Source organism: Staurois parvus, unplaced genomic scaffold, assembly GCF_062004578.1.
Source record: "Staurois parvus isolate SC_StPar_1 unplaced genomic scaffold, SC_StPar_1.0 ptg000075l, whole genome shotgun sequence".
Classification (NCBI taxonomy): domain Eukaryota; kingdom Metazoa; phylum Chordata; class Amphibia; order Anura; family Ranidae; genus Staurois; species Staurois parvus.
This window is the reverse complement of record NW_028317871.1, coordinates 5177433-5249521: the sequence shown is the minus strand read 5'-3', so window position 1 is coordinate 5249521 and position 72089 is coordinate 5177433.

Sequence of the window (72089 nt, the reverse complement as noted above, 5' to 3'; positions counted from 1 at the left end):
AAAAAACTTTATATCATGTGATAGCTCGTTTGTCACCTATTTGTTAGAATGTCCATGTCATCTTCAATACGTAGGGAGAACATCTAGAAAACTGTCAGTGAGATTAGGGGAACATATTAGAAATATTAAAAAAGGTTATAAGCATCATAGTCTTTCCCACCATTTTAGAATGTATCATAATAGGGACCCATCTTGTTTGAAATTCTGTGGGATTGATCGAGTTTTAGCATCATGGAGCGGAGGAGATAGGGTCAAGTTCATCTCACAGAATGAAACGAGATGGATCCTAAAATTGGGTTCCTTGTTTCCCAGGGGGTTAAATTCAGATATAGATATCAACTGTTTCCTGTCAGATTGGTAAGAGTAGAGGATTTAGTGTTTAAAGACTGCTATATATTTCATATATTTTTTATACTTTTTATTTTTATTTATTTTTCATTTTTATTTATTTATATTTTTTTATTTTTATATTTATTTTTATTTTTATTATTTATTTTTATTTTTATTATATTTTTTGATCTGTTTTTTTGATCTGTATTTTTATTTATTTTTATATTTATTTTTATTTTTATATTTATTTTTATTTTTATTTTATTTTTATTTTTATTTAAATTTTATTTTCATTTTATTTCATTTTTATTTTTTTATTTTTATTTTGCAATCTGTTTTTAATATGAATTATATTAAACTATAAAGATATTGTTTTTATTGGAATTGTTTATATTAATTGTCAGAAGTCATTATGTGGCTATGTGGATTGGCATTTTTGTAAAGGTCTCTCACGTCTTGGAGTGGGAGGAGCAGCCTCTGAAATTATCCTGGGAGGTGGTCTGACCAATTAAATCGGAGGGGAGGGTATTCCATTGATATTTAAGTAAGTGAGGACGGGAGATGGGTGTCTTGATAACGCCCTATGGGAGGGGCGAAACGCGTTGACGCATTTCCGGTCCACACTCCATGCGCCTGACGTCATTTCCGGTGAGTGGAACGCACGCTGAGCGGTGCGTTCCAGCGGCCATCTTGGTTCACTGTTTGGTCTAAGAGGAGTCCTGTCTTTGTTCCACTGTGGATGTGAGAGTCCTGGAAGGAAAAGTTTGTATATCTGCTGGAACTGAAGCCTTTTATACATAATAAACATGCCTTTAGCAAGTGTTTAACATGTGAGTGGCCTTAATCTCCATTTGGAAAAAGTTACTATTGTGTGACAATATTATGCTATGTGAGTTTTTTTCTTTTGGTTGGATGGTGGAGTCTATTCGGAGGGTGAAGATTTTCCCTAGCGTGGCACCAAAGAGGGTTTAGGATCCCTAAAAATTCCTTAAAGGTCTTTTACTCACCAAGTTCTGGTGAGTGTATTCGATGTTGGTTTGTGCACGGGTGGAAGGTGAAAGTATTTTTTGAAGAAAAGAAGTTTGCACTTTTATTTCAACAATTTAATTATGTTTTCTGCACATGGACTTTTGGGTGTTTTTGTTTAAGATTAAGGGCAAACACGAATAATTTATGCACCTATTTTATATGATTTATTATATTGATTAATCATCTAAATTTGCGCTGTTTATTTATATTTATATTAGATCTTTCAGCCTGTTTGCTAGGACCTTTGCGTACAACTTAGTATCGGTATTTAGTAATGAAATTGGTCTATAGCTAGAACACTGAGATAGATCTTTTCCCTCCTTGTGGATGAGAACAACATGGGCCTGAAGGGATTCCCTCCTCCCCTCCATCCCACCTCCCAAGTCATTCATATATTTCTTTAACTTTGGTAACAGTACTTCACAAAATTTTTTATAGTACTTAACTGTATAACCATCCGGGCCTGGGCTTTTCCCTCCCCCTGTACTTCTCAATGCTGCTTCTATTTCTTCCTGGGAAATTTCTGCATCCAAGGAGTTCAATTGTGTTTCACTGAGCTTTGGCAATCCCGCATTTTTTAGGTATATCATCCTTTTCTCGTTAATACCTTCTCTAATTTCTTTTGGTGAACCTTGGTGGCTGATGTTATACAACTTTATATAATACTCCGTAAATACTTTGATGATTTCTTTAGTTGAGTGGACCAACTCCCCCTTGGGGTTTTTTATCTTTTCTATATAATTCCTGTTTTTCTTTTTATTCAAGTCTCTCATTGAGTACTTTCCTGGTCTATCACCCCATCTATATCTTTCACTTAATACTTTATTAAATACTCTTCTCTCCTCTTCCATCAATCTCTCTAATTCGTCTTTTTTATCCCTTAACTTCTGTCTTGTTTCTATTGTTATTTTCTTCTTATGTATCTGCTCCAGATCCAGGATTTCCTTTAAGAGTCCACTAACCCACTCTCTTCTTTCTTTTTCTCTCTTCTTCCTTGCTCCCATCGCTATCAAGATTCCTCTTATATATACCTTATGGCTTTCCCATACTGTAGCTGTCGATACTTCCTCTGTTTCATTCTCCTTGAAATAAACCTTAATCTCTTCCCTGATCTTCTGCACAATATCCTCATCCAAGAGAAGAGCCTCATTTAACCTCCATTCTAAACCTCCCGCCCACCTTTTTCCCCATCCCATTTTCATTACGACTGGGGCATGGTCCGAGAAAGTTCTTGTCTCTATTTCTATTTTAACCAGCGTTTCAATGAGTTGGTGATCTATTAGGATATATTCCAATCTCGAGTATATCTCATGTGCATTAGAGAAGAAGGAATAGTCTCTGTCTTTCATATGCATCATTCTCCATGTGTCCACCAGTTGGAACTCGTGGATCGCCCTCTTCAGGGCTCTCAGGGACCTATCCCCTTCTCTCTGCACAAGGGAGGTTGTATCCTTTTGTGGGTCCATACAGAGATTAAAATCTCCTGCTATTATCAAACGCCCTTTTTTAAAGTCTAGAAATTTTTTTAGCATACCCTTTAAAAAGATCTCCAGTTTCTTATTGGGGCAATATATGTTGGCTAGTGTACATTCAATTCCCTGAAGTTTACCTTTCAAAAACAGGAATCTCCCTTCCGGGTCAGTCCTTCTATCTTCCAACTCAAATCTCATATTCTTTGCCAATCCTATTGCCACCCCCTTTGCTCTTTTAATTGGAGAGTCTGCATAAAACCATGTTGGATAGTATTTAGATTTTAATTTCACGTTTGATTCTATCTCAAAATGTGTCTCCTGCAAAAATACCACTGACGTTGCCCTGTGATGTAACTCTTTAAACAACTTAAATCTTTTCCCAGGAAAATTCAACGCATTCACATTATATGTTATAAACTGTATTTCTTCCATCCTTCTTGATTTTATCTTTCTCTCTTCTAGTCCGTCTCCTTCTATTAGGCCCGAATATCTTGCAGAACATTAACCCCACCCCCCCTCCTCCCCACCCCACTCTCCCCCCCCAGCCCCCCCCTCTCCCTACCCTCCCCATCCCCTCCCCCCCATAGCTCCCCCCGAACCGCCCCCCCCAAGGCCTCCTTTGCCTTTGGATCATAATCCACCTCTGATCCCTACCTTGGAGGTTCGGCTCCGCTCATGACCGCTCCCCTTTCCCCCCCTCCTCGGGGTCCCTTTATCTAATAACTCTCTATTTACTCTTCCAACTAGCTGCCACTTTCCTTCCCTACTGGTATATAAATCTCCCTCCTCAACTTTCCAACCCGTATCTCTAGTCTCTGCAATCCAAATTTATTACAAAAATCTTCCATATCTTCCGGAAATCTTAAAGTTGCCGAGATTCCATCTCTCCAACCAATCAAACTTGCTGCTTGTCCCCATCTATATTTCACATTGTGACTTTTCATCTCTTCTAAAAAAGGTTTCAATGTTTTCTTTCTTCTCAAAGTCTCTGCTGTTAAATCCGCAAAAATTTGGATATTTTTCTCACCATATGGAATACTTGTTCTTCCTTTAATCTTTTTCCATATCTCCTCTTCATCTCCATAGTTGTGGAATTTGACTATTATATCTCTTGGTTTTTCCAATCTTTTTTCTTGTTGGTACTTCCCAATCCTATGCACTCCATCTAGTTTAAACATCACCACCTCAGCTTTATCCACTGTGGAGTTCAAAATTTTGCCTATTAACTCTTTTTAAGTCCTCCCCCTGGGTCAACTCTGGGACTCCTCTGACTCTTAAGTTATTTCTCCTGTCTCTATTTTCTTGTTCTTCCATCATAAAAAAAAGTATTTTTTGTTCTTTTCTATTGTCTATTATCCATCTCTCTAATTTTGGGATAGCTTGAGCTATCCCAAACTTTTTCCTCAGTTTCCTCCATCCTAGTTAGCAGTTGTTCCAGTTCATCCCGAATTATCCCCATCTCTTGCTTTATTGATAATTCCAAGTTTTTAAACATCTCCGCCATTTCCTTTTTATTTGGTATTTGCAGATCTCTTTCAGATTCTCTCGGCCCTATACCTTCCGGTGGTTGTTGACTATTATATACCGGTCCTAGGGAAAGTCTCGGACTATTATCCAAACTTACTTCCAATTCACTTTTTTCACTCACTCCTTGAGATCTTTCTGGGGTCAAATTTCCTTGTGGTGTATACTTCTTAATCGAACCAGTTTGAGGGTTCTTAGACCCACTCCCTTTTGTGTTTTTACCTTTCATGTCTTCAACTCCTCCAAACCTTCAGACCCTCCCAGGGAATCCCCAATTTCCTTCTCTCAATTTAGAATATACAATGTCCTAGTGCAAGCACAATGAAAGCATTGCTTAAATCTGGTATACAGAAAAGGAAAGTCCAATACGTAAGTCCAGGATATAGACAGTATATAGGGAGTATATAGGGAGTATATAACAACCCCTGCAGTATACACGTTATTATCACTCACCCTCCACGCTGGAGTACCTTTCAGAATACAGTCCTCTCCTATAGTTGTCTTTCCTTGGGGGATTCCTTTGGGTCTCTTTAAGTCTTTTACCTTCTTTCCATATTCTTCTGGGTTGGAGGAGGTATGGAAGTTTGAGGGATGGAGGTGGTATGGAAGAGTGTGGCACCGTTCCACCTTACATCTCTTTATATTGCTCTCTCATCTCCCTTGGACTGCTGGACGCCGAAAAGCCGGCTGTTTCTTCTGCTCCCAGAGCTCCTCCGTGGCTGCCCACATCTGAGAGCCGCTATGCCGCTATGCTCATCTCCCGGGCAACCCCAGTCCTGCTCCGGAGCTACCGCGAGAGACACCAAGCGAGAGAGGGACTCAGCCGTCTCCCCTCTGGACTTGCCGCCACGCCATGCCGTCTCCGAGTCCACTCTTCGGCCGGGTAAGACTCCAGTATGCTCCACTGCTACTCCAGTGCAGCTAGTTATAGGACCGGGACCTCACTGGGGAGATGAACGGGGAAGGGAGCGAGGAGTGCTTACTCCACGCTCTCCCGAGCCGCCATGTTCAGGCTCCACCTCTCCAGGGTAGTATTTTCATTTTTCACCCCTTTGTCTTGCTGTTCCAGTATTGTCTCTTTGTAAAACCTTTTCTTTGTAAATCTTTTATTTGCATAATGTTATACCTTTTCATTTTTTAAACTATATTTTGTAAAGTGCTAAATGTTTCTCTAATACAAATTAAAAGAATCCCTGTCTCTTGAAGAGTGCTACTATAGTGTAAATCTCTGAATACACCTGTCTGTTGTGACAGTGTGTGTTACAGATGTTTATTCAAAAATTGTAATTGTCATTGCTGTTGTTGTTGTAAAGGGTTGATAGGCCCAAAAGCTATCTGGTGTCATTTTGGAGTTTAAAGGGTTCATTGCTTAGTTAACAAAACCAACTGACAATCGCTCTCAGCCTGTTAGCACTTAGATTGTGGTCCCGCGAGTTGTAAAATTTTTTAGTGCTGGGTGAGGCTGAGAGTGTCCTTGGTGTGTATCAGTGACAGAGCAGTGTGAGGTCGATCAATCATTTGTCACAAGTTTTTTGGAAAAGGCAGTGGTCTGACATCACATTTGTCACAGGGGTTATCTGTGGGGAAATAAAAGTATTTGTTTTGAGGGGAGAGGATTTGTGCTGGAGCTGTTTTGGGGGGAGAGTTTCTGCTGGGAGCGGGCACTTTTGCTACAAGGGGGGAAAGGTTTTTGCTGGTATGGGGGATTTGGAAGGGAGAGGAATTATACTAGAAGGGGGAAGAATATGTATGCTGGGTGGAAGGATTTCGGGAGAAAGTGTGCAAGAAGAAGGGAGGATTAGTGGTGGGAGGGGGATTGCAGGGAGAGAATTTGTGCTGGGCGGGCGAATTTGGGCTGTCACAGTTGCTTTGGGGGAAGAGGATTTGTGCTAGAAAAGAGATATGTGTGATTTGTGCTAGCAGGAAAGAATAGGGATTTATGCTGGGGACAGGGACTGGGGGAAGGTAATTTGTGCTACGAGGGGGGATTGGGAGAGAGAAGATTTGTGCTGGGGGGATTTTGGAGCGATGGGTATTTGTGCTGGGAGGGGATATTTGTGGTAGAAGAGGGACGAGGATTTTTTCTGGGAGGAAAGAGTTGGGGGGATAGGATTTGTACCAGAAAGGGGATTGGGGAGAAGAGGATTTGTGCTGGGAGATGGGAACTCAGGGAGGGTAAAAGAGGATTTGTGCTAGAGCACAGGATTGGGGGAGGAGGAATTGTGCTGAGTGAGATTTGGTGGGGCAGAGAATATGTGCTAGAAGTGAGATTGGGGGAATTAGGCAAGAAGAGGATTTGTCCTGGGAGGGGACTCTGGAGAGGGGGTAAAATATGTGGTGGGAGTGGGCAAGGAAGAGGAATTATTCTAAGAGGGAAGGATTTGGAGGGTGGAGGACGATTTGTGTTTGGGGGGGGCGCAAAGATTTGTGTTGAGGGGTAAACATGCAGATACAGTAAGTACTGACTTTTTTTTTAAATTGGGGGTTTGTGGGGGGAAGTTTTACACTGAGAGAACAAGGATGAAAGGCTTACTGCATTCCAACAATGTAGCAAAAAAAAAAAAAAAAATTAGGAGTAATCACATCTTTGTGTGAAGCGAGTTTACTGTCCTCTGTGCATATGTGGGAGCTGTGATGTATGCATTTTTATGGTCTGAAGATTTCAATAAACTATATTTCTTCTGCTACATCATTTGTGTGAGGTTCTTTCATTGCTGCGATAACATATTGAACCGGCAATTGCTGATGTATAGAGGGGCGATTGGTCTATGCACCTGCTTGGAGAGGTAAATTTCTTTACCTATGCCACCAGAAGTTTTGCGCTCTCCTGAGCACTACTCTGTGGGGTTGATTTACTAAAACTGAAGAGTGCAAAATCTAGTGCAGCTCTGCATAGAAACCTTCTTCCAGGTTCCAGGTTTTTTGTTAAAGCTCAACTGAACAAGTTGAAGTTAGAAGCTAATTGGCTACCATGCACAGCTATGTCAGATTTTGCACTCTCCAGTTTTGATAAATCATTCCCTGTGTGTTACACAGCCATGGTTCATGCACTCTTTTAGTTTTGTACTCCTGTCAACTACTGTGCATTTCTTACTCCTGACCCATGATCTCTATATGTTATGTACTCCTAAACACAGCACTGACTGCAGCAATTTGTGCGTTACGTATTCCTGACCCTGCACTCTGCATCCTGCACTATATGCACAATATTGTACATTAAATAGTGATATAAAGAATGCAGAAGCAATCAATTAAGTTTCTTTACAAATTGTTGGTTTTTCATTTTGGTAGCGTGGTGGTTATAATATTTAATTTTGCATTCACTATGTTGTACATTACGTAATTCTCACCAAAGTGTTCAATGGATGAACAGTTGATGGTTGCAAAGCAGTCCCTGATTATGTTAATAAAATTATTCTTTATGATAGGCTCAGACAACATGTAAGCTCTCTGTTTATTTTCAATGTGCACAAAAGCATATGTAATGGTACGGGTTCATTTCTTAAAATTTTTCTGCTGAGGTTATATGTGTCTGCAAGACTCTTACTTGCAGCACAGCATCAAAGCTTATTTTATAGGTACAAGGAAGCATTAGGGACATTTACATTGGAGATATGACCTCCTTTTTTTAATTCCACAGAAAAGAAAGAGTGCTGCCAACTCCTAGAGGGGTACATTTTCACAGAGAATTGCTGCTGAGACAAGCCCTGTGGATTTTTAGATTACAGACTTGGGTCACACTGGGTCTTAATTATAGCTGAGATGCAAACTTATTTTAAATGATTTTGCAATAGATAAAATTCATATATGAAAATATTTTTCTTTTGGGTCTATTTTAAATACTTTTTCTATTTTTCAATTGTTTATGTATGTTTTTAACATTGTTATACTGTATGTCTGAGTAATTAAGGCTTGTTCGTGCTCATGATAGGTGGGTTTCCTTAAACATGTCTATGATTTCACATTCCAGCTATAACTAAGGCCCTGTAAGGCACAAATTATTATTATTATACAGTATTTATAAAGCGCCAATAGTTCACTCTGCGCTGTACATTACAAAGGGGGACAGAACATGTGACAGAACAATACCAATACAATGCAAAACATGAGGGGATTGAGGGCCCTGCTCTTTCACGTTTACAATCTAGGAGGGAGGGGATAGTGGTACAGGAGGAGATAACTGTGGGGGATTGAGTGGTAGGAAGAGTGGAGGAGGTCGGCAAGTTGACAGGGGGTGGGGTAGGCTTCCCTGAAGAGATGGGTTTTCAGGGTGCACCTAAAGGAGAGGAGATTAGGTGATAATCTGATGGGTTGGGGCAGGGAGTTCCAGAGGATGGGTGACACCCTGGAGAAGTCCTGGAGGTGGGCATGGGAGGAGGAGACCAGGGAACTAGAGAGAAGGAGGTCTTGTGAGGAGCGGAGTGTGCGTGCTGGGCGGTACTTGGATATTAGGTCAGTGATGTAGTTCGGGGCAGTATGGTGGACAGCTTTGTACATCAGTGTTAGGATTTTGAATTTGATCCGTTGCGCAATCGGAAGCCAGTGGAGGGATTGTCAGAGGGGGGTGGCAGAAACGGAGCGGTTGGAAAGGTGAATGAGTCTGGCAGTCGTATTCAGGATCGACTGAAGCGAGGATAGCCAGCGGCGAGGCACGCCAGTGAGGAGGGAGTTGCAGTAGTCGAGTCGTGATATGGTGAGGGAGTGGATGAGCTGTTTAGTGGTTTCTGGGGTTAGGAACGTGCGTATTTTGGTGATGTTGCGGAGGTGGAGTCTGCACGAGTTAGTTAAAGATTGGACTTGGGGCTGGAAGGATAGGTTGGAGTCCAGAATGACACCAAGTACTCTGGCCTGCGGGGCGGGTTTGATGGTGGCGTTGTTGGATGTGATGGAGAAGTCAATGGGGGGTGGTGTCCGGGCTGGGGGGAAGACAAGAAACTCGGTTTTGGAGAAGTTCAGTTTAAGGAAGTGGAGCGACATCCAGTCTGATATGTCGCTCAGTAGGTGTGTGATTCGGGCAGAGACCGGGTGAGGTGGGGGGTTGAGAGATAGATTTGTGTGTCGTCGGCATAGAGGTGGTAGTTGAAGCCATGAGAGTGTATGAGTTGGCCAAGGGAGGAGGTGTAGATGGAGAAGAGAAGGGGCCCAAGGACAGAGCCTTGAGGGACCCAAACAGAGAGGGAGAGTGAGGGGGAGGTGGTAGCATTATAGGTAATGCTGAAGGAGCGTTGTGACAGGTAGGATGAGAGCCAGGAGAGAGAAGAATCTCTGAGGCCGAGGGAGTGTAGTTTTTTGAGGAGGAGGGGGTGGTCGACTGTGTCGAAGGCCACAGAGAGGTCAAGGAGTAGGAGCACTGAATAGTGGCCATTAGCTTTGGCGGTTAGCAGGTCGTTGGAGAGTTTGAGTAAGGCGGTGGAGTGTGGGGGACGGAAGCCGGACTGTAGGGGATCGAGGAGGTGGTTGTCGTTGAGGTGAGAGCATAGGCGGGTGTAGACGAGGTGCTCGAGGAGTTTAGATGTAAATGGGAGAAGGGAGATGGGTCTGAGGTTGTTCGGGTCTTTGGGGTCCAGGGAGGGCTTTTTAAGTATGGGGGTGATGTGTGCATGTTTCAGAGGGGAGGGGAAAATGCCTGAGGAGAGGGAGAGATTAAAGATGTGGGTGAGGGAGCATAGGATGGAGAGGGAGGGAGGTCGAAGGAGTTGTGAGGGGATAGAGTCGAGGGGGCAGGTGGTGAGGCGGACATCAGAGAGGATCTTGGAGACTTCCTCGATGGTATTAATAAAGGTGCGGAGTGTTGGGGGAGCTTCAGTATGAGGAATGTAGGGTGGGGTGGAAGTGGAGGTCAGAGCAGTGGTGGGAGTGTGGGAGAGGGGTGATGAGGGGGTAGCTGAGTGAGGGGGAATGGGGTTGGAGGGAGTTTGAGCAGCGACGAAGTCCCTGCGGGTTATGTCGAGGGGGAGGGGGGATGAGGGGGTAGCTGTGTGAGAGGGGATGGGTTGAGAGGGCGTGTGAGTTGCGGCAATGTCCTTGCGAATTGTGTCAATCTTGTTTTTGAAGTGATTGGCAATCTCAAGGGCAGTGAGTGAGGTGCTGGGTGGAGGTGGGGGTGGAGAGAGTAGAGAGTTGAAGGTGGAGAAGAGTCGGCGAGGATTGGAGGAGAGGGTCTTGATGAGGGTCAGGAAGTAGGCTTGTTTGGCTGCGTGGAGGGAGGAGGTGTAGCTGTGGTAGGCAGATTTGTAGCGGGTGAAGGCTTGTTGGGATTTATTTTGTGCCATAGTCGCTCCAGGGCACGACTGTGTCGTTTGAGGGTTTTGGTGTGATCAGTCTGCCAGGGCTGGAGCGGTCGGGGTCTGATATTGCGTGTGGTTAAAGGCGCTAGTGAGTCAAGGGCTGTTGACAGCACGTTGTTGTAGGCAGTCATAGCCAAGTCGGGGCAGGACAGGGGGGGGATACTGTCATGGAGTTGATCAGCTGCAGAGTGGAGGGGGGCAGGGTTAAGGTTGCGGAGGTTACGGCTGGTAGTAGTGTGACATGTGGAGGGGTAGGCATTGGAGGACGAGGAGATAGAGAAGGTGATCAGGTTGTGGTCAGAGAGAGGGAAGGGGGTGTTAGTGAGGTTGTGGGGAGCGCAGCGGTTGGAGAAGACAAGATCAAGGATATTACCGTTGGAGTGGGTGGTGGATTGTATGCACTGTGCAAGTGCAAAGGAGGAGGTTAAGTGGAGGAGATGGGATATGTCCGGGTTGTCGAGGTTGACAAATGGTCTTAAGGAGGGTACAATCTGGGCCCACTGACATAGGCTTACAGCTGCAGCCCCCATTAGGCTTCTTTAATTTACTGATTATCATGTCAGCTCAGGTGTGCTGGGGCCATTGCAGCTTTAAGAATTTACCTACACTTCTCAGTTATTGGTGGGATATCATCACATGCGATTTCCAGAACCTTCCAGGGTCTGCGAATAGGGTATAAAAGGCCTATGGGAGGGTGCAGTTTGACAGCCACAGGTCAGCAAGCACCTGAGCTCTAAAACCACAGCTCGCTGATTGTGTGACTGCCACGAAGGGCTTGGTCCGAAGGATCCTGGAGAAGGCGGAGGGCGCCGGCGGGGAAGACTGGTTGAGGCTCTATCTAGAGCTCACAGAGGATGGAGAGGCACAGTGGGGAGAGGAAGACCCCGGAGCCACCGCAGGGCCATCCAATCATGGCTGGATAGCAGCCTGGATACTCTGTGGCTGCAGTGGAGCCTTCTCACTGAGCAGCTCAACCCTGAGAGCCGGGAGGAGGAACGATGTCAGCAGGGAGGCAGAGGTTAGTGACGTCAGCTGGCCACATTGTTCCAGTTACCACATACGCAATAGGTGGTGGGCAGTCTCTCCCTCGCCATTGATGGATGGCGGAAGATGGGACAGGGGTAGGCGCCTGGCCTCCAGGAAACAAGCCATGCCTCATCCTCTGTCTCTGAGCTGAGCAAAGAGCTACACAACTATTCGGCTTCTCCGTGGCAGCAACAGAGTCCAACATTACTCCTCCATAGGACCATGGGCTTCTGGTGGATGTCCCCTCCAGTGGCAGCAACCGGAGCTGAATAATCCTCTCACTCACTCTTGATGCTGGTGTTGGTGAAATGGATCAATTAAGTTTTAGTAGATTTATGTCTTCCTTTTCCAGGTTTGCTGAGGTTTCTCTGCAGCATGTATTCCTTCTTCTCCTGCTACTGTCTGGTCCCCTTCTAGCTAGTGCTTCTTATTCAAATCCTTCTGTTCCTTCTGCTTCTGCACCTTCCTTCTGTTTACCTGCTATCAATGCACATTCCACATTACGTGCTGCTGGACCTGAAACGTTTTTTAGGGAAGTTCTGCCTTGTGAGGTTTCTCCTTTGGGTTTGCATTTACCCATAACCATTAAGGAAAAGATTTGGAGAGGGGATTATATTGACATATTGTCGCTTCTGCCCTTCTCAAAACATTTTCCTTTTAAACCAGATAAAAAGCATGAGGAGAAAGCTCAAGAGGATAGGCGAAGTCCAGTTTATAGGTCATTCTACAACTGGCTTCAGGCTCTTTGTATTTTTGCCAGTATCATGGGGGCAAAGTTCCCTGATAGGTGCAGTGGTCTCTTCCAGCATCTGGAAATTGCTTTGGAGGCTTATAAGCATTTTAGCAGTTTAGGATGGTTCTTTATGATTAATCCTTCTGCCAAAAACAGTTTATCCAAATTTGAAATAGGGAATGAAAGATGTAGGCCTTTGGCTTCATTTGATTTTGCCCCAAAAGTCTGCTTTTCCATGAAAGTCTTTTCCTAATGTTAACGTTCAATCAGCTTATAAGAGAGGTATTTGTTATGCTTTCAATATGAGCCAGTGCAAGTGGAACACAGTACTTTGGTACAGGCATGGGTGTTCTTTTTGTTCAGGTAATCATCCTCTGGCAAAATGTTTCAAGAAATCCTTACGCCACCCACATGAAAGAAAAATATATTTTAAACATATTTTAAAAATATTCTTCCCAAATATATTGACATATATTTGAAATACTACAATTTTGGCCATATTCAATATATTTCAAAATATATTTCAATGTGTGTGTGTATATATATATATATCTATATCTATATATCTATTGTATGTTGAAATGCGTTTTTTATATATTACAAAATATATGAAAAATATTTTTAAAAATGCATTTTCTTGTTCAAACATTTTATTAACAATGTAACAAGGGTAGAGAGACATTAACAGTATACACTAGACATTATACTGAAACAGAACATAGGGAATACAAGTCACAGTGTCAGTGTCTTTATGATGAGGGGGAGAGAGAGAATCAAGGAAACAATGCAGCATTTCTAGTGGTATCAAATGAGCAATGGTTGTTAGGGAAAGATGATATAATATCGTTAAATTTGACCAGTAGGGGTAATGACTCTCTGGAGCAATGTAACAAGTTAAGGAAAATCAGAGGAAGGTTGAGAGGGGGAGGAAGAGGGGAGGGGGTGGTGAAATGAAGAGCGAGAGTAATGACTCCACAAATGGTAGGGAAGGGTGTGGTAATACCTGCGTATTGTATGAGGTGGATCAGGAATAGTGCCTAAAGTGTATGGTTTACATATCAAGGGAGAAGGAGTGATTCGTTAAAAATTTGGCGGGAGGAAACACTCAACCCAGGGGTTCCAAACCTTCAAGAATTTAGGGATTGTATCTAGGATTGTGGCTTCCACTTTTGCATGTATCATGGCTTGTGTTATTCTGGTTTTAACAGCAGTAATGTTTAGAGAGGGGGATTTCCAGGATTTTGCAATGACCTGCTTGGTTGCCGTAGTGACTTGCAGGAGGAGTTTGAATTGCTAATTGGTTATGTCAGGAGGGCGTAGGTTGAGTAAAGCTGTTGTCGGATTGGGTTGGAGCGTGATTGCGTTAAGTTTGGCTAGCATGCTGAAAATATCAGCCCAGAAGGTTTGAGCTACTGGGCAGTCCCACCATATGTGGTAATATGTTCCTGGGTCTGTACAGCCTCTACAGCAATTTGGAGAGTAATTGGGGGTGTATTTTGCGATTCTCGTTGGGACCAAATACCAACGAGTTAAGACTTTATAGTTGGTTTCTAAGGCTACAATGTTCTGCGAAGATGATTTTGTGTTGGCCCAAATGTGGTCCCATGGGTCTAGTTGCCTATCTAGGTTTGTTTCCCATCTGCGGGTATATGAAGGGGGGGATGTGGAGGCCGAAGTTGTGAGAAGGGAGTATAGGCATGAAATTAGGCCACGTCTGTGAGGATCTTTGTAGCAGGCCCGTTCAAAGGGAGACATGGTGTTAGGTTGATTAGTTATTGTTGCGTAGGGGGCGTAGAAGTGCTGTAGCTGTAAATATCTAAATATTTCGGAAGCTGGGAGGCTATATGTTTCCCATAATGAGGCGAAGGATTTAAACTTTTTCCTCTGTAGGAAGTGATGTGTACAGAGCAGGTTAGCAGAGGTCCATATTTTGAATGAGAGTGGCGTCAGCCAAGCCGGGGGAAAGGCTGGGTTTCGAAGATATGAGAGCAAGCGGTTATGTGATGATTGGAGGAGATAGCGAATTTTCAGTTTGTCCCACAGTGATAGGAAGTGGGAGGTGATGGGATTAGTTATTGAGCAGCGGTCTATTGGCTTTAGCGAAAGTAAGTTAGCAGTGGAAAGGGGATCACACTATCGATTCAAGGACAACCCACTGAGGAATTTCGAAGGTCGCATGGTATTTTGGCAACTGTGCTAAGTGTGCTGCTTGGTAATACTTGCCGATATCAGGGAGGCCAAGACCGCCATTAAGCTTGGAGCGATATAGGGTGGAGCAGGGTATGCGAGGGCGGACAGTGCCCCAAATGTAGGAGGAAATGTAACGTTGTAGTATGCGAAGGTAGTGAGAGGGTACTGGGATTGGGAGAACTCTGAATAGGTATAACATTTTTGGAAGGATTGACATCTTTATAACTGCAATTCTGCCTAGCCATGCAAGTGGTAGGGAGGACCATTTGGTCATAAGAGCAGTGAGGTGGGTCAGCATCGGAGTGTAGTTAGCTGCATAAAGATCTAATAAGTTGGGGGTCAATTTGATTCCCAAGAAAGGGATATGGCGTTGTGACCAGGGAAATGGGAGGATCTGTTTCAGGTGAGCCAACTCTTTAGGGGGGAGGGAGATATTAAGTGCCATTGATTTGTGGGGATTTATTATAAGGCCAGAGAGCGAGCCGAACCTCTCGAGAAGCCAGAGTAAGGAAGGGGAGGAAGTCAAGGGAGATGTGAGAAAAAGTAAGACGTCATCCGCAAAGAGGCATAATTTGTGGTGAGTGCCACCTATCTCGAGTCCCTGGACACCTGGATTAGCTCTAATTAGAAGGGCTAAAGGTTCTATGGCCAGGGCAAAGAGTAAGGGGGACAGAGGGCAGCCTTGTCTTGTGCCATGGGAGATTGGAAATTGAGCTTACCTGTGTCCTAGGTATCTAATTCTGGCCGAGGGCTCTCGATATAATGAGAAGATCCAGGTTAAAAAGTGTGGGCCAAAGCCCCAACGGCGCAAAGTGTAGTGCAGGTATGGCCATGAGACTGTATCAAATGCTTTCCGGATGTCTAAGGACAGGAAACAGGCAGGAATGTTGCGGGATTTGGCAATATGTGCCAAGAGAGATGCATGTCTGACGTTATCCCCGGCCTGTCGAGTTGGAATAAAGCCCACTTGGTCATTATGAATTAGAGAGCCTATACACAAGTTAAGGCGTGTGGAAAGGATTTTAGCTAATTGTTTGATATCAATGTGGAGGAGGGAGATTGGCCTGTAATTGGATCACTGCGTGTCATCCGAGTTTGGTTTTGGGATCATTGAGATGTTAGCTTGTACTGTTTCTGGGTTGAAGGTATGGCCAGATAGTATAGTGTTAAAAGCATTAGTAAGGATGAGTGTAAGGAGATGGGCAAATTTTTTGTAGTATGTGGCAGAGAAATTATATGGTCCTGGATGTTTCCGAGGCTTTAGATATTTGATAGCGTTTAAAGTTTCGGTTGGGGTGATGGGTTGTTCTAATGTTGTTAGTTGGCACTCTGAAAGTTTCGGGAAAGAGATGGAGGCCAGGAGAGTGTCGGCTTGGGAAGGGTCGAAGGGTGTGGAGAAAGAGTAAAGTGAGAGATGTTTATGGAAAATTCGTAGGATGCATTCCGGATTACTAGTGAGTTTGCCAGATGAGGTGCGTATTCGAATAGGTCTAGTAATCTGATCAAGCCTACGAAGTGAGAGAGCTAAGAAGGTACTAGGTTTATTTGCCTTTGTATAATATTTGTGTCTGGATATACGAAGTGAAAGCACCGCCTAGTCCGTGAGAAAGCGATCAAGAGCTAATCGAGATCGTTCCAGGGCTTCACGGTTGGTAGGTGTAGGTGACGCTTGGAAGGCTTGATGGGAATGGTTATAGGTTTGCTCTAGAGAAAGATGTTGCTGTCTTTTTACTTTATTTAAGAAGGAAGCTTTGCTAATACAGAATCCTCGCAGAACCGGTTTATGCGCTTCCCATAGTAGGAGAGGAGAAATTTCAGGTGTTTGGTTTAGAGATAAGTAATCTTTGAGGGCGGCTTCGATTTCTGAACAGTGGGTTGGATTTGCTAGAAAGTTGTCATTGATGATCCAGGAGGTATCATTAGGGGATGGGGCTAAGGAGGGCATGGATGTGGGTACTGCGCTATGGTCTGAGCAAGAAATTGGAAGTATTTCAGAGGTCAAAAGCCGGGGAGAGGAGCTGGCAGTTATGAGAATGTGATTTATCCTAGAGAAGGTCTTATAAGGGTGGGAGTAGAAAGTGTATTGGCGTTTAGCTGGGTTGAGTTCCCTCCAGGTGTCTATCATGGAATGACGCTGTAGTACGGCTTGGAAAGTTTGCTTAGGAGGTAGGGAGGGGGGAAGGTTGAGGGGATTTGTCAAGAAAAGGATATAATGTACTGTTTGAGTCTCCGCAGACAAGCAAAGTACCTTGCTTGTTGTGATCTATAATCGATAGTATGTGGGAGAGGAATGGTAAGGGACCTTGGTTCGGGGCATAATATGTAGCAATGGTGATGTCTACGTCTAAGAGTTGTCCTACTAGCAGGAGATAGCGGCCCTCTGGATCTTTGATTTCAGTATATAGTGTAAAGGGTGTTGTGCGGTGGAAGGCGATGAGAACCCCTCTGCATTTGGTTGTGGCTGAGGCCGTGTAGACCTGATGATAGCGGGGGCCAAAAAACTTGGGAGTAGAATTGGGGGTGTAGTGAGTTTCCTGTAGGCAGACTACATGAGCTTTAAGTGATGCAAAAGAGCGGAAGGCCTTGTATGTTGAGACCCTGCACATTCAGGGTGAGAATATTTAACAAGCCCATGGAGAGAGTGTATAACATTTTAGGTAATATGGTTTCGCCTGCTGGGAGGGTGCCTGGTGGTTACTGTATGAGATAGTTGGTTTGCATAGGAGGTTGCGTGTCGTCGTGGAGTCATGTGGGAGGGAGGGAGGGGGAGTAGGGTTGGAAAAAGGGTGTAAGGGGCCATTCAAGGCCTGAAAGGTGGTCCCCAGGGACACCCCAAATCAGGGTGGTCCAGGGAGCAGTAATAGCCCAAGTGCTATTAAATAGTCAATAACACAGGGGCTACTGGAGAGTGCACAGGTACGAGGACCGCGGGGATGACAGCATTAAGATAAGTATATGGTGGTGGGATCCCAGGAGAGGAACAGGTACATAAATTCCTAAAGAATTCAGGGGGTCCTAGGCTCAGGCGGCATTGCTTGCACAGGTGAGTCAAAAAGGGTGGGAAGGTGTAGTATCCCATGCCGCCAGAGCTAAGGCCTCTGTATATAATCTGAAATACAACCTAGGAGGAGTAGTGCCAAAAACGGTATGCAAGGTTTAACAGGCTCTCAAAAAGAGACAAAAGTAAAAATAACCCTCAACTTGTGGGAAAACCAAAATCAAAGAAAAAACAAATAGGGGGGGTTTCCCGGCACGTATATCAAAAAAGAAGAAAAAGGGCAAAATAGCCCTGGGGGCTAACATAAGAGTATACATCGCCCGCAGCAAAGTGTGGAGCGGGGAAAAAGGGCACCATGAGTGTTAGCTTCAATGCTGACTAAAAGGTACACCGTCTGGTGCATATGGTAGAAAAAGAATTGGTGGACGCAGTTCAGTCCATGGTGTCTTGTGGAGATGGGCCTGGTGACGGGAAATGCCCTCGTTTGTGGATGCTGAGTTGACCATCGGTAGTGCCTGGGGGATAGGATTTCCGTGGTGACCAGGATGTAGACCTCCATTTGAACTCTCTGACGGTGTTGCTGGGGAGTGTAGTTGCAGGTTCCGCAGGGTGTCTAGTAGGTCTTCAGAAGTCTTGCAAGTGAAGTCTCGGGCTTGGTATCGGAAGCGCACTGCGAAGGGGAAGCTCCATTTATACGGTATACCATGCTGTTGAAATACTTCCAGGTGGGGTTTCATAGCCCTGCGTTTGGCGATAGTTGTGGGGCAGATGTCTTGAAATAGTTGATAGGTGTGACCTTGAAACTGTAGGGATTCCGCAATGTGGGCTGCTCGTAGGAGTTGCTCTTTAGTGCGGAAAAAGTGGAGCTTGGCTATAATGTCACGTGGTGGGCCTTCAGTGTGTCATGGAGCTAGCGCCCTATGAACTCTATCCATTTCTAAGCGTTCAATTGGGATAGCTGGGGCGAGCTCTTGAAATAGAGCTGTTACGGTTGATTGGACATCGACGATCGATTCTGGAAGGCCGGGGATTCATAAATTTGAGCGCCTTGCTCGGTTTTCATCACGTAGGAGGTCAAGGTCATCCGTATGTGTCTGAAGCGAGGCGTCAAGGCCATCTACTCTCTGTTCTAGATCAGCAGTGCATTGTCCTAGTTCATGGATTTCTCTGGACAATGTGGCGGTGATGCGGTCAGAGGTTTGCTTCAAAGCTTTATGCAACATCTTTTCAAAGCATGCTAATAGGTTAGGGGGTGGAAGGTCAGGTGTTGGAGCGTATGTGGTGGTGTCTGGTTCGATATCAGACTCACCCTCCGATGCGCAGGGATGGCTGGGCTGTGTACCCTGCAGGGCTGTGTATGCATTTATATCCTTCTTGTTGCCATGTGCTGGGGCGGTGGCCATCTTTGATGAGGCCTTTGCCAGAGCCTCCTTAATTGATTTATTGGGTGGGGGAGCCTGATGGCAGGGTGCTCCCTTAACCATGATGGTGCTTGCCAGGGGGGGGGCTGTCGCCAGGAACAGAGCCCCTTTGTTTCTCCATGCTTCAGCACGGGCTCGGATCTGTGGACGGGCCTATGCACAGTGTGCTCTGGGGACAGAGCTTCTGCTCTGTAATTACATCCCGCAAGCTGCCGACCGAGCCGGGTTGGGTCGGAAGGGGCCACTCTGGAGACTGGGTCCTCCTAAGCTGCCGTGCGGGCCGGGATCCGTGGCTTGTCAGCTCTGTCACCCGACGGGGAGACGGAGCTCTATCGCCCGACAGGGAGACGGAGCTCTATCGGGACATGTCCGTCCCACCAGCCGTGCATGCGCACTCTCCTAAAAATGCATTTTCAAATATACTCTATGTCTTTTAAAAATACATTTAATCTACTTTTTTGGAATGCGTTAACAAATATATGTAAAAATATATGTTAAAATGACTTTTTATATGGTATAAAATCTGAAGAATATATTTAAAAAAATATATATATCAACATACAATATACATACACACACACATATATAATTTTTTTTTAAATATATGAATAATATAATAATAATATTTTGCATAATATATTTTTCTTCCATGTGGGCAGTGAGGCTGGATGCTACCTTGGCTGCGGCTGTACCCAGACAAGAAGGCCAACTTTTTAATTAATGGTTTCTCTGATGGTTTCAAGATACCATATTTTCAGGCAAGGATTTTTCTGTTCAAAATTTTAAATCAGTTAATGATTATAAACAGACTTTGAGGGAATATATTTTGAAGGAAATTTCGAAAGGCAGGGTTGCTGGTCCATTTAGCTCTCCGCATTTCCAATATTTTTCCATTTCTCATCTGGATATCGTGCCCAAGAAAGAGAGCTTCGGCTGATATACCATCTGTCTTTTCCTATTGGTCGATCTCTGAATTATGAGATTGATGTGTCTGCTTCTTCAGTCTCTTACGCTGCTTTTGATGATGCCAGTTGACCAGGCAGTGTGGCCCAGGCGCCCTTTTGGCTAAAGATAATATTAAATTTGTCTTTAGGCCATTGCCTATTTTTCCCCATTCTTTTTGCTCGCTTCATTTCTTCTTTGGTGGTTTGTTCTACTTTGATATGTGTTTACCCATGGGGCACTCCTTGTCGTGTTCTTATTTTGAGTCTTTTCTAGTTTTTTTGCAGTGGATGGTTGTACATGAATTGGGCTATGACAGCGTTCTTCATTACTTGGATGATTTCCTGCTCATAGGTCCTGCCAAGTCCCCCCCACTGTCTCTATTTGCTAAAATTGTTTTGCAGCATTTCTGACTATTTTGGGGTTCCCCTGGCTTCTGAAAAGGTGGTCCTCCCTTCAGTTTCCCTTTTTTTTTTTTTTTAGGTATTGCCATTAAAATGAATTATAGCAGCTTTAGCTTCCAGATGCCAAAATTGGGAAGGCAAAAGGTGACTATTGTTATGATGCTTCGAAAGAAGAAAGTTCTGCTGAGGGAACTTCAATCCCCACCTGGACTTTTAACTTTTGCTTCTCGGACTATGCCAGTTGGCAGAATTTTCTCGAGATGCTTATCTCTGGCCACTTCAGGTTTGAAATCCCCTTTTTTCGGCTGACCCTTGACCTCAAAGATGATCTCTTGATTTGATATGAATTCTTTGACTCCTATAGTGCTAGAACTTTTTTTTCAGAAAGATTTTGTTTTCTCCTCAGATTTGGAACTAATTACTGATGCAGCTGGGTCCAAGGGTTTTTCTGCCATATGGCACACTCATTGGTACTGCAGTTCCTGGCCCAGGTCCTGGATTGAGAAGAAGGCCACAAGTAATATTGTTTTGGTAAAGCTCTTTTCCATTGTCGTTGCATTTGAACTATAGGGAGAATTTTTTGCTAACAAACAGATCTTGACAAGTCTGTCTGTTATCAGATTGCTTTGTTATTTTGTCCTCTTTTGCCTTGAATGGAATATATGATTTAAGGCTAAGCACATTCCTGGAACTGTTTGATTGCTGATTCACTTTCTCATTTTCAGATGTCTTGCTTCAGGCAGTTGTTGCCACAACTGTCCGGTTTTCCTTTTCCAGAGCAGCTTTAAAATCTAATTTGAATTGGTTGGTAATGTAATTAGGCATTCATTAGTTCCCAAGACGTGGTCAACTTATTCCCCCACTTGGTGTCAGTGGCTGTCGTTCGCCAATGAGTTTGGTTTTCTTTCTTCTGCTCCTCCTGAAACTTCCATTCTTGCCTTTTTGTGTTTTCTGATGCAATAGCAATTCTCTCATAGTCTTATAGTGAGGATATTTGCTGGGGTCTCTTTCTTTTTCAAGCTGCACAACCTTCCAGCTTGCAATAGTTTATTTTCAGTTAGGCAAGCCCTGAAAGGTTACACTGTTCAACAAATTTTTATTTTTTGCCAGTTTTGGAAACAAAAGGATCCATTTCTTAATGAATTTCACATTCTGAGTTCAAATATAACAATGAAATTTGTCAATTGGCTCTAGTTTTTCTGTAAACGGAAAGTTTTCTACTATAGGCGTAATGACTACATAATGCACAATAATTATATAGATAGATAGATGTATTTCCACAAATATAAAGCAAGTGATATTGACTACATAACAAAGCCTAAATGGCATAATACATTGCATAGGATTACCAAGAAAAATTATAGCCATAAGCTAAGTTGAATCATTTTAATACTTAGGACTCTCACTAGTTTTGTCTTCAGTTTGTGTCGGTTTTGCTTCTCTTGGCTTTTCTCTTGTATTCGAGGAAAGGGCTATCTCTTACAACTGCACGTGACTACACGCTTCAGGTTCTTCCTCACTTGACTCAACCACGAAGGATTCTGGTGCTTTAGGAATTGGTAGCCCCTCTCCATGAGGAACTGGACGTATTGCCGATGGAATATTTGGATAGTGCACAGATAACTTTTTCTTCTTATTTAGCCCTTTTACAATTGGAGGCACCATACAAAAGTAACAATTACTAACATGATCTGTTGGCTCTCTCCAAATCATTGGCACAGCGAAAGGCATAGATGCCTTTTTTCCATTCAACCATTGCTCCAGTGCCGTCCCACAAGAATTGCAGCATATATGTGGTGCCCAGCTCTTGTCCTGGTCTCCTATCTTGCAGCCAAAATACAAGTTGTAGGCTTTCTTAATCATTCCTGTTATCCTCCTTTTTTGTGAGATAAAAGTTATTTCACCGCAGATATAGCAGAAATTATCTGCTTTATTCACACAAGTTTTATATAAGCATAAAACGAAATGTAAAGACGCTGTCGAACTACAATCAGCTACAGATACTGCAGCTTTTATGCAGTGAAGTGATGCAATTAAAGGCTAATATTGCATCATCTCAGTATACATGCAATTTTCTATTGGTCACCAGTATCATTTGCGCAATATGCAGCTGAAGTTGCATCATAATTTTGAATGGCTTACGTCATTAGATGGGTGATTATATCATGGAAACTAGAGCCAATCAACATTTTTTAGGGTCATTTTCGTTTTCAGCACCCCAAAATTATGTAAGATTAGCTAATTTTATGCCCAAAACTTTTTACCTGTTGAACAGTGTTATAGGAGAATTATTAAGTAATATTTCTCATGCGCAGGAGGAATATTACTTAATATTCATTTATTTTGCTTCTTTACCTTTTCCCTCCCGCTGCTAGTATGGAAGTATTTGGGTTTATAGAAAATAGGTCCATAAATCTAGAAGACATTTTTAATAAACCTGAATGTGGACCCACTGGGGATTTAGAAACACAATACAGAAAATTGGGACATTTGATGAAAAAAAAAGTAGCCACATGGTGGGACATGGTTACACATGAAAAATATTTAAAAAATAGATTAGTGCCAAGGAGGCTTAGATGGGATATACCCATTTGTGATGGCCTCTTAAATTCTGAATCCACCGAAGAATTGTTTAATTTTTTCCATGAAAAAGGGTTGGAACTAATTAAGTTTTTACTCAAAAGAAAACAGAAAAAAAATGAGGAATCTAGACCTACAGATAGGAGAAATTAAAGAAAAAATTTAACCATTAAAAGAATCTCCTGAGATGATTAGTCTTACCAAACGTCTTAATAAAGACTTGGAGAAAGTAGATCAAGAAGTCAAATATAGGAAGACTAAGAAATATCAAAGGGATTTTAATGATTTTAAAAAAGTTTTTAAATAGCAGTCCCCTATGAACGACATGGACGTAATATCAGCTACAACCACTCCAGTCAAAGAAACAAAAATAGAAATGACCAGATTACCCCCGATTCAATATAGAGATCCTTATAGTGGCCCTAAAAAAGGGAATTATCAATCTAATAATATATCCATGTATCAGACACCCGGAAATGGCTGGAAACCAAGAAACGGGGGATCATTTTACAAAAAAACACAAGGTAAAGGTAATGGTTAGAGATGAGCGAATCGAAGTATCCGAAGTGGAATTCGAGTCGAATATCTGAAAAATTTCGATTCGTGCCGAATCCGAAAAATAGCCTAATTCGGACGCGCGAATCGAAATTTTTCAGAAAATGGCGGCTGACATGTGCGGCGACGGAGCGGGGATGTCTGGGAAGGCGCGCAGACAAGGCGCGCTGACCCATAATGCATGCCTCAACTACATGTGATTGCATCAGCCTATCAGCAGCCAGCCAGCCAGCACTGTGTAATGGTCGAGCTATAAATAGCGGCCATTTTGGAATTCTTCATTTGCCTGCAGTTATTGAACAGAGGCAGACCGCTCTGTACTAGGGACAGGGACAGAGTTAGGGCCACAGAAACGATAATTGGGGACAGAGAAAAGTTACTTAGGGACAGAGAACCATTACTCAGGGACACAGACTTGTTAATGAGGGCCACAGAATCGTTATTTAGGGACAAAGAAACGCTAGTTAGGGCCACAGAATTCATAATCAGGGACAGACAGAATTGTTACTCAGTGCCAGAGAATTGTTACTTAGGGCCACAGAAACGTTATTAGGGCCACAGAATTGTTACTCAGGGACAGACAGAATTGTTACTGAGTGCCAGAGAATTGTTACTCAGGGACAGACAGAATTGTTACTGAGTGCCAGAGAATTGTTACTTAGGGCCACAGAAACTTTAATTAGGGCCACAGAATTTTTACTCAGGGACAGACAGAATTGTTACTCAGTGCCAGAGAATTGTTACTCAGGGACAGACAGAATTGTTACTGAGTGCCAGAGAATTGTTACTCAGGGCCACAGAAACTATACTTAGGGCCACAGAATTTTTACTCAGGGACAGACAGAATTGTTACTGAGTGCCAGAGAATTGTTACTCAGGGACAGACAGAATTGTTACTGAGTGCCAGAGAATTGTTACTTAGGGCCACAGAAACTTTACTTAGGGCCACAGAATTGTTACTCGCACAGACACAGAATTGTTACTCGCACAGACACAGAATTGTTACTGAAGGCCACAGAACTGTTACTTAGGGCCACAGAATTGTTACTCGCACAGACACAGAATTGTTACTCGCACAGACACAGAACTGTTACTGAGGGCCACAGAACTGTTACTTAGGGACAAAGAAACGCTAGTTAGGGCCACAGAATTCATACTCAGGGACAGACAGAATTGTTACGGAGTGCCAGAGAATTGTTACTCAGGGACAGACAGAATTGTTACGGAGTGCCAGAGAATTGTTACTCAGGGACAGACAGAATTGTTACTGAGTGCCAGAGAATTGTTACTTAGGGCCACAGAAACTTTAATTAGGGCCACAGAATTTTTACTCAGGGACAGACAGAATTGTTACTGAGTGCCAGAGAATTGTTACTCAGGGACAGACAGAATTGTTACCGAGTGCCAGAGAATTGTTACTCAGGGACAGACAGAATTGTTAATGAGTGCCAGAGAATTGTTACTTAGGGCCACAGAAACTTTAATTAGGGCCACAGAATTTTTACTCAGGGACAGACAGAATTGTTACTGAGTGCCAGAGAATTGTTACTCAGGGACAGACAGAATTGTTACCGAGTGCCAGAGAATTGTTACTCAGGGACAGACAGAATTGTTACTGAGTGCCAGAGAATTGTTACTTAGGGCCACAGAAACTTTAATTAGGGCCACAGAATTTTTACTCAGGGACAGACAGAATTGTTACTGAGTGCCAGAGAATTGTTACTCAGGGACAGAGAGAATTGTTACTGAGTGCCAGAGAATTGTTACTTAGGGCCACAGAAACTTTAATTAGGGCCACAGAATTTTTACTCAGGGACAGACAGAATTGTTACTGAGTGCCAGAGAATTGTTACTCAGGGACAGACAGAATTGTTACCGAGTGCCAGAGAATTGTTACTCAGGGACAGACAGAATTGTTACTGAGTGCCAGAGAATTGTTACTTAGGGCCACAGAAACTTTAATTAGGGCCACAGAATTTTTACTCAGGGACAGACAGAATTGTTACTGAGTGCCAGAGAATTGTTACTCAGGGACAGACAGAATTGTTACCGAGTGCCAGAGAATTGTTACTCAGGGCCACAGAAACTTTACTTAGGGCCACAGAATTTTTACTCAGGGACAGACAGAATTGTTACTGAGTGCCAGAGAATTGTTACTCAGGGACAGACAGAATTGTTACTGAGTGCCAGAGAATTGTTACTCAGGGACAGACAGAATTGTTACTGAGTGCCAGATAATTGTTACTCAGGGCCCCAGAAACTTTACTTAGGGCCACAGAATTTTTACTCAGGGACAGACAGAATTGTTACTGAGTGCCAGAGAATTGTTACTCAGGGACAGACAGAATTGTTACTGAGTGCCAGAGAATTGTTACTTAGGGCCACAGAAACTTTACTTAGGGCCACAGAATTTTTACTCAGGGACAGACAGAATTGTTACTGAGTGCCAGAGAATTGTTACTCAGGGACAGACAGAATTGTTACAGAGTGCCAGAGAATTGTTACTCAGGGACAGACAGAATTGTTACTGAGTGCCAGAGAATTGTTACTTAGGGCCACAGAAACTTTAATTAGGGCCACAGAATTTTTACTCAGGGACAGACAGAATTGTTACTGAGTGCCAGAGAATTGTTACTCAGGGACAGACAGAATTGTTACCGAGTGCCAGAGAATTGTTACTCAGGGACAGACAGAATTGTTACTGAGTGCCAGAGAATTGTTACTTAGGGCCACAGAAACTTTAATTAGGGCCACAGAATTTTTACTCAGGGACAGACAGAATTGTTACGGAGTGCCAGAGAATTGTTACTCAGGGACAGACAGAATTGTTACGGAGTGCCAGAGAATTGTTACTCAGGGCCACAGAAACTTTACTTAGGGCCACAGAATTTTTACTCAGGGACAGACAGAATTGTTACTGAGTGCCAGAGAATTGTTACTCAGGGACAGACAGAATTGTTACGGAGTGCCAGAGAATTGTTACTCAGGGACAGACAGAATTGTTACTGAGTGCCAGAGAATTGTTACTTAGGGCCACAGAAACTTTAATTAGGGCCACAGAATTTTTACTCAGGGACAGACAGAATTGTTACTGAGTGCCAGAGAATTGTTACTCAGGGACAGACAGAATTGTTACCGAGTGCCAGAGAATTGTTACTCAGGGACAGACAGAATTGTTAATGAGTGCCAGAGAATTGTTACTTAGGGCCACAGAAACTTTAATTAGGGCCACAGAATTTTTACTCAGGGACAGACAGAATTGTTACTGAGTGCCAGAGAATTGTTACTCAGGGACAGACAGAATTGTTACGGAGTGCCAGAGAATTGTTACTCAGGGCCACAGAAACTTTACTTAGGGCCAGAGAATTTTTACTCAGGGACAGACAGAATTGTTACTGAGTGCCAGAGAATTGTTACTCAGGGACAGACAGAAATGTTACGGAGTGCCAGATAATTGTTACTCAGGGCCCCAGAAACTTTACTTAGGGCCACAGAATTTTTACTCAGGGACAGACAGAATTGTTACTGAGTGCCAGAGAATTGTTACTCAGGGACAGACAGAATTGTTACTGAGTGCCAGAGAATTGTTACTTAGGGCCACAGAAACTTTACTTAGGGCCACAGAATTGTTTCTCGCACAGACACAGAATTGTTACTCGCACAGACACAGAATTGTTACTGAGGGCCACAGAACTGTTACTTGGGGCCACAGAAACATTAATCAGGGACACAGAATTGTTACTGAGGGCCACAGAACTGTTACTTAGGGCCACAGAATTGTTACTCGCACAGACACAGAATTGTTACTCAGGGACACAGAATTGTTACTCAGGGACACATAATCGTTTAATTAAAGAGTATGTCAGACAACATGCAGAGGAGTGGCAGAGGAGGCAATGTTTTAGGAGCGAGCAGACGTGGCAGCAGAGGAAGGGGTCGAGGCAGCACTATTCGCAGCCAGAGGCCAGTGCTCCCGGTGTCATCCAGCGGTCGTGTCTCCACCGACAACCCTGCCGTCGTCGATTGGTTGGCTCGGTCGTCTTCCTCTTCCCAGGTCACCTCTGACACCTACAGCCAACGGTCGGTGGGTACGTCAGACACAACCGTTAGTTGGCATGGCCCGGGACCAAGCCCACTGAAATCACGTGTCCTCTACCTGCCCCTGTCCTTTGGTGTTCCCTCACCAAGCGAAGTATCGCATGCTGTGGGCTCAGCCCCACTGTACAGTGAGGAAGAGCTAACAGAGGGCGGTCAGGAACGGGGGGAGACATCCGCCTTTTCAGCAGCCAGGCGAAGAAGTAGTGGCGAGGAGAGTGGCTCGGTAGCCGGTCTAGAGACAGGTCTGTCTCCTGACCCAGACGCAGCCGAGGGGGCTAGTAGTGAGGCGGAGACCCTACTTGATGATGAGGAGGTTGATCGCACTTGGCAGCCTCGTCGTCATCAGGCAATTTCTTCCGCATCATCAGGAGAAGAGGGTGGCAGCTTGGCAGCGAGCAAAACAGTCGGTGGGTTGCCCAGGAGACAGCAGCAGGGTCGCAGCAGTGTCAGTGGAGCCAAACGGCCACGGAGTAGAGCACCAGCTCCACTGCAGCCTACCACCACGGCCAGTAGTGGTGCCGGTGTGCACGGAGGAAGCAGCAGTCAGCCAGTGAGGAGTTTCCTACTCGGCGGTGTGGCAATTTTTCGTCAAGCCGCCCGAGGAAGTAAACGTAGCCGTATGTCGAATATGTGGCCAGAAAGTCAAGCGTGGCCAGGGGGCCCATGTTGGGACTACAGCGTTGCGGCAGCATATGCAGCGTCGCCATTTGGTGGCCTGGGAAAACCGTGATAATGATACGGCGGTTCTGCCCGCCCCAGCCCCCGCTCCATCACCCGCTCCGTTACTTGCTCCGTCACCCGACGTCAATCGCCCTCCATCAGCCAGTCAAGGCTCCAACACCTCTGCTGAGGGGAGTTGTCGCTCGTTGGCATCTTCCGCTCGTTCAGATGCTCCTTCTCCTGCTACTCCTCTTCACGGATTCCGTCAGCAGTCTTTCTTGGAATCCGTTTCCAAGAGACAACAGTTTGCGAGCACGCACCCGACGGTGCAAAAGCTGAACGTCCTCCTGTCCAAGTTGCTGGTGCTGCAGTCCCTCCCTTTCCAAGTGGTGGACTCAGCACCTTTCAGAGAAATGATGGCTTGTGCCGCGCCGCGGTGGAGAGTGCCAAGCCGTCATTTCTTCGCCAAAAAGGCAGTGCCAGCCCTGCATTCACATGTAGAAGACATGGTGGGCCAGTTTTTGAGCATGTCGGTCTCTGCCAAAGTGCACGGCAGCGCCGACGTGTGGAGCTGTAACTACGGTCAGGGACAGTACATGTCATTTACGGCCCACTGGGTGAACGTGGTGCCGTCACAGCCGCACCAGCAACTTGGACAGGTCACGCCGCTTTTGCCTCCACGTTTGCACGTCCTTGGTCCGGCAAAGATGTCCGCCTCTACCACCTCTTCTTCCGCCGTGTCCTCAGCCGCCACCCCCGTGCCAAGTCCCATTACCCGACCGGCATATCACATGTGCAGGGCGCAACGGTGTCACGCTGTTCTGCACCTGGTATGCCTTGGCGAACGTAGTCACACAGGGGAGGAACTTCTGAGTGTAATGAACAGAGAAATCGACAGATGGCTGTCTCCGCGCAAACTGAAAATCGGAACCATGTTGACCGACAACGGAAAGAACATGGTGTCTGCTCTGCGTCAAGGAAGGTTGTGCCATGCGCCATGCATGGCTCACGTGTTCAATCTGGTTGTCAAGCGGTTCTTAAAATCCACCATCCCACTGCAAGACATCCTTAAAATGTCACGTAAACTTTGCATGCATTTCAGCCATTCCTACACCGCAAAGCACACCCTCCTTGAGCTGCAGCGGCAGAACGGAATTCCACAGCATCGCCTGATCTGCGACGTTGCAACAAGGTGGAATTCAACCCTACACATGTTAGACCGCCTTTACGAACAGCGAAAGGCCATCACCGATTTCCTGATGTTACAAGCGGATAAAGGTACTCCCCTGTGTAACTTAGATGTCAGCCATTGGCAGCTCATGCGTGACACCTGCCGCTTGCTCAGGCCCTTTGAGGAGGCCACGCTATTCGTGAGTCGGCAGGACTATGGGATGAACGACGTCATTCCTCTGTTGCACGTCCTTGAACAAATGCTGTTAACAATGGCTGGTCAGGGTGCGGTAGACGTGGCGCACAGATCTCAACGCCACATGACCCCTGTGGGGGCAGGACAGGAAGAAGAGGAGGAGGTAGAGGAGGACATTTGTGCTCAGGAATTATTGAGTGAAATGGGTGGTTTTTCCACTCAGCGGACAGGAGTGGAGGAGCAGGAGCATCTGGTAGAGGAGGAGGAGGAGGAGACAGAGGACCCAGACGCACCGTGGCAGTATGCTGTGGAGATGGAGGCAGGGAGTCCCTCGCATTCCTTGGCACAAATGGCCCATAGCATGCTCGGTTGCTTGCGTAGCGACAGCCGAATAATAACCATCAGACAGAGGGATGACTTTTGGCTGTCCACCTTGTTGGACCCTCGCTACCGTTCCAAAATGGTGGCCTTTTTCACACCTGCTGAGAGGGAGGCCAAAATAACGTACTATAAAAACCACCTATGTAGTCAGTTGGTCTCTGCCTTTGTGCGCCAACGTCCATCCTCAGACACTGTGGGCCCTGTGCGCTCGCGTTCCGCTGCCATGGCAGCAGGGGAGGGGTGGGGTGGTAGGAGCAGTGGCAGCTCCACCAGCAGCAGCTGCCTCAGTCTGCAGTCGATGATGAGTAGCTTTCTTCACCAGCGCAGTGAGGAAACTACTAACCAGCCGCAGCAGCAGCAGCAGCATCAGGTGGACCTGGAGCAGGACCTCAAACAACAGGCTTGGGCATACTTGGACAGCACCCTGCCAACCGAGGTAGACAATCCCCTTGACTACTGGGCAACGAAACTTGACCTTTGGCCCCAACTAGCTGAATTTGCCCTTGAAAGGCTGTCATGCCCAGCCAGTAGCGTGGCATCGGAGCGCGTGTTTAGTGCGGCAGGAGGTATTGTAACTCCGCGGAGGACACGACTGTCCACCCAAAGTGTGGAGAGACTCACGTTTGTGAAAATGAATCAGGCGTGGATTAGTCTGGATTTCAAACCACCAGTTCCTGACACAACTGACTAAATCCGCCATGAATCATGCCTCAAACATGTGCCACTTTCAGGTCTCCTCACACACTGCTGGTGTGTAGAATTTTTTGACATAGGGTGCTGGCAGATTATGGGCCTCCTATAGCTGCTGCCAGGCCCCTAATCTGCCATAGGCCCCTATATACCGCTTCCTCATGCTGCTGCCAGGTCCAGAGTCTCTCATGCCATGTGCCACTTTCAGGTCTCCTCACACTGCTGGTGTGTTGAATTTTTTGACATAGGGTGCCGGCAGATTATGGGCCTCCCATAGCTGCTGCCAGGCCCCTAATCTGCCATGGGCCCCTATATACCGCCTCCTCATGCTGCTGCCAGGTCCACAGTGTCTCATGCCATGTGCCACTTTCAGGTCTCCTCACACTGCTGGTGTGTTGAATTTTTTTACATAGGGTGCTGGCAGATTATGGGCCTCCTATAGCTGCTGCCAGGCCCCTAATCTGCCATAGGCCCCTATATACCGCTTCCTCATGCTGCTGCCAGGTCCAGAGTCTGTCATGGGTCCCTGTACGGCCTCCCATTGCTGCTGTCTCCATCGCCACACTCTGCCATGTGCCACTTTCAGGTCTCCTCACACACTGCTGGTGTGTAGAATTTTTTGACATAGGGTGCTGGCAGATTAAGGGCCTCCCATAGCTGCTGCCAGGCCCCTAATCTGCCATAGGCCCCTATATACCGCCTCCTCATGCTGCTGCCAGGTCCAGAGTCTGTCATGGGTCCCTGTACGGCCTCCCATTGCTGCTGTCTCCATCGCCACACTCTGCCATGTGCCACTTTCAGGTCTCCTCACACACTGCTGGTGTGTAGAATTTTTTGACATAGGGTGCTGGCAGATTATGGGCCTCCCATTGCTGCTGCCAGGCCCCTAATCTGCCATAGGCCCCTATATACCGCTTCCTCATGCTGCTGCCAGGTCCAGAGTCTGTCATGGGTCCCTGTACGGCCTCCCATTGCTGCTGTCTCCATCGCCACACTCTGCCATGTGCCACTTTCAGGTCTCCTCACACTGCTGGTGTGTTGAATTTTTTGACATAGGGTGCTGGCAGATTATGGGCCTCCTATAGCTGCTGCCAGGCCCCTAATCTGCCATAGGCCCCTATATACCGCTTCCTCATGCTGCTGCCAGGTCCAGAGTCTCTCATGCCATGTGCCACTTTCAGGTCTCCTCACACTGCTGGTGTGTAGAATTTTTTTGACATAGGGTGCTGGCAGATTAAGGGCCTCCCATAGCTGCTGCCAGGCCCCTAATCTGCCATGGGCCCCTATATACCGCCTCCTCATGCTGCTGCCAGGTCCAGAGTCTGTCATGGGTCCCTGTACGGCCTCCCATTGCTGCTGTCTCCATCGCCACACTCTGCCATGTGCCACTTTCAGGTCTCCTCACACACTGCTGGTGTGTTGAATTTTTTGACATAGGGTGCTGGCAGATTATGGGCCTCCTATAGCTGCTGCCAGGCCCCTAATCTGCCATAGGCCCCTATATACCGCTTCCTCATGCTGCTGCCAGGTCCAGAGTCTCTCATGCCATGTGCCACTTTCAGGTCTCCTCACACTGCTGGTGTGTAGAATTTTTTTGACATAGGGTGCTGGCAGATTATGGGCCTCCTATAGCTGCTGCCAGGCCCCTAATCTGCCATAGGCCCCTATATACCGCCTCCTCATGCTGCTGCCAGGTCCAGAGTCTGTCATGGGTCCCTGTACGGCCTCCCATTGCTGCTGTCTCCATCGCCACACTCTGCCATGTGCCACTTTCAGGTCTCCTCACACACTGCTGGTGTGTAGAATTTTTTGACATAGGGTGCTGGCAGATTAAGGGCCTCCCATAGCTGCTGCCAGGCCCCTAATCTGCCATGGGCCCCTATATACCGCCTCCTCATGCTGCTGCCAGGTCCAGAGTCTGTCATGGGTCCCTGTACGGCCTCCCATTGCTGCTGTCTCCATCGCCACACTCTGCCATGTGCCACTTTCAGGTCTCCTCACACACTGCTGGTGTGTAGAATTTTTTGACATAGGGTGCTGGCAGATTAAGGGCCTCCCATAGCTGCTGCCAGGCCCCTAATCTGCCATAGGCCCCTATATACCGCCTCCTCATGCTGCTGCCAGGTCCAGAGTCTGTCATGGGTCCCTGTACGGCCTCCCATTGCTGCTGTCTCCATCGCCACACTCTGCCATGTGCCACTTTCAGGTCTCCTCACACACTGCTGGTGTGTTGAATTTTTTGACATAGGGTGCTGGCAGATTAAGGGCCTCCCATAGCTGCTGCCAGGCCCCTAATCTGCCATAGGCCCCTATATACCGCCTCCTCATGCTGCTGCCAGGTCCAGAGTCTGTCATGGGTCCCTGTACGGCCTCCCATTGCTGCTGTCTCCATCGCCACACTCTGCCATGTGCCACTTTCAGGTCTCCTCACACACTGCTGGTGTGTAGAATTTTTTGACATAGGGTGCTGGCAGATTATGGGCCTCCCATTGCTGCTGCCAGGCCCCTAATCTGCCATAGGCCCCTATATACCGCTTCCTCATGCTGCTGCCAGGTCCAGAGTCTGTCATGGGTCCCTGTACGGCCTCCCATTGCTGCTGTCTCCATCGCCACACTCTGCCATGTGCCACTTTCAGGTCTCCTCACACTGCTGGTGTGTTGAATTTTTTGACATAGGGTGCTGGCAGATTATGGGCCTCCTATAGCTGCTGCCAGGCCCCTAATCTGCCATAGGCCCCTATATACCGCTTCCTCATGCTGCTGCCAGGTCCAGAGTCTCTCATGCCATGTGCCACTTTCAGGTCTCCTCACACTGCTGGTGTGTAGAATTTTTTTGACATAGGGTGCTGGCAGATTAAGGGCCTCCCATAGCTGCTGCCAGGCCCCTAATCTGCCATGGGCCCCTATATACCGCCTCCTCATGCTGCTGCCAGGTCCAGAGTCTGTCATGGGTCCCTGTACGGCCTCCCATTGCTGCTGTCTCCATCGCCACACTCTGCCATGTGCCACTTTCAGGTCTCCTCACACACTGCTGGTGTGTTGAATTTTTTGACATAGGGTGCTGGCAGATTATGGGCCTCCTATAGCTGCTGCCAGGCCCCTAATCTGCCATAGGCCCCTATATACCGCTTCCTCATGCTGCTGCCAGGTCCAGAGTCTCTCATGCCATGTGCCACTTTCAGGTCTCCTCACACTGCTGGTGTGTAGAATTTTTTTGACATAGGGTGCTGGCAGATTATGGGCCTCCTATAGCTGCTGCCAGGCCCCTAATCTGCCATAGGCCCCTATATACCGCCTCCTCATGCTGCTGCCAGGTCCAGAGTCTGTCATGGGTCCCTGTACGGCCTCCCATTGCTGCTGTCTCCATCGCCACACTCTGCCATGTGCCACTTTCAGGTCTCCTCACACACTGCTGGTGTGTAGAATTTTTTGACATAGGGTGCTGGCAGATTAAGGGCCTCCCATAGCTGCTGCCAGGCCCCTAATCTGCCATGGGCCCCTATATACCGCCTCCTCATGCTGCTGCCAGGTCCAGAGTCTGTCATGGGTCCCTGTACGGCCTCCCATTGCTGCTGTCTCCATCGCCACACTCTGCCATGTGCCACTTTCAGGTCTCCTCACACACTGCTGGTGTGTAGAATTTTTTGACATAGGGTGCTGGCAGATTAAGGGCCTCCCATAGCTGCTGCCAGGCCCCTAATCTGCCATAGGCCCCTATATACCGCCTCCTCATGCTGCTGCCAGGTCCAGAGTCTGTCATGGGTCCCTGTACGGCCTCCCATTGCTGCTGTCTCCATCGCCACACTCTGCCATGTGCCACTTTCAGGTCTCCTCACACACTGCTGGTGTGTTGAATTTTTTGACATAGGGTGCTGGCAGATTAAGGGCCTCCCATAGCTGCTGCCAGGCCCCTAATCTGCCATAGGCCCCTATATACCGCCTCCTCATGCTGCTGCCAGGTCCAGAGTCTGTCATGGGTCCCTGTACGGCCTCCCATTGCTGCTGTCTCCATCGCCACACTCTGCCATGTGCCACTTTCAGGTCTCCTCACACACTGCTGGTGTGTTGAATTTTTTGACATAGGGTGCTGGCAGATTATGGGCCTCCCATAGCTGCTGCCAGGCCCCTAATCTGCCATGGGCCCCTATATACCGCCTCCTCATGCTGCTGCCAGGTCCACAGTGTCTCATGCCATGTGCCACTTTCAGGTCTCCTCACACTGCTGGTGTGTTGAATTTTTTTGACATAGGGTGCTGGCAGATTATGGGCCTCCTATAGCTGCTGCCAGGCCCCTAATCTGCCATAGGCCCCTATATACCGCCTCCTCATGCTGCTGCCAGGTCCAGAGTCTGTCATGGGTCCCTGTACGGCCTCCCATTGCTGCTGTCTCCATCGCCACACTCTGCCATGTGCCACTTTCAGGTCTCCTCACACACTGCTGGTGTGTAGAATTTTTTGACATAGGGTGCTGGCAGATTAAGGGCCTCCCATAGCTGCTGCCAGGCCCCTAATCTGCCATAGGCCCCTATATACCGCCTCCTCATGCTGCTGCCAGGTCCAGAGTCTGTCATGGGTCCCTGTACGGCCTCCCATTGCTGCTGTCTCCATCGCCACACTCTGCCATGTGCCACTTTCAGGTCTCCTCACACACTGCTGGTGTGTAGAATTTTTTGACATAGGGTGCTGGCAGATTATGGGCCTCCCATTGCTGCTGCCAGGCCCCTAATCTGCCATAGGCCCCTATATACCGCTTCCTCATGCTGCTGCCAGGTCCAGAGTCTGTCATGGGTCCCTGTACGGCCTCCCATTGCTGCTGTCTCCATCGCCACACTCTGCCATGTGCCACTTTCAGGTCTCCTCACACTGCTGGTGTGTTGAATTTTTTGACATAGGGTGCTGGCAGATTATGGGCCTCCTATAGCTGCTGCCAGGCCCCTAATCTGCCATAGGCCCCTATATACCGCTTCCTCATGCTGCTGCCAGGTCCAGAGTCTCTCATGCCATGTGCCACTTTCAGGTCTCCTCACACTGCTGGTGTGTAGAATTTTTTTGACATAGTGTGCTGGCAGATTAAGGGCCTCCCATAGCTGCTGCCAGGCCCCTAATCTGCCATGGGCCCCTATATACCGCCTCCTCATGCTGCTGCCAGGTCCAGAGTCTGTCATGGGTCCCTGTACGGCCTCCCATTGCTGCTGTCTCCATCGCCACACTCTGCCATGTGCCACTTTCAGGTCTCCTCACACACTGCTGGTGTGTTGAATTTTTTGACATAGGGTGCTGGCAGATTATGGGCCTCCTATAGCTGCTGCCAGGCCCCTAATCTGCCATAGGCCCCTATATACCGCTTCCTCATGCTGCTGCCAGGTCCAGAGTCTCTCATGCCATGTGCCACTTTCAGGTCTCCTCACACTGCTGGTGTGTAGAATTTTTTTGACATAGGGTGCTGGCAGATTATGGGCCTCCTATAGCTGCTGCCAGGCCCCTAATCTGCCATAGGCCCCTATATACCGCCTCCTCATGCTGCTGCCAGGTCCAGAGTCTGTCATGGGTCCCTGTACGGCCTCCCATTGCTGCTGTCTCCATCGCCACACTCTGCCATGTGCCACTTTCAGGTCTCCTCACACACTGCTGGTGTGTAGAATTTTTTGACATAGGGTGCTGGCAGATTAAGGGCCTCCCATAGCTGCTGCCAGGCCCCTAATCTGCCATGGGCCCCTATATACCGCCTCCTCATGCTGCTGCCAGGTCCAGAGTCTGTCATGGGTCCCTGTACGGCCTCCCATTGCTGCTGTCTCCATCGCCACACTCTGCCATGTGCCACTTTCAGGTCTCCTCACACACTGCTGGTGTGTAGAATTTTTTGACATAGGGTGCTGGCAGATTAAGGGCCTCCCATAGCTGCTGCCAGGCCCCTAATCTGCCATAGGCCCCTATATACCGCCTCCTCATGCTGCTGCCAGGTCCAGAGTCTGTCATGGGTCCCTGTACGGCCTCCCATTGCTGCTGTCTCCATCGCCACACTCTGCCATGTGCCACTTTCAGGTCTCCTCACACACTGCTGGTGTGTTGAATTTTTTGACATAGGGTGCTGGCAGATTAAGGGCCTCCCATAGCTGCTGCCAGGCCCCTAATCTGCCATAGGCCCCTATATACCGCCTCCTCATGCTGCTGCCAGGTCCAGAGTCTGTCATGGGTCCCTGTACGGCCTCCCATTGCTGCTGTCTCCATCGCCACACTCTGCCATGTGCCACTTTCAGGTCTCCTCACACACTGCTGGTGTGTTGAATTTTTTGACATAGGGTGCTGGCAGATTATGGGCCTCCTATAGCTGCTGCCAGGCCCCTAATCTGCCATAGGCCCCTATATACCGCTTCCTCATGCTGCTGCCAGGTCCAGAGTCTCTCATGCCATGTGCCACTTTCAGGTCTCCTCACACTGCTGGTGTGTAGAATTTTTTTGACATAGGGTGCTGGCAGATTATGGGCCTCCTATAGCTGCTGCCAGGCCCCTAATCTGCCATAGGCCCCTATATACCGCCTCCTCATGCTGCTGCCAGGTCCAGAGTCTGTCATGGGTCCCTGTACGGCCTCCCATTGCTGCTGTCTCCATCGCCACACTCTGCCATGTGCCACTTTCAGGTCTCCTCACACACTGCTGGTGTGTAGAATTTTTTGACATAGGGTGCTGGCAGATTATGGGCCTCCCATTGCTGCTGCCAGGCCCCTAATCTGCCATAGGCCCCTATATACCGCCTCCTCATGCTGCTGCCAGGTCCAGAGTCTGTCATGGGTCCCTGTACGGCCTCCCATTGCTGCTGTCTCCATCGCCACACTCTGCCATGTGCCACTTTCAGGTCTCCTCACACACTGCTGGTGTGTAGAATTTTTTGACATAGGGTGCTGGCAGATTATGGGCCTCCCATTGCTGCTGCCAGGCCCCTAATCTGCCATAGGCCCCTATATACCGCTTCCTCATGCTGCTGCCAGGTCCAGAGTCTGTCATGGGTCCCTGTACGGCCTCCCATTGCTGCTGTCTCCATCGCCACACTCTGCCATGTGCCACTTTCAGGTCTCCTCACACTGCTGGTGTGTTGAATTTTTTGACATAGGGTGCTGGCAGATTATGGGCCTCCTATAGCTGCTGCCAGGCCCCTAATCTGCCATAGGCCCCTATATACCGCTTCCTCATGCTGCTGCCAGGTCCAGAGTCTCTCATGCCATGTGCCACTTTCAGGTCTCCTCACACTGCTGGTGTGTAGAATTTTTTTGACATAGGGTGCTGGCAGATTAAGGGCCTCCCATAGCTGCTGCCAGGCCCCTAATCTGCCATGGGCCCCTATATACCGCCTCCTCATGCTGCTGCCAGGTCCAGAGTCTGTCATGGGTCCCTGTACGGCCTCCCATTGCTGCTGTCTCCATCGCCACACTCTGCCATGTGCCACTTTCAGGTCTCCTCACACACTGCTGGTGTGTAGAATTTTTTGACATAGGGTGCTGGCAGATTAAGGGCCTCCCATAGCTGCTGCCAGGCCCCTAATCTGCCATAGGCCCCTATATACCGCCTCCTCATGCTGCTGCCAGGTCCAGAGTCTGTCATGGGTCCCTGTACGGCCTCCCATTGCTGCTGTCTCCATCGCCACACTCTGCCATGTGCCACTTTCAGGTCTCCTCACACACTGCTGGTGTGTTGAATTTTTTGACATAGGGTGCTGGCAGATTATGGGCCTCCTATAGCTGCTGCCAGGCCCCTAATCTGCCATAGGCCCCTATATACCGCTTCCTCATGCTGCTGCCAGGTCCAGAGTCTCTCATGCCATGTGCCACTTTCAGGTCTCCTCACACTGCTGGTGTGTAGAATTTTTTTGACATAGGGTGCTGGCAGATTAAGGGCCTCCCATAGCTGCTGCCAGGCCCCTAATCTGCCATGGGCCCCTATATACCGCCTCCTCATGCTGCTGCCAGGTCCAGAGTCTGTCATGGGTCCCTGTACGGCCTCCCATTGCTGCTGTCTCCATCGCCACACTCTGCCATGTGCCACTTTCAGGTCTCCTCACACACTGCTGGTGTGTAGAATTTTTTGACATAGGGTGCTGGCAGATTAAGGGCCTCCCATAGCTGCTGCCAGGCCCCTAATCTGCCATAGGCCCCTATATACCGCCTCCTCATGCTGCTGCCAGGTCCAGAGTCTGTCATGGGTCCCTGTACGGCCTCCCATTGCTGCTGTCTCCATCGCCACACTCTGCCATGTGCCACTTTCAGGTCTCCTCACACACTGCTGGTGTGTTGAATTTTTTGACATAGGGTGCTGGCAGATTATGGGCCTCCTATAGCTGCTGCCAGGCCCCTAATCTGCCATAGGCCCCTATATTTCGCTTCCTCATGCTGCTGCCAGGTCCAGAGTCTCTCATGCCATGTGCCACTTTCAGGTCTCCTCACACTGCTGGTGTGTAGAATTTTTTTGACATAGGGTGCTGGCAGATTAAGGGCCTCCCATAGCTGCTGCCAGGCCCCTAATCTGCCATGGGCCCCTATATACCGCCTCCTCATGCTGCTGCCAGGTCCAGAGTCTGTCATGGGTCCCTGTACGGCCTCCCATTGCTGCTGTCTCCATCGCCACACTCTGCCATGTGCCACTTTCAGGTCTCCTCACACACTGCTGGTGTGTAGAATTTTTTGACATAGGGTGCTGGCAGATTAAGGGCCTCCCATAGCTGCTGCCAGGCCCCTAATCTGCCATAGGCCCCTATATACCGCCTCCTCATGCTGCTGCCAGGTCCAGAGTCTGTCATGGGTCCCTGTACGGCCTCCCATTGCTGCTGTCTCCATCGCCACACTCTGCCATGTGCCACTTTCAGGTCTCCTCACACACTGCTGGTGTGTTGAATTTTTTGACATAGGGTGCTGGCAGATTATGGGCCTCCTATAGCTGCTGCCAGGCCCCTAATCTGCCATAGGCCCCTATATACCGCTTCCTCATGCTGCTGCCAGGTCCAGAGTCTCTCATGCCATGTGCCACTTTCAGGTCTCCTCACACTGCTGGTGTGTAGAATTTTTTTGACATAGGGTGCTGGCAGATTAAGGGCCTCCCATAGCTGCTGCCAGGCCCCTAATCTGCCATGGGCCCCTATATACCGCCTCCTCATGCTGCTGCCAGGTCCAGAGTCTGTCATGGGTCCCTGTACGGCCTCCCATTGCTGCTGTCTCCATCGCCACACTCTGCCATGTGCCACTTTCAGGTCTCCTCACACACTGCTGGTGTGTAGAATTTTTTGACATAGGGTGCTGGCAGATTAAGGGCCTCCCATAGCTGCTGCCAGGCCCCTAATCTGCCATAGGCCCCTATATACCGCCTCCTCATGCTGCTGCCAGGTCCAGAGTCTGTCATGGGTCCCTGTACGGCCTCCCATTGCTGCTGTCTCCATCGCCACACTCTGCCATGTGCCACTTTCAGGTCTCCTCACACACTGCTGGTGTGTAGAATTTTTTGACATAGGGTGCTGGCAGATTATGGGCCTCCCATTGCTGCTGCCAGGCCCCTAATCTGCCATAGGCCCCTATATACCGCTTCCTCATGCTGCTGCCAGGTCCAGAGTCTGTCATGGGTCCCTGTACGGCCTCCCATTGCTGCTGTCTCCATCGCCACACTCTGCCATGTGCCACTTTCAGGTCTCCTCACACTGCTGGTGTGTTGAATTTTTTGACATAGGGTGCTGGCAGATTATGGGCCTCCTATAGCTGCTGCCAGGCCCCTAATCTGCCATAGGCCCCTATATACCGCTTCCTCATGCTGCTGCCAGGTCCAGAGTCTCTCATGCCATGTGCCACTTTCAGGTCTCCTCACACTGCTGGTGTGTAGAATTTTTTTGACATAGGGTGCTGGCAGATTAAGGGCCTCCCATAGCTGCTGCCAGGCCCCTAATCTGCCATGGGCCCCTATATACCGCCTCCTCATGCTGCTGCCAGGTCCAGAGTCTGTCATGGGTCCCTGTACGGCCTCCCATTGCTGCTGTCTCCATCGCCACACTCTGCCATGTGCCACTTTCAGGTCTCCTCACACACTGCTGGTGTGTTGAATTTTTTGACATAGGGTGCTGGCAGATTATGGGCCTCCTATAGCTGCTGCCAGGCCCCTAATCTGCCATAGGCCCCTATATACCGCTTCCTCATGCTGCTGCCAGGTCCAGAGTCTCTCATGCCATGTGCCACTTTCAGGTCTCCTCACACTGCTGGTGTGTAGAATTTTTTTGACATAGGGTGCTGGCAGATTATGGGCCTCCTATAGCTGCTGCCAGGCCCCTAATCTGCCATAGGCCCCTATATACTGCCTCCTCATGCTGCTGCCAAATCCAGAGTCTGTCATGGGTCCCTGTACGGCCTCCCATTGCTGCTGTCTCCATCGCCACACTCTGCCATGTGCCACTTTCAGGTCTCCTCACACACTGCTGGTGTGTAGAATTTTTTGACATAGGGTGCTGGCAGATTAAGGGCCTCCCATAGCTGCTGCCAGGCCCCTAATCTGCCATGGGCCCCTATATACCGCCTCCTCATGCTGCTGCCAGGTCCAGAGTCTGTCATGGGTCCCTGTACGGCCTCCCATTGCTGCTGTCTCCATCGCCACACTCTGCCATGTGCCACTTTCAGGTCTCCTCACACACTGCTGGTGTGTAGAATTTTTTGACATAGGGTGCTGGCAGATTAAGGGCCTCCCATAGCTGCTGCCAGGCCCCTAATCTGCCATAGGCCCCTATATACCGCCTCCTCATGCTGCTGCCAGGTCCAGAGTCTGTCATGGGTCCCTGTACGGCCTCCCATTGCTGCTGTCTCCATCGCCACACTCTGCCATGTGCCACTTTCAGGTCTCCTCACACACTGCTGGTGTGTTGAATTTTTTGACATAGGGTGCTGGCAGATTATGGGCCTCCTATAGCTGCTGCCAGGCCCCTAATCTGCCATAGGCCCCTATATACCGCTTCCTCATGCTGCTGCCAGGTCCAGAGTCTCTCATGCCATGTGCCACTTTCAGGTCTCCTCACACTGCTGGTGTGTAGAATTTTTTTGACATAGGGTGCTGGCAGATTATGGGCCTCCTATAGCTGCTGCCAGGCCCCTAATCTGCCATAGGCCCCTATATACCGCCTCCTCATGCTGCTGCCAGGTCCACAGTCTGTCATGGGTCCCTGTACGGCCTCCCATTGCTGCTGTCTCCATCGCCACACTCTGCCATGTGCCACTTTCAGGTCTCCTCACACACTGCTGGTGTGTATAATTTTTTGACATAGGGTGCTGGCAGATTACGGGCCTCCCATAGCTGCTGCCAGGCCCCTAATCTGCCATGGGCCCCTATACCGACTCCTCATGCTGTGACGTTGCAACAAGGTGGAATTCAACCCTACATATGTTAGACCGCCTTTACGAACAGCAAAAGGCCATCACAGATTTCCTGATGTTAAAAGCGGATAAAGGTATTCCCTGTGTAACTTAGATGTCAGCCATTGGCAGCTCATGCGTGACACCTGCGCTTGCTCAGGCCCTTTGAGGAGGCCACGCTATTCGTGAGTCGGCAGGACTATGGGATGAACGACGTCATTCCTCTGTTGCACGTCCTGGAACAAATGCTGTTAACAATGGCTGGTCAGGGTGCGGTAGACGTGGCGCACAGATCTCAACGCCACATGACCCCTGTGGGGGCAGGACAGGAAGAAGAGGAGGAGGTAGAGGAGGACATTGGTGCTCAGGAATTATTGAGTGAAATGGGTGGTTTTTCCACTCAGCGGACAGGAGTGGAGGAGCAGGAGCATCTGGTAGAGGAGGAGGAGGAGGAGGAGGAGACAGAGGACCCAGACGCACCGTGGCAGTATGCTGTGGAGATGGAGGCAGGGAGTCCCTCGCATTCCTTGGCACAAATGGCGCATAGCATGCTCGGTTGCTTGCGTAGCGACAGCCGAATAATAACCATCAGACAGAGGGATGACTTTTGGCTGTCCACCTTGTTGGACCCTCGCTACCGTTCCAAAATGGTGGCCTTTTTCACACCTGCTGAGAGGGAGGCCAAAATAACGTACTATAAAAACCACCTATGTAGTCAGCTGGTCTCTGCCTGTCTGCGCCAACGTCCATCCTCAGACACTGTGGGCCCTGTGCGCTCGCGTTCCGCTGCGATGGCAGCAGGGGAGGGGTGGGGTGGTAGGAGCAGTGGCAGCTCCACCAGCAGCGGCTGCCTCAGTCTGCAGTCGATGATGAGTAGCTTTCTTCACCAGCGCAGTGAGGAAACTACTAACCAGCCGCAGCAGCAGCAGCAGCAGCAGCATCAGGTGGACCTGGAGCAGGACCTCAAACAACAGGCTTAGGCCTACTTGGACAGCACCCTGCCAACCGAGGTAGACAATCCCCTTGACTACTGGGCAACGAAACTTGACCTTTGGCCCCAACTAGCTGAATTTGCCCTTGAAAGGCTGTCATGCCCGGCCAGTAGCGTGGCATCGGAGCGCGTGTTTAGTGCGGCAGGAGGTATTGCAACTCCGCGGAGGACACGACTGTCCACCCAAAGTGTGGAGAGACTGACGTTTGTGAAAATGAATCAGGCGTGGATTAGTCTGGATTTCAAACCACCAGTTCCTGACACAACTGACTAAATCCGCCATGAATCATGCCCCAAACATGTGCCACTTTCAGGTCTCCTCACACTGCTGGTGTGTTCCATTTTTTGTCATAGGGTGCTGGCAGATTACGGGCCTCCCATAGCTGCTGCCAGGCCCCTAATCTGCCATGGGCCCCTATACCGCCTCCTCATGCTGCTGCCAAGTCCAGAGTCTCTCATGGGTCCCTGTACGGCCTCCCATTGCTGCTGTCTCCATCGCCACACTCTGCCATGTGCCACTTTCAGGTCTCCTCACACTGCTGGTGTATTCCATTTTTTGTCATAGGGTGCTGGCAGATTACGGGCCTCCCATAGCTGCTGCCAGGCCCCTAATCTGCCATGGGCCCCTATACCGCCTCCTCATGCTGCTGCCAGGTCCAGAGTGTGTCATGGGTCCCTGTACGGCCTCCCATTGCTGCTGTCTCCATCGCCACACTCTGCCATGTGCCACTTTCAGGTCTCCTCACACTGCTGGTGGGTTCCATTTTTTGTCATAGGGTGCTGGCAGATTACGGGCCTCCCATAGCTGCTGCCAGGCCCCTAATCTGCCATGGGCCCCCGTACCGACTCCTCATGCTGCTGCCAGGCCCGTAATCTGTCATGGGCCCCTGTTGTCGCTTGTTGGCATATTCCGCTCGTTCAGATGCTCCTTCTCCTGCTACTCCTCTTCACGGATTCCGTCAGCAGTCTTTCTTGGAATCCGTTTCCAAGAGACAACAGTTTGCGAGCACGCACCAGACGGTGCAGAAACTGAACGTCCTCCTGTCCAAGTTGCTGCTGCCAGGCTTGTAATCTGTCATGCGCCCCTGTACCGCCTCCTCATGCTGCTGCCAGGTCCAGAGTGTGTCATGGGCCCCCGTACCGACTCCAAATGCTGCTGCCAGGCCCGTAATCTGTCATGGGCCCCTGTACCGCCTCCCCATGCTGCTGCCAGGTCCAGATTGTGTCATGGGTCCCTGTACGGCCTCCCATTGCTGCTGCCAGGCCTGTAATCTGCCATGGGCCCCCCTACCGACTCCTCATGCTGCTGCCAGGCCCGTAATCTGCCATGGGCCCCTGTACCGCCTCCTCATGCTGCTGCCAGGTCCAGAGTGTGTCATGGGTCCCTGTACGGCCTCCCATTGCTGCTGTCTCTATCGCCACACTCTGCCATGTGCCACTTTCAGGTCTCCTCACACTGCTGGTGGTTTCCATTTTTGTCATAGGGTGCTGCATGGCCTCCCATTGCTGCTGCCTCCACCGCCACACTGTGGCTCCACACTCTGGTTTTGGCCCCGTGACTGGCCAAATGAGTGAAGTGTGCGGTGATTCTAAGATCGACGGCACTCATCTGCATGTCATACTGCCTGACAGTATTATTTCTCTTCCCCAGCAGACTCCAAGGGCATTTAAATTAAAGGTACAGTGTTCAGCACTAATATTAAGTCTCTCTGAAGCCTAGAAACACCCTTTTTTAAGTTAAATTCACAGCGAATATATTCGACTCGAATCAAATTTTTTCTACGAATTCGCCGAATCAGTCGAATCGAATTTTTGAATACTTCGCTCATCTCTAGTAATGGTAATAACTAGAGATGAGCGAAGTATTCAAAAATTCGATTCGGCTGATTCGGCGAATTTCAGGAAGAAATTCGATTCGATGCGAATTTATTCGCTACGAAGATGACTTATAAAAAGGGTTTCTAGGCTTCAGAGAGCCTTTAAATTAGTGCAGAACACTGTACCTTTAATTTAAATGCCCTTGGAGATGAGGAAGGAGAAGGAGAAGGATGAGAAGAAGGAGAAGGATGAGAAGAAGGAGAAGGAGAAGGATGAGAAGAAGGAGAAGGAGAAGGATGAGAAGATGGAGAAGGAGAAGGATGAGAAGATGGAGAAGGAGAAGGATGAGAAGAAGGAGAAGGAGAAGGATGAGAAGAAGGAGAAGGATGAGAAGAAGGAGAAGGATGAGAAGAAGGATGAGAAGAAGGAGAAGGATGAGAAGAAGGATGAGAAGAAGAAGAAGGATGAGAAGAAGGAGAAGGATGAGAAGAAGGATGAGAAGAAGGAGAAGGATGAGAAGAAGGAGAAGGAGAAGGATGAGAAGAAGGAGAAGGATGAGAAGAAGGAGAAGGAGAAGGATGAGAAGAAGGAGAAGGATGAGAAGAAGGAGAAGGAGAAGGAGAAGGATGAGAAGAAGGAGAAGGATGAGAAGATGGAGAAGGAGAAGGATGAGAAGAAGGAGAAGGATGAGAAGAAGGAGAAGGAGAAGGATGAGAAGGAGAAGGATAGGATGAGAAGAAGGAGAAGGAGAAGGATGAGAAGAAGGAGAAGGATGAGAAGAAGGAGAAGGATGAGAAGAAGGATGAGAAGAAGGAGAAGGATGAGAAGAAGGATGAGAAGAAGGAGAAGGATGAGAAGAAGGATGAGAAGAAGGAGAAGGATGAGAAGAAGGAGAAGGATGAGAAGAAGGAGAAGGATGAGAAGAAGGAGAAGGATGAGAAGAAGGAGAAGGATGAGAAGAAGGAGAAGGAGAAGGATGAGAAGAAGGAGAAGGAGAAGGATGAGAAGAAGGAGAAGGATGAGAAGAAGGAGAAGGATGAGAAGAAGGAGAAGGATGAGAAGAAGGAGAAGCAGAAGGAGAAGGATAAGAAGAAGGAGAAGGATGAGAAGATGGAGAAGGATGAGAAGAAGGATGAGAAGAAGGAGAAGGATGAGAAGAAGGAGAAGGATGAGAAGAAGGAGAAGGATGAGAAGAAGGAGAAGGATGAGAAGAAGGAGAAGGATGAGAAGAAGGATGAGAAGAAGGATGAGAAGAAGGAGAAGGATGAGAAGGACAGTTCTGTGACAGTTTCTGTCTATTTCTGACAGTTCTGGGACATTCACTCCATACAGCGGTTTCAACCGCTGTATGGAGGGAATGTCATAGAACTGTCAGAAATAGACTATTTCTGACAGTTCTGGGACATTCACTCCATACAGCGGTTGAAACATTGTATCTATTTGTTTCCATAAATGAATTTTTCATAAATTTTTCACGTTTTGTGTTACGTATCAGTATGTCATGGATCCCTGGAGGATCAGATCACAATTTGTTATTTAATTATTTACACTTATTTCATCTATATATATTATGGCAGTATGAACGGAGAGGTGATCGATGGACGCTATGTGTCGCCTTGCATGTGATCATACCTTGACGTTAAGATGTCTACTCCGGGTTTTTGGGGCCACAATGGCAGAGGTGGTTTCAGACCAGATTTTGTGCTCCACTGATGACCACCAACAGGTGGTATAAATAAGGCAGGGCTGGAGCAAGAATCTGCTCGTGGCCTGGGACTCGGAGAGCCATTCTGAGAGAGCTGTGCATGAAGGTGTGTGTTATACCAACGATAAAAAGGTTGGCTTATTTTTGCTGGGTTCTGGACATTAGACCTATCTGCACATCTGCTTTGACTTTGGTATTTGCCCAGTGGTGGCTGTTACCTGTTATTTCACTATCAAGCCTATAGTTGCAGGTAATTTTTTCATTCACACTAGACACGTGCTATTCTTTTCTTTCCAAATCTAAGTTCGGACAAATTTTCCGTTGTTCGGAGATTCAGATGTATTTGAATTCTGAATTACAATAGCAACGAATCTGAAATAACAAAACAAAATCAAAATCAATTCAAAAACACATTTGAAAACAAATTAAAATTCTAAAACAAAATCAAAAAGCAATTCATTTTTGAAAACGAGAATAGAATAAAATATAACAGAAAAATAAAGAAATAGAATAGAAAAGAGCAGAATACAGTAGAAAGTAATACAATAAAACAGAACAAAATTGAGTAGAAAATAAAGGTAAATAAAATAAATGATTAAAAAAGAAAATCCAAGAATAGAAAAGAATATAATCAATTAGAATAGAATAGAAAATCAAAGAATAGAACAGAAAGTAGTAAGAGTAAAATAGAACAGACAAAGGAATAAAATAGAATAGAAAGATTAAAATAGAGAATCAAAAAATAGAAGTTAATAATATAGAAAAACAATAGAATAGAATAAATTAGAAAATATTAAAATACTTTACAAAAATTTGTTAGTTGCACTATGGTGACGTTTGACGTTGTGAAAAATTTGCTGAAATAGAAATTTTTCAATATGGCCATGCAACTCTTCATATAGCCCATATACCATCAAAAACACATATGGATTATGGATTGTAACATTAGAATTATTATCGATTCCATTAAAATTATTTTTGAATCCATTCGAAATTTCAAATCCGGTTGAAGTTGAATAAACGAAACTAATTCCGAAAAATTAAATTTAACTAATGGTAGGAAACCAAAACGAATCGAAATGAAACAAAACATTTTCATTTTGTAATGTCTAATTCAAACTGATGGGTTCCATGTTACCAAATTTTAAATTTTCTTCTGTCCTCCAGGTTCACTACCCATTATTTCTGTATAGGAGCAGCTATGGAAGCCGTTAAGATGGGGTTGGATGAAGTTAATATCAAGCATATGGATAGGTGGGAGTTGAGCAGGTTTAATGTATAAGAACGTCCTAATCTCTGTTTTATTTCAGGTTCCCAGCAAATCATTTTTGTCAAACACTCATATACTGTATGTACTGGGCTCACAAGAGAGCCTCCAGCTGCTGCTTTTCTGCTAATTTTATCCTTTCATTCTGGTTTTCAAATTTTTTGGAGTATCAGGGGTCAATAGTTTAACTCTACTTCTCTCGGGATTCTGTCTCCAGAGGTTCAAGATGGCTTTTACGAATACAGTCAGTTTTTTTTTTTCCTGAGATGATTCCTCATTTCCTTTGGTTTTCCACACTTCAGCTTAAACCTCTTAAGAAAACCAGAAAGCTAATCAATATGGCTATTGAGAAATTTATGCTACTGATGGGTGGTCTGTCCTACTGACAAACAAATTTGGAAGGTTTTATTCCTGGCCTTTACAGGCAGGATGGCATACACCTTTCCAATGTTGGAGTGGATATTTTCAATTTTGAGTCTGCAGTCAGATATTGAGATGGCTGTGGTAGGCCATTTGTCTTTGACAAATGTCAGCTGTTGGGGGAACTGTTTTGGAGATTTGTATATTTTGCTTGAGTCCTATGACTAGTTTGTAGTTATGATACATTATCTGGTACTTGTTTCAAAAATAAAGTAATCCATAGTTGATGTGTTTTTTGTTTTGAAACCAATAGAGTACTGTGGCCAATTTCTTTGTCTAGGTGCATTTCATTTAGGTATAATTCAGGGGGGTGCATGCAGTCTGCAATCCCATGTATCAATGGGTTGCTTTGTATGTTTTGGAGCTTGCTTAAAAATTAACCACACTTCCAATTCAATGCAGCATCTGCCCCTGTATAAATCCCGCTCTCATCTTACCGCCCTCACCCCCCTACTACTCCTAACTTCTGGTTATATCACCCCAAACCTTGGCCCATCACCAGTTAACTCTCACCCCAACACAAAATTGTCAGTCTTCCTTCTCTGGCAGCAGCCATACCCCTCTCTCTCTTATCTCAATCTCCTTGCTTCCACGAGTCACCCCCCCCCCCTTTATGTGTGTCCTCTGGAATTCCCACTCACTCTCTAACAAACCTGCCTCTGTCAATGATCTTTTCCTCTCCAACACTCTCAATTTGAGATACTTGTTATTACCAAAACCTGGCCTCAGGAATCTGACACTGCCTTTCCCAGGAATCCGACTCTGCCCTCTCCCATGGTGGCCTCCTTTGGACTCACCCAGACCCAGCGGATGAAAAGGAGGCAGAGTTGGACTTCTCCTCTCCCCACAAAGGAGGTTCTTCCTACACCTTCCTCTCTTAACCTTTTGTTCTTTTGACGTGCACCGCATTTGTCTTTTTTTTTTTTTTCTCCAGTTTATCTGAGGATTGCAGTAATTTACTGGCCTCCCGGCCCTGTGTCATGCTTGCTTGATGATTTCTGCACAGGGCTACCATACATTTTCTCCTATGAAGTACTTGCCAGTCACCTTGGTGACTTTAACATTCCAATCAATGTTAACACCTCAGCCACTTCTCAACTTAACCTCCTCTTTCAATAATTTCTCATACAATGGACACAAACCCCCACTCATTCCAATGGCAATACCCTCACCCTTGTATTCTTCCACCACTGCCCTTTCTTCAGCCTATTCAACATCCCTTTTCCTCTCTCCGATCACAACCTTATCAGTTTCACATTCTCCCTGTCTCCTACCTCCCATGCCTCCAGCCTTCAAATGGTTACCCGCAGGAACCTTCACCACCTCAACTTGTCCCTTCTTCATCCTGCTACTGACTGCCTTTATGATAAAATTTCACCTCTGTCCTGCCTAGACCAGGCCACTTCTGTCTACAACAACCTACTATCATCCTTCCTGGACACACTTGCTCCTCTCTACACGCAGAACCAGGCCTCGCCTGCTACAACTATGGCAAACAGACAATACCAGAAGTCTCAAGAGATGCAGCTGTGCTTTTGAGTGAGCGTGGCATAAAATGTAATCCCTGCAAGACTTCACCCTCTACAAATCTGCCCTTCTCAAATACAACTTCTGCCTCCACACTGCTAAACAAACTTACTATACGACTCTCATCAAAACCCTCTCATCCAAACCTTGTTGACTCTTTTCTACCCTTAATTCCTTACTTTACCCCCCCACTGCCTCCAGCCACCACATTGCTTACTGCAGCTGCCACCTGCTTGTAGTAAATGTAAACAAGCGTCAGGAGGTTAAAAAAAAAGTCATACATCTCCAAAAGCCTTCATTTAGATCCTTCCATGCAAAAAAAATAGTTAAAAAAAAAAAGTATGAATCCCCTCCAATTCCATACTAGATCCTTGGGGTGGAACACCATGCAAAAAACAAGAAAATAAGATGGAGTTCAGCCCCCAAAATTAATACTAGACCCAAGTAAGCCAGAAAAAGGAGGGGGTCTTGCCAGGGGAAAAGCCCCTAGCAAAGTACCTTCTTCCCATGTTTATGAGGATAAGGACTTTTCCCACTTCAGACTAGCTCAGTGGTTGGGGGGGGGGGGGGTATGGGCTTGGGACTTAAGAAATATAGAAACCCCCTTTAAAATAGGAGGGCCTACAGGTACCACCTCCCTGTATGAGTAAGGTGTACATAATATGCCTAATCTTTAGAAAAAAACAAAAAAAAACTTAATTTAGTAAACCACTCACTTTGACAATTCCTTTGAAAATCCCATGCTGTAAATTCATTGTCAGCCATGCCATCCAGCGATGCAGATGTTCATCACAATGAACAATGCCTGCCGACAAACTGAAAAACAAAACCTCACATTTGATTAGAATTGCTGCTCACTTCACTCAACAATGCCTAAAGCCAACAGCTGAATGCAAACAAAGGAGTGGGCTGGTAGGTTAATTGGCTCCTGTCTAATTAGTCTCCTAGTGTGATGAACTAGGAGCGCAGAGAGAGCACACGGAGACAAATTGCACGGAACCCTACATGCAGGTGTTTATTTGGGTTTTTTTCAGGGTGCACACAATTGAACAGCTAGTCCACAGAACACAGCAATACAGTACGGTTCTCAGAATCGGTCCACACAGGCAGATCCGGGCACATCAGGTTTAAAGTCCACACAGGCAGATCCGGGCACAGCAAGGTTAACATCCACACAGGGCAGAGAGGTCCATAGCAGACTTGCAGTGGAGGAGGCTAGTGAGAGGTGGGGGGTCTGGCCGCAGCTCAGACCTCGCTCACACCAGGCAGGGGAAGCAGCCAGGAAACACCCGACCGGGGGCCCGCTATGGCATTATATCTGGAGCTGGGCGTGTTCTTGTTGCCATGGTAACACGAGACTTTGTGTTAGGTTACCATGGCAATAGCCCCCCCCCCTCAACGACGGCCCCCACACAGGTAGCATGGCCTTTGTCTCTGGTGGGCACAGAGTGCTGTATCGTACCATTGTAACCGACCCAGTCTGCACTGGGGTACTTCCGTTAGGATACCGCTTCCCTGTCCATACACCGACCACAGACACCACAGCAGACCATACAAGACTAGACGACACCAGTCTTGAAGTCAACCAGGAAATATACTACTTTAACACAGATACAAGATATATATACATTCAAGGGAACCCCCCCTCCCCCCCTGCATAATGACACAGGGCGGGGCAATCTATCTTTAGTAGCAAGAGACACACCAACACAGTCCCATCAAGAGGGAGGGCTGCTGGAAACACCCCCCCCCCACCAAGCCAATACACAAACACATACATCCCATAATAGTTTGCTCCCAAGCAAGACACACAATAGAACAATGGGATGCAACCACATGGCATTAAACAATCAACAACCCCCCACCCCCGCCTATACCCCTAACAGGGTGACTTGCACATAATAGGGATATGGGGACATGGGCCCCCCCACCCAAAGTGACTCCTGACACGACACAACCATGCCCGTGGTGACAAGAGACAAGAGAGGAGCCTGCATATGGCGAATCCACATGCAGGCACAGCAGGGGAGTAGACTTTCTGGTGCTTAGCCAGAGGAGCAGGATGCTGCCTCGGCATGGGGGCAGGTTCCTGGCTGCAGCAGACTGAGAGGAGGCTGGGGGGGAGACTAGTTCTGTGACTGCATGACTGTGAATTAGGTACCTTAGAGATTGTATGCTCTTCGAGGGTTAGGGACTGATGTGAATGTATAATATACAGTATGTAAAGCTTATGTTCAAGTCGAACGCAAGTTTCACTCGAACATTGGCCTTTCGTCTGTTCGCTAAACACACAAATGGTAAGGATGTTCAACGGGCTGTTTGCTCTCTGACAGTGCATTCTGATTGTCCAAAGCAATGGACCTGGTTACAGGTCATATAAAATGCTTTGGCCAATCTCAGTACATGATGTCACAAAGGCTGGGGTAACCCTGCCCCCTTGTACCATCATCACAGTATTTAAGAACTGTTATTGTGGCACAGTTGTCAGATGGCGGGAGCCAGCGTCGAGTGGAGTTTTTTTTTTCAGGTCAGCGGTGGTGGCGAGTATCGTGATTAATGTTGGATTTACTTCATGTAACATTTTTTAAATTTTTGCTTATATTAAAGGACTTATCAAAGACTCTCTCCTGTCATTTTTACACTACACTTTTTTTTTTTTTTTGTGAATGGATAGTGGTACCATGTACCGCATACTCATTCACATAAGGGGGCTGAGATCTGGGGGCCATCTTGTTAAAGGGGGCTTCCAGAAGCTGATAAGCTGCCTGCCCACAGGATCATTACAACCACCAACCAAGGTTGTGGGGAATAGGCCGTTTGTACCCATCAACATGGGGACAAGGTGCTTTGGGGGAGCCCCCTGCCTTAAAGCACCCCCGCATGTTGAGGGCATGTGGCCTGGTATGGTTTGGGGGGCATTTGCTTGCCCGCCCCCCGTTTCCTGGCCTGCATGCTTGGATAAGGGTCCGGTGTGGATTTAGGGGGGATCCCCACATCATTTTAATATTATGGTGTGGGGGTTCCCTTCAAAATCCATACCAGACCCAAAGGGCTTGGTATGGATGGGAGGAGGACTCCACACTTTTTTTTTTTTGTAATTGTCGGGCAATGCCAACAATTCTTTTGACATTCAGCTGTCAGCAGGGAACCCCTCTGACAGCTGAAACATTTAAACTACTAAAATACTGCATTAATTAATAATATAACTCATGTGGTAATTTAGTAGCTGAATGGTATCTTATCACATACTCGGATACGATAAGATACTGCTCAGTAAATTGTTTCTGTTCGAAGTTCGCAGTTAAACTTTCTGTAGGTTCACATGTTCGACCACGAACGGAACATGTTCGGCCCACCACTATATAAAAGTACCTGTAATAAATAAAGCACTTCAGTCAATTAGGCTTAGTATGTTGACTGTGTGTCTCAATAAATCTGTTGCTGCTACTCTTGCTAAACTGCATAAAACATGGTATTAGAAGATTCTGGGAAGAACGTTGGTATTTCTTAGCCAGTAATGTTCCCAAAAGTGACAGCAAAGCCTTCATTCACACTGTTTTAGTGGATATATGGAAAGGAAATGTATGTATAAACCTACAAGCTTCAAATTCTATGGAATGTACCTGAGGCCTTCCTCAGATCACAGTAGGTGTTTCATAGTTGGTAAGGTTGAATAAAGACCCCAGTCCATCTAGTTCAACCCATGTATGTGTGTGAGAGAGAGTGTTTATGTAAATACCATTCCCCCATGCTTTCACTAAGATGCCCATCCAAGATTTTATTTTTTTTTCCCCTTTAATTATCAACACTTCCCACTTACGTCACAGATTGTGTAAGGGAGTTCCATAACCTTATTGCTCTAACAGTAAAGAACCCCCTACGCAGGTTGAACCACTTCTCCAATATAATTGAGTTTCTGTGTCTTCTTAAGCTCCCTGAAACTGGAGTTTCCTCCCTCTTCTAGAATCACCATTGAGGTATTTGTATATCTCATCAAATCTCAAGTGTCTCTTCTCCAGGGAGAACATGTTTAACGTTTTGTAGTTGTTCCTCATAACCGAGGTAGTCCAGTCCCCTTATTAGCTTTGTCCCCCTTCTCTGAACTCTTTCCAGTTCCAGCACATCCTTTCTGATGACTGGTGACTGGAACTGGATGGGATATTCAAGCTGTGGCCAGACCACAGTCTTGTAAAGTGGCAGAATTATGTTTTTTTTTTTTTTAAAGAAAGATTTATTGAGTTTTAACAAATTACAACCTCTAATAGATGAAACTGCAGTCATGACATCCATGTTACATCCAGCCTAGTCATGAATATATTAGGATGACAAATAAACATATTACAAAGTTAGCAAGTAAGAAAGGGTAGTGGTACAATGCTAAGTCATATCAGTTGTGATGAAGGTAGATACCCGACTCAATATGGCAAAGACGTAATTTACTAGTAGCTAGTGATGAATGATGAGAATGTATCTAAATAACATCAGTGTCCCACCAATCCTGTGTGCGAGATACAGTGCGCAAAACAATATCTGGAAGTCGGATGGTAAGAGGAGATGGTAATGTTACCAAGAGGTGAAGAAGAAAAGGGGTAAACATAGAGGAAAGGGGGAGATTGTGAACGAATAAAATAAAACAATCAGCATCGATGAGAATAGAAGGACTTGATAGAGTGGAAAGATGGTATGTCATCCGGAGTCAGGAAACACTCAGAAGTAGTAGTAGAGGTAGTAGTGGAGATAGAGGTGGTTTTACTCGAAGACATGAGGAAAAGATATAGAAGAGATAGAGATAGAGATAGGAGACCGAGAGACCGAGGTAAGCGGAGAATAGAGAGATGAAAATTAAAGAATCCTGTGTAGGAGGTGAAGTCAAGAGTTGTATACTTTGTATGTGGTAAATATGTATTATGTATGTATTACATGTCACAGGTCCCGCCATAAAAGATGTGATAAGATGAGATGAAAGTGGCACCCCACCGGATTAATGAAGGTCTATGGTGTGCTTACAATATCAGGTGTAAATGAGATAATAAACCACGTAGATGACCAATTAGCATATGTTGCTATATCAACAAGTCCTTGTCTGAGTAAAAAGGCCTGCTCCTGTATGGATAGGGAGCCTACAATATGGGACTTCCATTTGCTAAAGTAACGCGATTCCTTTGAAGTATTCGGGGATGTGAGTAGATGAAGTCTGTCCAAACGAAGGAGAGAGTTAAGTTCTTGTTTGATGTCTGTCATAGTTGGAGGGCAATTGGAGGTCCATCTGCATAGAATAGCCCTTTGTGCAAATAGAAGACATGTGGATATCCAAGATTTATTATCTCTGAACGATGACGTTTGTGAAGAAAAAAGGCCAATAATTGGCTGTTCCAGAAATCCGAAAAGTAGTGGTAGCGGCTGGATAGGCAATCGGAAAGCAGTGATGACGGATATGAAATGGACTACTTGTTTCCAAAATGTAAATATAGCTGGACAAGTCCAGAATCTGTGTTGCAGTGATGGTTTTTGAGTACCACACAGAGGGCAGGTAGACAGAGTCAGATCTGTTTTGGAGTAGAGACAAGGCATGTAGGCACGATGAAGGATCTTAAGTTGTTGTTCATGCCAGAATTCTTTGCAATTGAAGGCACAAGTGGATCGGAAGCCTGCTAGTAAGTGGTCGGCAGTGAATGCATTGTTGAAATCTTTAACCCAGGATTTAACAGCATTGTGTGACTCAAAAGGTTTGGCGAATAGAAGGTTTAGTGGTCTATATACGTTCGATATATTGTATTTTCGTGAGTTCACCAAGACGTCAATGAATGTTGATTGGAATCTGGTAGAGTTAGTGGGTGCCATTGAGTTGACAAAGTTCCTTGCTTGGAATATGTAGAAGAAATGGTGCGCCGGAAGTCCAAAAGTATGTAGGATACTGTTAAGAGGTTTTGGGGATCCCGTAAAGGTGTCATACAATTGATGTACCAGAGTTAGGTGTTGATTTCGCCAAGTATCATATGCATCGTGAGATTGAGGAGGAGGAAAGGAAGGATTGTGATGAATAGGAAGAAAACGTGAGAGCCACGGGGAGACCCCCAACTTACGCCTGACTTCCCTCCATGTGATTAGGGTGTCGCGAATGAGCAGATTATGTTTTAAATGCGATGGCAAGGAGTTGACATTGGAATGTAGTAAGGCCGAGAGATCATAAGGGTATGCTATTGCCAATTCCAAATGATAGTTGGAGTAATTAGAGGATTGAGTGATCCAGTCCAGGCCTACCCGAAGTAAACAGGAAAGATTGTAGATACGAATATTCGGCAGACCTGAACCTCCCTCGCATCTTGGTAGGAATAATTTATCAAGTGCTATGCGGGGACGTTTGCCTTTCCATAGGTTGATATTGCCCGATTTATCCTCATTATGTCGCTGTGTTTAAGCAATATAGGTATGGTTTGGAGTGGGTAGAGAAGCTTCGGAAAGCTGACCATCTTAAAAAGATGCGATCTGCCCAGGAACGAAAGCGGTAAATCCTTCCACATTTCTAGTTCCCCAATAATTTTGGCGATCGTTGGCGTATAATTTAGCGTATATAAGGATGAGGCTAGTTTCCCTATTTTTATACCTAAGAAGGTGATAGGCTTGGGGGCGATTTTGAACGTCGAGTTTTGAGTCCATGCCGGAAGACGGGAGTGGAATAAGGGAAGCACCTCGCTTTTAGAAAAATTGATGCGGAGTCCAGAGCAGAGACAGAATGTGGAAAAAATATGTTGGATATAGGGTAAGTCAAGGGAAGGGAGTGCGGTGAAAATTAAGATATCGTCTGCAAACAAGGCGAGTCGTAGCTCCTCTTGCCCAACATAGATGCCATGGAGATCAGATTGAAATAATAAAAAGCGTGCTAACGGTTCTGGGGCCAAGTTGAAAAGTAGAGGGGATAGTGGGCACCCTTGTCTAGTGCCTTTGTGAAGCGGAATGGGGTTAGACATATGACCCGCTACTACAACTCGGGCTGTTGGCGACGAGTACATGGTTTGAATTAAATGCATAAATGGACCTTCAAACCCAAACTTTTTCAGCACTAAGAAGAGCCATTCAAAACTAACATTATCAAACGCCTTTTCGGCATCTAGCGAGATTATTGCTGCATCTAAGAGTGTGTCATTCGAGGCTTGATTCAAGGCAGATATCACCTTCCGTTTATTTGAGGCCGCCGATCGTCCCTGTACGAAACCCGCTTGGGAAGGATGAATAAGAGTGGGTAAAATAGTTGCTAGGTGAGAGGCGATGATTTTTGACAAGAGTTTTGCATCAAGATTCAGTAGGGAGATAGGACGATACGAGCCAGGATCTAGCGGGTCTTTATCCTTTTTGGCAATCAACTTAATGTGGGCTTGGGAACCGGAGGGAAGGTAGGCACCCCCTGTCTGAATGGTCTGAAACAACAATTGTAGTGTAGGTGAGAGGGTTTCAGCCTTTAACTTGTAAAATTCATCTGTATAGCCATCAGGGCCTGGAGCTTTACCGTTTGCAAGTGACTTGATGGCCAAAGACACATCCGCCAGAGTAATAGGAGCATTTAGGGCTTGGAGTAAGGCGGGATCTAACTGTGGCAAGGAGGCCTGATCTAAGAAGGAGGTAGCTTTCGGAAGGTTTATAGGGTCTGGGCCATAAAGAGAGCGGTAATAGTGTTCTAAAACAGATACAATGTCCAGGGGATCCTTTTTCAGTATTCCCTGCGCGTCCCTCAGAGATGTAAAGAGGGTAGGTGTAAACGGTTTTTTACATAGTCTTGCTAACAACTTGCCCGGCTTATTGCCAAACCTATGGAATTGCAGGTCAGTATGTGATTGGTGTATGGCTTCTTGGGCCGCTGCCTATGTATCAAAGCGCTTCTTGGCTGCTGACCATGCAGCTCTATTTTTGTGGGAGTTATGATTTGCTAGATCTTGCTGTGCTTGTCTTAATTGAAGGCTAGCTGATGAGTAGTTTCGGAGAAGGTTTCTCTTGTATGTGGCAGTGTATGCTATAATTCTGCCGCGCAGAACTGCTTTACCCATCTCCCAAAAGAGGTTGGGGTTTGCTCGATGTTCCGCATTCGTTTCACAGACTTCGCTCCAAGCATTATTCAATACCCGGAGCAGTTCCTAAATGTGTGCTAGAAATGAGGGAAAGCGCCAGGTGCGTGAGTGGTGTGTATTTTGCGCATGTCTTATGGATATGGAGATCGGGGAGTGATCGGAAATCACTATGTCATGTATAGCCGAGTCTTCTATATTTTGTAAGAGTATGCGGTTTACCAAAAAGTAATCAATCCTGGATAGAGTATGGTGTACGGGGGAGAAGAAAGTAAAGTCCCTTCCCTCTGGGTGCGTTAGTCGCCACACATCCGTGAGCTGGAGCGACTCTGAGAAGTTGTTCAATAATGCGTGTGTTGATGTAGGGGTGGGATCAGCTGGATAATTTAGCTTGAATGGCTTTTGTTTGTCTTCCCGCATGTTCATACATTGATTAAAGTTTCTTCCTAGCAATACAGGGAGGTGTATAAAATTTGACAATTTTGAGGACAGAGCCTGGAAGAAAGGTTTGGGCGAAGAGTTTGGTGCGTATATATTGGCCAATACCAAAGGGGAAGAATCAAGCAGGACATGGACCGCAACGTATCGACCCTCCCCATTTGTGTCTAATGTGACAATGTCAGGTGTGAGACATTTGTGAAACAAGATGAGTACCCCCGCTTTGCCAGAGGGAGATGGCGACCCCAACACTTGTCCCACCCATCATTTTTTCATACGTATGAAATCTATTTGGGTTAGGTGAGTTTCTTGGAGGAACGCGATATCCGTGTTCATGCGTTTTAGATGACGGAGGATGGCCATGCATTTATGGGGTGATCTCAGGCCTTTAACACTCCATGAAATTACACGAAGCATAGAAAAATAAATGCAAGGATGATGAGAAGGGTAACCGTAACGTTTTGATCAAGTAACAGATCCGCAAACTCAGAATCCCGGTCTACATGATCTGCACTTCCTCGAGTCTGTGGGAAAAGGAGGGGCATTGTGGAGTCTCCGGGCAATAAAGATATATAGCAGAGAAAAGACAGAGAAGAAAAGAGAAGGGGGGGACACACAAAAATCAGACCAATCCAACATGGGTCAATCGAAAAACTTACAAAACCAATAAACTGTACAGTTAACTCGGTATAAAAAATTGGAGTACAACAGCGCTAGGTGTCTAGTAATTATTCAAATAAATGAGTGTATGGATTATAAAGATAATAAGTTGAGCTGCTAGCATAGAAAGTAAACCTCAAAAAAACTTCGGATAATATGTCATAAAATATGCAGCGCTCATAAACAGGTCTCAAGAACCACAGAAACCTGATAACATACAATTGTTCTAAATAAAGTATACCATTGAATATATAGCATATATAACTCGTGACTTCTGTGGTGCATCCACGGTTGGAGAACCGGAAAAAAGTTCGTGACTCTTGTGTTGGACAAGCTGAAAGAAGTTTGCACTAACCAGATATCTCAGCACATGGAGCATGGAGTAATTAAGACCTACTCCTGGTACTCTGAAAGGAAGCCACTGGAAGGGATGATGTCATCTGATATCTCGCCACTAGATGTCATGTTCCCAGGACAGCAGGAGGATGATTCCAGAGATGCACATCAGCCAATAAGGAGATGAATCCAGCAAGCCAGCCAGCAATACACAGGAGACCAAGAGGAACCAGGCACCTTCAAAAAGCCCAGGCTCCCTCCCTCAAAGGGGGCCCCTTTGAAAACGTGTGTGTGACACGAAACGCGTCAGAGAGGTGCCCCCCCACTGTCTGGACATATCCTTTAGCTGCCCCTTGTTCCTGTGACCTTTATTTGTAAGTGTGGTTTTTCTTATCATTGTGAATTACTACATAATAAATGCAATACTACACTATCAAAGCTTCTGGCCTGTGGCTCTCTTTTTTGGAGGGAGCCTGGGCTTTTTGAAGGTGCCTGGTTCCTCTTGGTCTCCTGTGTATTGCTGGCTGGCTTGCTGGATTCATCTCCTTATTGGCTGATGTGCATCTCTGGAATCATCGTCCTGCTGTCCTGGGAACATGACATCTAGTGGCGAGATATCAGATGACATCATCCCTTCCAGTGGCTTCCTTTCAGAGTACCAGGAGTAGGTCTTAATTACTCCATGCTCCATGTGCTGAGATATCTGGTTAGTGCAAACTTCTTTCAGCTTGTCCAACACAAGAGTCACGAACTTTTTTCCGGTTCTCCAACCGTGGATGCACCACAGAAGTCACGAGTTATATATGCTATATATTCAATGGTATACTTTATTTAGAACAATTGTATGTTATCAGGTTTCTGTGGTTCTTGAGACCTGTTTATGAGCGCTGCATATTTTATGACATGTACAGTTAACTCGGACTTCACATTATTCCACATGAGATCTCCTTTCCTTAGTCTGCGTTACCGGAAATGACAAGGTGTGAATCCCGCTCCGAGGAGCCGCGTAAGCAGATAAGAGGAAGGAAGCGCCCCTTGCGGCGGCCTAGGCCATTGGCAAATAGCGGACAGAGGGATCGGCTCACCTTGTCATCCGCAGCAGCGCAGCACCCAAAAGTGTAAGTGGATATTACATATACATTGTATAAATACTGTTATAAGTAGAGAACAAGAGAACAAGAGAGCGCCCATAAATCTCTATAGAACAGGATTGAACAGCGCCATTAATCAATAACATCGTAACGGAACTAAAAGCATAAGCATTAGGCGGTGACTACCAGTGTCTAAGTTTTTCATTGAGGTATATCCCGGCTTTCAGGGTGGTCTTGACTTAGCTACCGTATTATTAATGCGTTGGCGTTTTGGCGGTTCCTTTCTTGGACTACATTGATCACGCGGGCCGAATTCCTGTGATGTTTGTGGAGGGCCCATGAGGTCAGAGCAATTATTTTGTAGGAATAAAAGGGCTTCCTCTGGATGCATAAACTATTTGGGTTCCCCTGCAGGCGTAGTAAAGCAAAGTGTAGCGGGGTAGGCTAGAGTGAATTTTACCCCTTTCTGAAATAGTGTAGCACAAATTTGTTGAAACGACTTGCGCTTGCGAGAGACCTCTGGCTAATAATCAGCAAATAGTAAAAGCTTGTGACCGTCAAATTGCAGGGAACGTGAATTGCGAAACGAATTAAGAATGGCCACTCGATCAGCATAGTTAAGGTATTTAGCAATTGTAGACCGTGGCGTGCGTCGATCGTTTGAGGGGGCGCCCAGTCGGTGTGCCCTTTCAACCGGACAGTGTGTTGTGATTCCCAATGCTGCGGATATACGTTTAGAGCATATTTCCGATAACTGGCCTGGGCTGTACGATTCTGGAAGGTCCACCACCCATAGATTATTCATGCATGAGCGGTTTTCTAAGTCATCCAATTTTTCTAGGATAGTCTGTTGCTCACGTTTGGCATGAGTAGATCGTGCTTGCATAGCTTGAAGCTCATCCTCTAAGTCTGAGAGGAGATGTTCAACTTCGGTTATGCGCTTAGCGCTTTCTTCTAAGTTGTTCTATGCCCTGATGTACTGCTTTGTCTACAGCTTGTGTAATAGTGGGCAATATCAGAGAAGCAACAGCCTGTGCAATTTGTTCATACTGATCCGTGGTACTACTGTGCTCAGCATGGCTTATCAGGAGAGTGTGGGGCGGCTGTGTCTCTCTCTTACCTTGTCCTGGCTTTGGATCTTGGTCTGGCTCCCGCTCTGTCTCCATGCTGACCATCAAGGGAGAAGAGCTGGGGCTGATGTGCTGTGTGACTGAGGTGTGGAGCTGCTATCAGCAGCATGATCTCCGGCGGCCATTTTGGCTGCACGGATGGGAGACCTGTCCCTCTGTGCGCAGGGAGCGGAATCCTGGCCGATTGTCACCGGCCGCAGGTACCGCTCCATAGGTGGTCGGGAGCGGCAAAAGCAGGGGGCACTCCCGTGTCCTATAGGTATCACCTCCGGTGCGGGAAGCTGGCTTTATAAGTCGAAATGTTCCGGAGCCGCGGGATGCCGTCCCTACCTCATGCGGCGCCGGAACCGGAAGTCAGAATTATGGTTTTATCCCTTGAGTTAATACTTTTTTGAATGCATGATAATATTCTGCTTGCTTTGCTTGGCAATCCATGCCATTGTTGAGCCTGTGATCCACTAGGACCCCCAGATCCTTTTCTATCCTGGAATCCATCTATGAGTCTCACCCTAGTGACTAACTTGCATTTGTGTTTTTGGCAAAGTGCATTACTTTACATTTATTAACATTTAACCCTATTTGCCATGTAGGTGCCCACCCCATTATTTTATTGACTGCAATTTTTCTGTATCCTGCTGTGACGTTATTGCCCTGCTTACATTTGTATCATTAGCAAACACTGAGATTGAAATATTTATACCATCACCTAGGTCATTTATGCGTATATTAAACAGAATGGGTCCTACACAGAGCCTTGGGGTACCCCACTTACAACACTAGGCCATTTAAGTACATGCTTTTTATCCATCTAGATACCCTGAGGTCTAAGCCAACAGACCTCAATTTGTGAATTAAGCATTTATGGGGAATTGTATTGAATACTTTTGCAAAATCAAGATATACAACATCCACAAGTCATTCTATATCTGGATGGCAGCTCATTTTCTTGTAGAATAGTAACAGATTGGTCTAGCAAGAACAATCTTTAATAAAGCGTATTGAGAGGTGACTACTAAATTTGACAGCAGACAATCTAAGGAAAGGATGGCTACTTTACACTAAGTGATCAACATCGTACACTGTCTCACTATAAGCATGAAAAAAATAGGGATATTGTTTAGTATCGATTTAATTGTTGTGCACTTATGAGATTTAATTACTGTGCAATGCTGGGGGTTAAATATTGTTTTGTGTTGGGGGTTAATTATTGTGCTGTGCTTGGGGTTTATTATTGTAAAGTGCTGAGGTTATTGCTGGCCCTGACACATGCTGGAGGTAATTCCTTGGGATTATCATTGCTGGCCTAGACACTTGTTGGGGGTTATTTTTTACTAGTCCCAATAGGGCTTTTTTAATTCTACAAATACTTTACTGGGTAAAGAGGCCCAATCGGCAAGTAAATCTTTACAATAGAACAAACAAAAAGTGAATAGAGTACAAGGTGTGAGCAAATGAATTTGCTCAGTTAATGCAAAGGAAGGACATAAGAGCAAAAGGTACGTATATCCCCCCCCCAAAAGAAAAAATATATATGCTTACAAAGTTAGAAAAACTGTGAAAACAATATGCGCAGTTAATAAGTCTATAAATGCATGAAAAGTAAATGAAAAAAATTTAAATCAAAATGATTGCTGCTGACACATCTCACCACACTTCAACATAATATATAACGTTCTCCACAATGCAGCGCAACCACATCAAATATTGTGACAGTCCTTAATTCAAAACAATATAATTCCCCTTCAGTATCCAATAAAGCTGTATTTCTTACACCACTGTGATGTGATTTATCTCTTCCTTCCTCTTTTCTCAAGCTCTGTGACACATGCAATGCAAACACCCAATGATAATATGCACTCGTCTTGTGCAATGGACCTCAATACAGATCAAGTTCATAACACACTTATTGCCCCACCTTAGGCATATATGGCATCAGCTATTCCTCTTGCTCCTTCCTCCTCAGTATTCCTGGATATATCACATGCAAAAAATAGAAAATGACCACAATAGTGTTCTTTGAATAGGATTACTGAGGAAGCCCTGGTACAGGAGCGTAACGCATACATGATTTGAAACCACACTGTGGGTATGAGAACACTGGCTGTACAAATCACTACGACCAATGTTTATTCATGTTGAGATACATAGCTCTGTGGGTGCTTGCTAAATGTAAGTATTGATATTAGGAGCTTTTAAAAAAATTGTTACTATTCAGAGCACTATTGTGGTCCCTTTCTATTTTTGCATGTGATGTATCCATGGTTGGAATACTGAAGAGAAAGGAGCAAGAGGAATAGCTGATTCCACACATGCCCAAGGTGGGTCCACAAGTGTGTTATGATCTTGATCTGTATTGAGGTCCCTTGCACAAGGGGAACGCATATTATCACTTTGTGTTTGCATGTGTCATGGAGCTTGAGAAAAGAGGAAGAAAGAGATAAATCACATCATTGTGGTGGAGGAAATACAGCGTTGTTGCATATTGAAGGAACATTATATTGTTTTGAATTAAGGATTGTCACATTATTTGATGGGATTGCTCTGCATTGTGGAGGACATCATGCTTACAAAGTTTTGCAGACAAAAAAAAGAAACCATGAGTGGTATGTATTGAGCTGAAGTCTCCGTACTGTGGGAAGTATGGAATGCCAAGTAGAATCAGAACTGACTAGCTGGCTTGTGACCTTTTGGTGGGAAGCCCAGATGTCCAGTCAGACCATGCAAATGTCAAGGAAAAGACAAAGAGCACAAACAAAAAAGTTGGGGGGGGGGAGGGAGGACAATGAGGCTTTTTCAAATCCCACAATTACTCTGTTGTACCCTCAGGCCCTATTTTGTCTACACAAATGATTAAAGGTGTCAAGACATGCAGAGTGATGAAACGCCCATGTTTTGGCTACCTGGGACTCATTAGCTCTCACCCTTATACTGCCATCAATTGTCTGGAGCCACCTGTGTTTATTCTAAACAACATAGGATGGATGAATCTGCAGTTCTGGCCATTTTATTCTGACAGCTGGTGACTGCCACTGTCAGAATACCCTAACAGTGCCTCTATCTGATTGGATGCAAATGCTATTCTCCTGACAAATATCCACCCTGCTCTTTTAATCATTGTTGATTGAAAATCTACTTTTGTAGAACTGGGTGGTGTAGACAGGATTACTCAGACTATTTTTTTGCCATTTGATCTGTGTACAATTTGTTTTAGGGCGAGCTAACAATCTACTATATATTGTACAGGAAAAATAGAGATTTGTAGATAAATTGATATTATTCTGTAGATTGCAGTGGTGGGCTACATTGCTAGCTGTTTGGGCCCCCTTTTTTTTATGCTAGATTTTATAAAAATATAGTTGGCTTTTGTTTTAGAGTTATTTTGTGCTGTATATTTTTGTGAGGTTTCTTGCTACTAATTCTGCGTAGCTAGGGCATTCTTTTTTATTTGATTTGGGGTGCTCAAAGTGCAGCATATATTTACTTTTGAACAACTGTCCTCTGTGCAAAATATGCTGCTGCATTGCTGTGCAAAAACAGTGAGCACCAAAAGAACCTCACATTCATCTTGCCCCCCATTCACCACAGCAAACCAAAAGATACTGTCAAGGTCCTACCTTTTCCCAGAGGTTATGTTACTCCATGTGCTGGCATCCATCTTGGATTTCTGCTGAGCATGGTGGGAATTCTTTATGCCTTCAGGTCTCTGAGGTCCATCCTCCAGAGGGGTGTGGCTGATTACATATAAGCCTGTGGTCCGCACATGCTCTTTGCACTTGTGTCTTGTGTCTTTGTGTTGCTATTACTCTGTTCTGACTCTCGTGACTCTCCTGGAATCTGACTTGGCTCGTGACTCGACAATTCTTTGTGTTCTCCTTTGATCTGACCCTCTGTTGCTGAACCCGGCTCGTGACCTGTGATTCTCGTCTGCTGTCCTGTACCGTTTTGTCCCGTTGTTGTCAACCCGGCCTGCCTGACTACTCTATTGTCTTTTCCACCAGCTACACGCCATTGGCGGCGGCCATTACCGCAACTGAGGTGTCTCGGGGGCCGCGACCTTGTTCCTGGCTGCGTCAAGTCCATCCCCACCATCAGGGGCCCTGGTGAAGGGCAGCCTGGGACTTAGACTCCGCGTTCTGAGGGACTTTGGTCTGTGGGTGGTGGTTGTCGTCAGCCAGTGCGTTACATTGTTATTAGGCCTGCCTGTCCATTCATCAGATCCTGCCCTGACAGATAGGCATACATCTGCCATTAAAAATGGCAATAACTAGCAGATCCAAAATCAGAGACAGATGTGCTGTGCATTACGATGTTAGGTTGTGCAGATGTGCTGTGCATTATGTTAGGAGTTAAGCAGGTACTGCAGGACAAAGTAGTGTTAGAGCCACACATGGTAGATGCAAGTCATGTGTACTTTTTCCTTGGACACAGTGATCAACCAATACAGGCTCAGTATGCTAATGAGTTAGTTAATACACTTGCAAAACGGGGAAAAGGAGTTTGGGGGCTGGAGGAGAGAAGATTATGGGAACACATTTTTTTATGGGGGCTTGTTGCCCTTTCCAGATACATGGATTGGGTGAACAGACAGAGGATAATTTTGTAACCATTGACAGAGACTGGACTCTGGATCCTCAGCTGTAGGAAATTTGTGGTATATAGGGACCTTCATTCTGCAGTGCCTGCACAAGAATCCATACAAATGTGTGATTAAGGAGAGGAATTATTATTGGGTTGCAATCCTCTGGGATCAATAGTATGGAGCAAAAATGGCTGATCTCCTGCCACAATCCCTGAGGAAGTGCAAACTACTACATAGTTGCAAGGAAGTCTTAAAACACCAAGATGTTGCTGCCTCATGGCACCTCTCCTGTTTGCCAAAGAGGCAATTACACCTCTAAAATCTATAAAGGGTTGATGCTCATTTTTTTTGGAGGATCTCTGTGACTTCTGTTTTTATACTTTGATCCTGATTTCACACTTCTGCTGCTCAGCAATTTTGAACATGACTGTAACTGAAAAGCTATGCCTTATTTATATAATAGGAAATTATTTTTCTTTTGTCTCTGCATTTATGCCTATTTTAGCTGCTCACATACTGTCCTTCTGCTAGTAATTTTTTTAACAGTTGCACCTAAGATGCTGTGTTCTAATTTTTCTTGTAGGAAAGCAAATATCCTGTGACTGGTCATTTTTCTCACACCTGTATCTGAGAGGAGAGAGGCTACACTTTAATTTTTATTGTAAGAAAACATCTGCCTTGTGTCATCGGATTAAAGCCTATTCTAGCTGCTCATGTATTGTCCAGTGACTGATTAATTTTCTCCCAACTGTATCTGTGTCAGGAACCATAAACCAGGCTGAAACAGTGCAATTAAAATTGCACCTTTAAGGAAATAGCAAATATAACATAGATCAGGAACGTAGCCAAAAGAAAAGCCATGGTTTGGATGCCAGTGCAGGTTATCAGATGAGCCAGAGTCAGGAAACCAGAAGTCAGTGTAGTCTGGAGCCAAAAATGAGAAACCGGAATCAGAAGAGAAGTCAGCCAGACTGAGTTGTACACAGGAACACACTGGAGATCACAGACAATACAAGGGCAAGGAGGAAATTAACTAAGCTGCTAAATTAGCAAAAAGGGCTGGCTGTGGGCTGAGCTAATGAGGCAAGTAACAGTACCAGGTGAGTCACTGTGGAGACAAGTAGCTGGTAATTAACAGACAGCTGAGCAGCTTCTGAGCACTGAAAGAAATGAGCTGCTTGTTAAGTAGCAGGAGCCCAGCTCTGACAATCTGAGAGGCTTGCTTTGTTCTTAATATTTTTGTAGGCAAGCACCTACCTTTTGTCCCAGCATTTAGGCCTAATCTATAGCTCCTCAAGTACAGTCTTGGCACTGGTCAATTTCTTTGCAGCTTTATCTTACAGTTATTTATTTCTTGGGGGGAAAACACATGCCCTGTTTCTCCACATTTAGGTCTAGTTCCGCTGCTTAAATATTGTACTGCCACTGGTTAATTTTCTTACAGCTGTATATGAGAGGCTGCATTGCACAGTAGAAAAAGAGGAAGGAAATCACCAGCCTTGTTTGTTAACATATTGACCAATTCTAGCTGCTCACGTACTGCCTTGCTGCTGGTCTATTTTTTGCACCTATATATGAGAGGATTCACTCTTATTTATATAGTAGAAAAATGCCTTCCTTGTGCCTTAGCATCTGGGCCTCCTTCTAGCTGCTCATAAACTATCCTGCTATTGGAAATTTTTTAGACACTTGTGTTAGAGCATACTCTCTAATCTATCTTGCTGTTGACCAAATTCTACCAAACCAAATAAAAAGACTATAGCTGTAATATTTTTGAAAAATTGGGCATATGGGAATTGTGGGGATGAGGAACGTGGGGTATTGGTGTGAAGTGTTTTTGAAATATTTGCCTTGACATATCTACCTTTTTTAAAATGATACACTGCCGTGTAACAGAAAATGGAGCTCACAAATTAACCCATCAAATAGTTCAGAATACATTTAGTCTAATCCAATTACCTTTTCCATATTGATCAGTTTTAGATTTTCTAATAAAAATCAGTAATGATCATGAATGATGACATCTTGAACCCTGAATGACATGATTTATTAGCTGCAAGTAATTCAGATATGCGCAATGCTGCAATAAAAGCTATAGCAAAATCATCTCTGAACAATATTGATTAAGAAATGGAAAAACACACAGATTGTCACCGAACATAACTGTTCCAAACCAACCGGGGGTAATAGGCTGTCTGGCATCCTCATGAAAATGACTCTTTATAACATTTTAACGCCTGACGTACAGAAAAGAAACTTAGAAGAGTAAGTTCTGTAATTTAAGAACAAGGATATTCCAGAAACCGTTTTATAAATGTGTCCAGAAATAACAACACTATTCAGAAAAACATGATGCTTTCTCTAAAACAATAGAGTCCAGAAAAGACAACCAGCTTAGGTGTAGGTTTATTAAGTAGAGATAATTTATCTCATTTCAATTCTCTGCAGTTCTCAGGGAAAAATTTTCTCTGTCCCCCTGTTTATGATGCGGAGAACATTTGTTCTCAGGAGAAGAGAGGAGAAGTTTTTCCTCTGAGAACAGCTGAGATCTGTGTAGCAGGGAGAGGGCTGCATGTGATCTTGTGAGATAATTGTGTGATTACAGATCACATTATTATTATTATTATTATACAGTATTTATAAAGCGCCAATAGTTCGCTCAGCGCTGTACATTACAAAGGGAGACAGAACATGTGACAGAACAATACCAATACAATGCGATACATGAGGGGATCGAGGGCCCTGCTCTTTCGAGCTTACAATCTAGGAGACATGGGTTTAAACAGTTAAACCAAAGTTAAATAGACCTTGCAATTATCTGAAAATAATAAGCACTGACCACTGGTATTTTTTATTGAACATTTTGGCACATTCTTTAAATGTGTATTTTGGCTCCTTTTTATTGCGCATTTTAGCATTATTTACCTTCATTTTGCCGCCTTTTAACATGCTGTATTTTTTTAACACGCATTTTGACGTGGGTATTTTTAATGTGCATTTTAGCGCTTTTCTAAACACATATTTAGGCACTTTAACGCACATTTTGGCGCAGGTTATTTTAACATGCATTTCGGTGTGCTTTGTAATGCACATTTAGTAAATTTTCTTAGAACGTATTTTGGCACTTTTTTAAATTTTATGCATATTTTGGCAAACTGCTAGCCACTTTTGGGTGCCATTAATAAATAATGGCACCACAAACATTACATATATTTTGCATGCGTTTCCAGAACACACACAAAAATGCAGGGGAAAAAAAGTTGTGCAGGAAACCATCATTGACACCCACCATAAGGAGGGAAAGCCTCAAAAGGTAATTGCAAAAGAAGTTGGATGTTCCCAAAGTGCTGTATCAAAGCACATTAATAGAAAGTTATGTGGAAGGGAAGAGTGTGGAAGAAAAAGGTGCACAAGCAGCAGAGATGACCTCAGCCTGGAGAGGATTGTCAGGAAAAGGCCATTCAAAAGTGTTGGGGACTTTCACAAGGAGTGGACTGAGGCTGGAGTCAGTGCATCAAGAGCCACCACACACAGACGGATCCTGGACATGGGCTTCAAATGTGGTATTCCTCTTGTCAAGCCGCTCCTGAACAACAAACAACGTCAGAAGCGTCTTACCTGGGCTAAAGAAAAACAGACCTGGTATGTTGCTCAGTGGTCCAAAGTCCTCTTTTCTCATGAGAGCAACTTTTGCATCTCATTTGGAAACCAAGGACCCATAGTATGGAGGAAGAATGAAGAGGCACACACTGCACGATGCTTGAAGTCCAGTGTGAAGTTTCCACAGTCTGTGTTGATTTGGTGAGCCATGTCATCTGCTGGTGTTGGTCCACTGTGTCAATGTTAAGTCCAGGGTCAATGCAGCCATCTACCAGGAGATTTTGGAGCACTTCATGCTTCCTTCAACAGACAAGCTTTATGGGGATGCTGACTTCATTTTCCAGCAGGACTTGGCACCTGCCCACACTGCCAAAAGCACCAAAACCTGGTTAAATGACCATGGGATTACTGTGCTTGATTGGCCAGCAAACTCGCCTGACCTGAATCCCATAGAGAATCTATGGGGCATTGCCAAGAGAAAGATGAGAGACATGACACCGGACAATGCAGAAGAGCTGAAGGCTGCTATTGAAGCATCCTGGTCTTCCATAACACCTCAGCAGTGCCACAGGCTGATGGCTTCCATTCCACGCCGCACTGAGACAGTAATTGCTGCAAAAGGGGCCCAAACCAAGTACTGAGTATAAATGCATGCTTATACTTTTCAGAGGTCCGATATTGTTCTATGTACAATCCTTGTTTTATTGATTGCATGTAATATTCTAATTTTCTGAGTTTGTGGATTTGGGGTTTTCATGAGCTGTAAGCCATAATCATCACAATTATGACAAATCATGGCTTGAACTATCTTGCTTTGCATGTAATGAGTCTATCTCATATATTAATTTCACTTTTAAGTTGCATTACTGAAATAAATGAACTTTTGCACAATATTCTAATTTTTCTAGTTTCACCTGTATACACACATATACATATATACACATATACACATACTATATATATATAACAAATATACATACATAAACATAGTTATAATTTATATCAATGTTTAACGTCGCTGGTGCTGATATTAGGAAGAAAGAAGCCTTATTCCTCACATCACAGCAGCTTCTCACCCAGATTATCCAGCTCTGGGCTGGAGAATCTGGGATGGAGATATTTTATAGAGATTGCCAGTGAGCTCTTCAGATCTCACCTTCATAAAACTGGCCATCTCTGTAAAAGTGAATGACAGTAGGGTGTGTCCTGTGATGAGAAGTGAAGAAAATGTTCTCCGCTCCTCACCTCAGCTTCATAAACTGACACTCCTGAGAGATCAGTCAAGATCATCAGGATCTCGGCTTTTCTCTTTCTTAACTAGTTGCCGACTGCAGATAGCCGAATGATGGTTACACTGCGGCCGGCCAGTTCTGAGTGGACGTCATATGACGTCCTCCCAGAACGCGCTCTCCTGCGCGCCCCAGGGGGCGTGCACCCAGCGATCTCCGTGATCACTGTGTCCTACGGACACAGCTGATCACGTGATGTGGTAAAAGGCCAATCACAGCGGCCTTTTACCACGTGATCAGCGGTGTCCAATGACACGCTGATCACCGGGAAATGCAAGTGCCGGTTCTCGGCTGCACTTTCCTCACGCTGTCAGATCGTGAGGAAAGTACTGCCAAGAACCGGCAGTTGTCAGAGCAGGGATCGGCACCGATCATCAGGGCACTGATGATCAGTGCCCTGATGATCGGTGCCCAGCAGTGCCACCCGCAAGTTCCGCTCACCTGTGCCCAGCAGTGCGCCCACTAGCTCCGCCCACCTGTGCCCAGCAGATCACCCACCTGTGCCCAGCAGTGCACCCACCTGTGCCCAGCAGTGCACCCACCTGTGCCACTCTGCAGTGTCACACACCTGTACCCAGAAGTGCCACCTACCTGTGCCCAGCAGTGCCACCCACCTTTGCCCACCCACCTGTGCCCACCAGTGCCACCCACCTGTGCCCACCCACCAGTGCCGCCCACCAGTGCCACCCACCAGTGCAGCCCAGCAGTGCTGCCAGTCAGTGCCACCAGTCAATGCCCAGGGGTTGTGCCAGTCAGTGCCCAGCAGTGATGCCAGTCAGTGCCGTCTATCAGTACCCATCATCAGTGTCACCTATCAGTGCCGCCTATCAGTGCTGCATATTAGTGCCGCCTATCCGTGACACCTCATTAGTGCTGTCTATCAGTGCCGCCTATCCATGCCACCTCATTAGTACTGCCTATCAGTGCCCTTTAGTGCTGCCTATCAGTGCCCATCAGTGCCGCATATCAGTGCCCATCAGTGCTGCCTCATCAACGCACATCAGTGAAGGAGAAAAAATACCTGTTTGAAAAATTTTATAATAGAAACAAAGAAACTTTTTTTTTTTTCAAATTTTTTGCATTTTTTTTATTTATAGCACAAAAAGTAAAGTGCCCAGAAGCGATTAAA